At 42.8% G+C, this 72,089-nt stretch overlaps 2 protein-coding genes and 1 non-coding gene across 4 annotated transcripts in view; 1 reads left to right on the top strand and 2 right to left on the bottom strand.

Annotated features, from left to right (window-relative positions):
* RPS12 (ribosomal protein S12) overlaps nt 1-5,162 on the bottom strand; it is a 10,347-nt gene extending 5,185 nt beyond the window's left edge. Inside the window, exons 1-3 of the mRNA XM_040350450.1 lie at nt 5,108-5,162; nt 4,918-4,965; nt 2,187-2,303 (exon numbers count right to left, since the gene is read on the bottom strand). Of these exons, the coding sequence (XP_040206384.1) occupies nt 2,187-2,303; nt 4,918-4,931 (131 nt within the window). The 5' untranslated portion in view covers nt 4,932-4,965; nt 5,108-5,162. The remainder of the gene's footprint in view (nt 1-2,186; nt 2,304-4,917; nt 4,966-5,107) is intronic.
* Nucleotides 2,377-2,447, bottom strand: LOC120938409. Its single transcript, XR_005749027.1, has one exon. It is a non-coding gene; the product is annotated as a small nucleolar RNA SNORD101 (small nucleolar RNA).
* Nucleotides 5,163-20,912: 15,750 nt separating the features above from the next.
* SLC18B1 (solute carrier family 18 member B1) lies at nt 20,913-71,442 on the top strand. Of its 2 annotated transcripts, XM_040350448.1 has the most exons (14): nt 20,917-21,039; nt 26,190-26,348; nt 30,951-31,046; nt 34,714-34,787; nt 35,237-35,384; nt 38,372-38,528; nt 48,912-49,048; nt 54,697-54,798; nt 57,631-57,722; nt 61,302-61,397; nt 64,089-64,163; nt 67,743-67,836; nt 67,913-67,965; nt 70,868-71,442. In XM_040350448.1, exons 2-14 carry the CDS (start codon nt 26,199-26,201, stop codon nt 70,926-70,928), a joined length of 1,335 nt encoding a protein of 444 aa, XP_040206382.1. In that variant the 5' UTR covers nt 20,917-21,039; nt 26,190-26,198; the 3' UTR covers nt 70,929-71,442. The 2 variants fall into 2 exon arrangements, with proteins under 2 accessions (XP_040206383.1, XP_040206382.1); XM_040350449.1 differs by lacking the exons at nt 67,913-67,965; nt 70,868-71,442 and having other exon boundaries at nt 20,913-21,039; nt 67,712-67,779.
* The last annotated feature ends 647 nt before the right edge of the window (nt 71,443-72,089 follow it).

Genomic DNA, 72,089 nt, shown 5'->3' with positions numbered 1-72,089 from the left:
TTCTTGCATTTTAGTCTAAATATAAGATCTGAGGTTTTTTTGACCCCAGATCTCATATTTAAGAGTACCTGTCATGCTTGTTTCTATTACAAGGGATGTTTACATTCCTTGTAATAGGAATAAAAGTGATCAAATTTTTTTTTTATTTCAGTGTAAAAAAATTAAACTAAATAAAAAAATAAAAATTTAAAACGCCCCCGTGCCGACGAGCTCACGCACAGACGCAAACGCATACGCGAGTAGCGCCCGCATATGAAAACGGTGTTCAAGCCACACAAGTGCGGTATCGCCGCGATCGTTAGAGCAATAATTCTAGCCCTAGACCTACTCTATAGCTCAAAAAATGCAACCTGTAGAATTTTTTAAACATCGCCTATCGAGATTTTTAAGGGTAAAAGTTTGACGCCATGCCACGAGCGGGCGCAATTTTTAAGCATGACATGTTGGGTATCATTTTACTCGGCGTAACATTATCTTTCACAATATATAAAATTGGGCAAAATTTATTGTTGTCTTATTTTTTTAATTCAAAAAAGTGTGCTTGTAAGACCGTTGCGCAAATACAGTGTGACAAAAAGTATTGCAATGACTGCCATTTTATTCTCTAGGAATATATATATATATATATATATATATATATATATATATATATATATATATATATATATATATATATATATATATATATATATATATATATATATATATATATATATATATATATATATATAAAATGTTTGGGGGTTTTAAGTAATTTTCTAGCAAAAAAAAAACTGTTTTAGTCTCGTAAACACCGAATCTGAAAAACAGACTCGGTAATCAAGTGGTTAAAGAGCTGTTGGCAGGCCATGTCAACAAGTTATCCTATAAGATTTTATATTTATCTTTTTGAATATTGTATAAAAGCCTCACTTATATTAGCATCCAAGATTAACTGGGCGCCATCATCTTGGATGCAATGTCAGCAATCCCTGCTGTCACTCAAGTGATGCCATGTCGCTACTTCAAAGTTAAGAGCTGATCCAGCACAGAGACTGGAGACCCCCAGAAGAACAGAGCCCCATGACATACAAGGTCTGTTCATGAATTGACCTTCTGGAATCGTCAAACTTTCTAGCACATTTAAGCCCAGGCTTCCATTGAGGGCGGGTTTAAAATAATGCAAGTTCAGCTGTACTTGCACGATTTCAAACCAGCAATGCAGTCAAACTAAGGGGGTGATTTGACAGTAACCCATGCGGGTTAACGCACAGATGTCTATTCATATCTCCCTGTAGTCAACAAATGAATTCCCAAGTGTAGTCACACTTGGGAATTGGTGTGGCTCCGATGGTGCCATAGCCGGTGATATGACATGTCAAAACAGCCTGGTGTGAATGTGGGCTGAAAAAGCATGTTGCAAGTGAATATTTTTGAAAAGGAAAACCCTGCACAAAACCCATTTAAAATGTTGGTCACAAAAAATAAATAAAAAATTGTTTCCTTAGAGCATGTTATACAGTGTGCTGTGTAATTTTGCCCCCATCACCTAAAAAAAAAAAAAAACTGGCTATACCCTCCCCCCTGTAAACTGACTACAGTTTATCATGGTTGCTGACCACAAGGAAATGTTGCCCATTCGCAGATTGCGGCTCACTATAAAAAGGTAAATGTAGAGTAATGACAGGCTTCAGCTCATGCTCACCACCTGTGGATGACACCCAAGAGGCATTTCGCCCTTTCTGGGGGATCAATAAAAGTCTAGGAAAGGGCAAAACGCATCAGAGCCCTCTACAGGCAGAAAGCATGATCTGAAGCTTGTCGATTTACATCAGTGTGCCGGCATCCAAGAATAGCCACCATTTCCATAAAGTAAATTACAGCCTGACAAGCCAATTTAGTCTGTCCTTCACCAGTTCCATTTACAGGTCGATTTGAGATACAAGTTTGGAGTCATCTATGACCTGCCTGGAGTTTGCATGTTCAGCCTGTGCGGGTTTTCTCCCACACGCCAAACAGGGATCTTAGATTGTAAGCTCGTTGAGGGCAGGGACTGATGTGAATGTACAAAATGTAAAGCACCAAGTACATGGTCAGCGTTATATAAATACCTGTAATAAATTCCATTTGAACCTTGATTATCATTCAAAAAATTTTTTTAAATCACTTGACCAATTCAAACAAAAACTGACTACAGGTAGACTTACTTGTCAAGAGCCTTGGCAGCTTCGCGAATCCCACGAGCCAGGCCATCGTGTATAAGTGCGGTCTTGAGCACTTCTTGGAGAGCGGTGTTAATATCCATTACACCTCCAGCAGAAATGCTGCAAGATAAACAAACAATGCTGATTTTTGTTGTCAGAGGGAGAACAAAGCAACTCACAAATAAAGCTACAGTTATGTCAGATTCAGAGTGTCACTCACAATGAGTGAAGGGGTATCCGACTTAATAATAACATCATTCATACTGTAGCAGTATTAAGGACTTCTGAAATAATCTTAACGTGCCCACAACCAAGTACACACTGCCCAGGAAAATGTCACTAGCACACTAGTGTGTTCCCCACTGTTCATGTATATCTGCAGCCTGCATACTCCTACCTCACTTCCAGACCTGACAGTAACAAGTTCAGGAAGGGACGTCCAAATGCACAAACAAAAGCACATTTGTCTAGTACAAAGGCAGCCTAAATAGAGGGCCCAGAGTGCAGGACAGACTTCCAGAGGAAAGCGCCACTGCAGTGTGTTTTCATGCTTTAACATGTCAAGATGGCATACTGCACATCAACACCACAATTGTGTGGTACGCTGCATTTTTTGCAATGCACACTGAAGACCTAGTTTGCACCATTGGCATCTGTTTCTCCAAGCACTGGTGTCAAGGGCTGCCACATGCACTCACCCGCACTGGTATCAGGGGGCCACCATAGCCCTGACTACCACCACAAAAAACAGGATTGCTGTAAAATACTGCAGCTGCTGACTTATTAGGACACTTACCTGTCCTGGAGTCCAGTGCCGTCGGCAGCAGAGGACGAGCGATCGCCACTCTGCTGCCCCCACCGCCATCCTCGGTGAGGGAACCAGGAAGTAAAGCATTGCAGCTTCACTGCCTGGTTCCCTCAGCGCATGCGAAAGTCGCGCAGCGCCGTCCTCACTGGCTCCCGCTGTGTTCTGGAAGCCGAGCATTTCCCAGAAAACAGGCGGGGGCGGAAAGTGACGCACTGCCTGCAGAATCCCTGCAGTGAGTGCAAATGCCTGACAGGTATCTGCACCCCCCTGAAAGGAGTCAAATGTGACACCGGGGGGGGGGGGGGGGGTTCCGATGAGCAGACGTTCCCCTTTAAAGTGGAGCTCTGCTTTAAGGCAAAAAAAAAAAAAAAAAACATTTTTAGGTTCATTGATGGACACAGCTCTTCTGATTCTCAACCATAGGGACATCCCAAAGCAGTGGCAAACCAAATAAAACTTAAACAGCGGCCAGCAAAGACAATCATTTGAACATGTGACATGCAATTTTTTTTTTTTTTTTACCAATGGTTTGCCTAGAGCAGTGGTCATCAACCCTCTCCTCGGGGCCCTTTAACAGGCCAGGTTTTATGTATTACCTTGTGGAGATGCAGACTAGAATGCTGCAATGACTGAGCAGCAAATGATATCACCTGTGATGTATTTCAGTTATCTTGCAAACCTGGCCTGTTAGTGGGCCCTGAGGACAGGGGTGATGACCAATGGCCTAGAGCAGAGAGGGGGGATTATACCAGCTAGGACTGCCCATAGAAGTACTGCGTTCTTTCCCTGACTGGAGTCTTACTCTTGTGGGTGGCAATATAACCAATGACAGGGATCAGAAGAGCTGTGTCCAACAATGAACGCAGGAGAAATAAAATTACAGCACTACGTAGAGGGTTCTTTACTGTAAGAGCAACAAGGATATGGAATCCCCTTGCACAGGTTGTGTCCTCAGCAGGGGCATAGATAGTTTAAAAACCTTAGACAAGCACCTAAATGACCACAACATACAGGGCTATACAATGTAATACTGACCTATAATCACACATAGGTTGGACTTGTCTCTTTTCAACCTCACCTATGTAGCTCTACAATCCATGTTTGTATCCTTAACACAGTAAGGCCCCTTTCACACGAGACAGATCTGCAAGCTCAGCAGGGATCGCTCCGTTGAGTGAGGTCAGTCATCTCTGCTCACTGAGCGAAGAGGGACCTGTCAGCCCCGTTGGCCTATTGGGGGAAATCTGATGAAAATAGACAGCATGTCAGTTTTCATCAGATCTCAGCCAATAATATCACCATATGTCTGTCTTGTTTAGATGGCAGACGGGTGTCAGCAGACACATGTCCGCTGCCATCTGCCTGCCCATAAGAGGGCATAGATGGCCTGCTCGGATCCACCTGAAAAAACAGACAGATCTGAGCAGGCGTGTCATGTGAAAGGGGCCCAATTCAGATAGTAGAAGCTGAATACAAGTAATAGCAGCATGCAGAGCTGGACAGACTACTGATAACACAGGCCTGGGGCCCATGTGTCAAGCTTCTGACATGTGTGGACAGCTTGGGAAGACAGATGTATAACGCTGACATAGGTGGAAGTTTCACCTCCATGAAATGTCAATCAGGCGTCTAAGGCATGGGTGCTCAACCTGTGGCCCTCCAGTCGTTGCCTAACTACAAGTCCCATGAGGCATTGCAAGGCTGAACAGTTATACATTTGGCTCCGAAATACAGAGGCATGGTGGGATTTGTAGTTCTGAAACAGCTAAACGTCCCAGGTTGAGCATATGGTCTAAGGCAAGAAGGCCACCTCCTGCCGTCACTAGTGGCAGCTCATACGTCTACACACTGTCACCTGTCTGCCGACACATGTACCGACCCTGACACCTCAGCCGGTCCAATCACACAGCAACAATACACACTCACCCTTCCTCGGCCATCCTCGATGTCTAATGGACGTTCGGCGTTACTCCGCTGTAATACAGATACAAACGACAAGCGTTAGGAATAGCCATGGGTCCGCCGCTGTTCCCGGGCTCAGGGAGGGCGGGATGCCAGAGATTTCCAATAGATTGTAACGTGCACGGTGCTTCCCCTCAGCTCCGCCATCACTTACCCAACCTGCTCAGCATGAAGGAAAGAGAAAGAAGCGCGTTGACGTCACCTATTTATAGTACGCCGACCGCCGCTCCGCCTTTCAGCGTGAGGGCAACAGGAAGTCCTTCCGTGCTACACCGTGGACACTTTCCGCCATTTTTCTTGAGGGCTGCAGGGCTTCTGACATAATTGAGACTAGAAACAAAGTTACCATTACGATGTTTACGTATATAAAGAGCTCTGTGCTTTTATGAAGGCTAATAATGCTAAAAATGTGAAAATCTCAGCTGGCACTCTGATTAATCACTTGCCTATTGGGCAAGTTTTTCACATACATGTTTAAGCGGTCGTAAACCCAAAAAAACATAAAAAAAAACTGCAAGACAAAGGCATAATGAGCTAGTATGACTAGCATACTAGCTCATTATAAAATAACTAACCTTAGATCGAAGCCCCTGCAGCGACCCTCGTTCCTCTCCTCCGCCGCCGCCTTGATACCCGGAGTGACTTCCGGGTATTGCCGCTACGACGCTGTGACTGGCCGGAGCGTGCATAGGCGCGTTCCTGGCACTTTCCTATTCAAGACATGGCGCGCTCAGCGCGTCTGTGCCGTTGTCTACGGCACGCATGCGCCTTGGACATCGGTGCCCGACTTTCTACAAATATCTCCATAACCATGTAAGTTAAAGCAGAGCTCCACCCAAAAATGGAGCTTCCGCTTTTCGGAACCCTCCCCCTCTCCGGTGTCACATTTCTCACCTTTCAGGGGGGAGAGGGGTGCAGATACCTGTCTAAGACAGGTATTTGCACCCACTTCCGGGAATACGGGACAACGGCGGACACGTCTCTACCCGCAGCCCCTGCTGTCTTCTGGGAAACACACTGTTCCCAGGAGAGAGCGGGGACCAGTGACGGAGCGGCGCGCTACTCGCGAATGCGCAGTAGGGAAACAGGCAGTGAAGCCGCAACGCTTCACTTCCCGTTTCCCTCACCGAGGATGGCGGCGGGTGCAGCCGAGGGATGAGCGATTGCTCGTCCTCGGCTGACATCATCGTGGGCGCACTGGACAGGTAAGTCAGCAGCTGCAGTAAAAAAAAAAAATTCGGCGGAACCTCCGCTTTAAGGAGATATTGCAAGCACCTGCAGGTAAGCCTTAATGTAGGCTTACCTGTAGGTGAAAGTAGTATCAGTGGGTTTACAACCACTTAAACCACTTAAGGACCGCCTAACGCCGATATACGTCGGCAGAATGGCACGGCTGGGCACAAGCACCTACCTGTACGTCCTCTTTAAGTGCCCAGCCGTGGGTCGCGCGCGCCCGTGACCCGGTCCGAAGCTCCGTGACCGCGGCCGTGGGACCCGCGAACACGATCGCCGCCGGTGTCCCGTGATCGGTCACAGGAGCTGAAGAACGGGGAGAAGGAGAAAGAAAGAAATAGGGAAGGAAGGAGAGAGAAGGAAGGAAAGAGGGGTGGAGGGACAGCAGGCCCAGATCCTACCCCACAATAGAAATATGTGTATTTCAAAAGTTTAACAATCAGCAGATAAAGATACTTCAAACACCTGGTGCTTCAATCATCCCGGCGCCATGGTTGTTATGAAGTGCATTATTTGTTATTGTAATATAAAATTAAATGTAGAATCAGTGGGAGCCCCAAGTGTGTCACTTGCCACGTCGCCTGTCACCAGATACCATCAGGCATCCCCAGCATAGTCCCTCCTTACATCAGGCATCCCCAGTGGAGTCCCTCCTTACATCAGGCATCCCAAGCATAGTCCCTCCTTACATCAGGCGTCCCCAGTGGAGTCCCTCCTTACATCAGGCATCCCCAGCATAGTCCCTCCTTACATCAGGCATCCCCAGTGGAGTCCCTCCTTACATCAGGCATCCCAAGCATAGTCCCTCCTTACATCAGGCGTCCCCAGTGGAGTCCCTCCTTACATCAGGCATCCCCAGCATAGTCCCTCCTTACATCAGGCGTCCCCAGTGGAGTCCCTCCTTACATCAGGCGTCCCTAGTGGAGTCCCTCCTTACACTTGGCGTCCCCAGCGGGGTGCCTCCTTACACCTGGCATCCCCAGCGGAGTCCCTCCTTACATCAGGCATCCCCAGCGGAGTGCCTCCTTACACCTGGTGTCCCCAGCGGAGTCCCTCCTTACATCAGGCGTCCCCAGCGGAGTGCCTCCTCACACCAGGTTCCCCAGTGGAGTGCCTCCTTACACCAGGCGTACCCAGCGGAGTCCTTCCTTACACCTGGTGTCCCCAGTGGAGTGCATCCTTACACCAGGTGCCCCCAGCGGAGTCCCTTCTTACACCAGGTGTCCCCAGCAGAGTCCCTCCTTACATCAGGTGTCCCCAGTGGAGTGCCTTCTTACACCAGGCGTGCCCAGCGGAGTCCCTTCTTACATCAGGCGTCCCCAGCGGAGTGCCTCCTTGCATCAGGCATCCCCAGCAGAGTGCCTCCTTACATCAGGCGTCCCCAACGGATTGCCTCCTTACATCAGGTATCCCCATCAGAGTGCCTCCTTACATCAGGCATCCCCAGCAGAGTGCCTCTTACATCAGGTGTCCCCAGCAGAGTGCCTCCATAGATCAAGCATTCCCCGCCCCGTCCCCGTGTGCACCCCCAGTTTTCGTGAGGGAAACCTGTCTCGCTACAACACCATGAAAACCGGGGAGCGCACGTGGCAGGGACGGTAGATGGCTAAATAACATTGCGAGGGAGAGTGGGAGGAGCTGCAGTGCAGAGGGCTGGAGAAGCAGACATTTCCGATCTGAGCGCCAGGGCAAACAGGAAAGAGATCTCGCAGTGGCGGCGGCCATCTTTTTGGAGCCAGAAGCAGCTACAGTGCCAAAAACAGTCCAGATTTCCCGGGACAAAAGCAAAATGCCGGGATTTTAATCGGGACGGGCCTCCGATCAGGACGAGGGTCCAAAAATCAGGATTGTCCTGGGAAAATCAGGATTGTTGGCAAGTATGTTATTTTATATATACTGTGATTCTGTACTTGCCAAATATACTGCAGAAATCTCCCTCCACTGAGCCATTTTAACTGTGAGCAGCTGAAGCTGCTGCCTGTTCACTTCCTGGATTTACACACACACACACACACACACACACACACACACAGAGGCACACCTCCAGCTGTGCAGCCCTGCAGCCCTCATTGGCCCTCATATGACTCATCCCCCTCCCTCCCTGGCAAACTCTCACAAGAGTGAGAGAGAGAGAGAGCTGTGCATGATGTCATAAGCCTAGGCTTTTTACCAGACAAGAAACAGGAAGTGGGCTGCATAAGATATTTACTGACAGCAAAAAAAAAATGTTTTACTATCCAAAGTTAAAACAACAAGGGCAAAATATTTAATAGATGGAAAAATTAAAAAATGACTGAAGTTTTTGCTGATAGAATTATTTAGAACCCCACAAACATATATTTTTATACAGTGTCAAAATATAAAGAGTTTGCATTTATGGACATCACATTATATATATAAAAAATTATTATTATTTGAGGTACTTACAATTTACACAGTGCTTTACATATACATTGTACATTCACATCAGTCCCTACCCTCAAGCAGCTTACAATCTAAAGTCCCTAACTAACATTCAAATACTAGGGCCAATTTAGACAGAGGCCAATTAACCTACCAGCATGTCTTTGGAGTGTGGGAGGAAACTGGAGTACCCGGAGGAAACCCATGCAGGCACTTAGGCAGCAAGAACTCAAATGGTATTGGTCACCGAGATCCCGGACAAACAACCAGGATTTGGTTGAAGTGATTTTTATAGTGCTCAAACAAATATGCAAATAGATAGCATCAGTACAGTCAGTGACAGATAATCCATAAATACCGTTTTCAAAACTATTGAGTACTTGTAGATATTACCAATACTAAAGGCGATCCCCAGGCCAAACTATTAACCATTAGCTCTAATAAGTGGCCTGACTTAAAGGTAATGGTATAAGGGCCCTTATAGCAGCAATGTCCCCATTGCAGATCTGATTGTCTTCACCGGCATGAAGGAGCTCATTAACTTTTATCCAATAAGGTGAAGTAGCAAGCGATGGGTTTCTTAAAATGAGGAAAGCTAAAGGTGTCTCTGCACAGTGTTCAAAGTAAGTTCAGTAAAGTATTCCTATGGTAGAGATGTCTGTGCAAAGCATCCCAGTGAAACATTGAGAAAGGATTTGTAAAGGTGGGCGAATGCCCTCTCACCAACGACTAGGCAGATTTGATCTATAAATTTGATCTATAAATAAATGATCTTGCGCTAAAGAAAATACTAACAATGTACAAACCGCACTATAAATAAGGTGCAAAAGAATCCTAAAAAGGATTAATTAAAGTGCAATAGTGGTAAAGCCTGACATATCCATGTACGTGCCAAAGATCAATCAACAAAAATATAAAACAATCTAGAAAGATCAATCTTGTGCAAAAGTGCAAAAAGGTGCAAAAAATGCAATGTGCAATAAGTACAATAAGTGCAAATGGTGCAAATAGTTTAATATTGCAATCAATGTAGATGGATGAATAACAATCCTAGGAAGTCCCATACAATAGACTCTACTTGGAATCCAATCCTCAATTGCTTCAGAAGTCTTTATCACAATATTTTTCCCATCCGTGATATATTCTCAATTGGAGTAAGGGAGAGAAAGGCTTCTGATGGTGTAGTATACTCAATAGACTTTATTAAAAAACTGGATAAAATTTTACTCTAACATCACAGAGAATAAAAGCAGGCGGTATAGGTAAATTGCGGCGTGATAAACGCCGTCTTACTTGTTCTTTCTGTCTGCGGTGACCTCGCTTCCTCCCCTGAAGAAGTCACGAGGCACGTGACGTAACGTTGTAGGGAGGAAGCGAGGCCACCTCAGACCGGAAGTAGCGGAAGGACAAGTAAGACGGCGTTTATCACGCCGCGATTTACCTATACCGCCTGCTTTTATTCTATGTGATGTAAGAGTCCAATTTTAACCAGTTTTTTAAATAAAGTCTATTGAGTATACTACACCATCAGAAGCCTCTTTTATCACCGGCTGGAGCCCTCCCTCCTCCCTCCCCTTTCCCTTTAGGAAGGCTGCCATCTAGGGGATTGTTGTGAGAGGTGGAGGACGTGGGATAGACGTGGGACAGTAGTAGTATCAGCCATGACCAGCAGCTACTTCAGGCAGGAGCAGGATCCTGAGGGCAGATGTGCCTTAATTGTCATTCGAGATTTGGCATATTTAGCAGACCAACAAGACATAGTCCGGCAACACTAGCAGCAGCTTCTTGTAACATTAAGGCTCCATTCACACTATAACGCGGCGTACGCGGCGTATTTTGCCGGCGATTGGTAAACTTTTTTTTTTACAAAACATTTACATTGATGTGTATGCCGAACGCCGAAAGCCGCCTGAAAATAAGGGTCCGGGACTTGTTTTCAGGCGGCAGGCGTACGGCGTTTCGGCGTGAGATGTGAACCATCTCATAGACATCAATGTAAATTCGCCCCTCCAGCGGCATGAGCGTCGGGCGTCGGGCGTAAATACGCCTAGGTGTGAATGCAGCCTAACCCTCCCAGCTGGGTGTCAGGGTGACCACATTTCCAAACTGCCATTCAGGGACACCCCCCTCCTTCACAAAAATGTACCAATTTTAAAGTTTTTCAGGAGCAGTGATTCTAATTATGCTTAAAGTGCAACAATGAAAACAAACAATTCCTCTAAATATAGTGCCTGGGGGGGTCCCCTTAGTCTGCCTGTAAAATGGGGCATGTGTACCATGTATAGAACATGCTGCAGCAAAAATGAAATTTCTAAAGAAAAAAATCACATTTAAATTGACTCATGGTTACAATTGCTGGCACCCGGCTATTGAAAAAAAGAAAAAGCAAAAAAAAAAAAACGAGTGCCCCCCCAGTCCATACCAGCACCCATAGGCTCTACCCCCCACCCCAAAGTATCACGTCCCCATCTTACCCTGGCTGGTGGTTGTGGTGGCATGCAGGCAAGGGTGTTATCAGAATCTGGAAGCCCCCAAAGGACCCAAAGGATCTGGAATGGACTAGGGGAGGGGGACCCCACGCCGTGTTTTTTTTTTTTACTTTTTTTTACTGCCAGCTTTATTTTTTATTTAGCTGTCAGCGGGAAAGCCCATTGACAGCTGAAGACTCATCAGTTGTTAGGGACGCTGCCTTCCCAGCCCCGCTCTCTCATCGGGTGGCTGTGTCAGTTTCATTCCCGGGACACTGTACTGTCCTGAAATGAAGTTGCCCGGGACCTGGGACAGAACTGCAAAATGCGGGACTGTCCCGGGCAATCCGGGACACGTGGTCACCCTACTGGGTGTTAAACTCTACCTGCCCACAACCTGTATCTCTGTGACATGGCATTGAACACCCCCCTAACACCCATCATACCTTAAAATCATACCTAGGTAAACACATAACAAAGGTTTCAGGAAAAGTTTTATTAGTATCAAATGATCATTAATTATAATGCATTTATTGAGTTTAAATAAATTTTAACCATTAGAAATAAACTTTAACCTTTATTATCAAACAGAACCGCTGTTAACCATTAACACACCAACATGCTTAGTCTTCAAGATTCAAGCAGCATTATCTTATATCAACTAAATTACAGTTTACAAATCATTGTCCACTCACAAAGTGGGCAATATTACCCCATTACATTTTACCATGATGAGATTAAAATAGAACACATGGCAGGGTGGGAAGGGGAGCAGGTCAAAAGATTCACAAGGAAAGCTGAGGATAATCCAGAGGTGAGTCCAGATGACAGTCCTGGGGTTACTGCTGACACTGCCCAGTGACAGCGTGGAATATACAGGTGAAAGGTTTCAGTCATTGGCCAGCTATTTTCCCATCAAAAGATGCGTCATCAACCCAACGCTGAAGTGACTAAAAACCATCCCAGCAACAACTGTAAATCGTTCTAGTAACAGCACGTAGGCAGGTGCAGTCTACTTTCTCCACTGAAGGTGACGCTCTTCCTTAGCGGCACTGCAGTTTGAGAGGGAGTCATGAGGAACAGGGTTCCTCTATGATTTCATGGGTCACTGTAATGACACAGCAATCCAACTGGATTCAATCCATGTGACTGTAAGGCCTCGTACACACGATAGGTTAACCAGAGGACAACAGCCTGATGGACCGTTTTCATCGGTCCAAACCGATCGTGTGTGGGCCCCATAAGTTATTTAACCATAGGTTAAAAAAAAGCCAACTTGCTTTAAATTTAACCTATGGATTCCTAACCGATGGGAAAAAAACGATCGTTAGTATGCAAAAGCATCGGTTAAAAATCAATGCATGCTCAGAATCAAGTCGACGCAATGCTTGGAAGCATTGAACTTTGTTTTTTTCAGCACGTCGTTGTGTTTTACGTCACCGCGTTCTGACACGATAGTTTTTTTTAACTGATGGTGTGTAGGCACGACAGACCATCAGTCAGCTTCATTCAGTCCTTCAGACCGTTCTCATCGGAAGGACTGATCGTGTGTACGAGGCTTAACAGCCGTCTTGGGTCAAGCAGAGCCTTTTTAAGGCCCTGGCGCCCAGCTTTGATGTACACTTTGAGTGAGTGAAAAACTTATATAGCGCTACACCTGCGAACTTAATCGCCTCTGGGCGCTTGTTTGACCACTTCTCCCTTGAGCTCAAAAGAGGTGGGTTTTGATCTTTCTCCTAAAGGCCAAGTGGTTCTCCTCCAACCGAATGGAGGTTGGCAAAGTGTTCCAAAGTCGAGGGCCTTGGACAGCAAATCTTCTTTCTCCTTTGGACTTGTATCTGGTTTTGGGGAGTTGGTAGAGTAGGAACAAGTACCCCGCCTGTTAGGGACAGACTTAGAGGTAGGAAAATGTTCCTGACGGGAAGGGAAAGCTTAGGGCTCGTAACTTCTCTGGACATCTGCCTGCTTGAGCACAATATGGCCAGGCCGCATTCTGCCCCTCTCTACAGAGGCTGTCATTTTGGCTAAATCCTGCTCTCTTCACTCTGTTGGAACTGTGAGTGTTCCTGGCTGGGCTGTTTTCCCACTGGGTTATTTAACTGTCTCTGTATTATTTCAATACAAGTTTTTTCATTGCACTTGGACTGAGTGTGTTACTGCCGTCGCACCCCTCTGCACCCCACCTACAAGCAGGCAGCTTGTAACTTGAAACACAAACCAGAAAGAACCATAGACCAATAGGAATATAATAATTGAAAACAAATGGGTGATAGGGGCGATGATCCTGGGGCTACTTCCCTATTTGTTTTTTTTTGGGACCCTAACAATCCAAGCTTATATACATCCTCCTCCAGTTTCGCAAAGATTGCTTAAAGTAGACCTTTTCTCAAAAACTCGCCGTGCACCTTGTATTTCTATGTTAAAAAGGCAACCCTTTTTGTGTTTATATTTTTTTCCTGCTAAGTAGCTGAATCAGGACCACCTACCAGACTCCAGAGACAGGCAGTACAGAGCGAGGGAGGCTCAGGCTCTCTTTATTTGCTCCTAGACTCAAGTCACTTAATCCAGCTGAAGGAGGACTTCCTTATATTCAGAACTGCCTGGCCAGGTGAGCAGGTGAGTGTGCATGGGCATCTGTACTAGTCAGTGGCGGCTGGTGAAGTTTTAGGATGGGGGGGCGCAAAACCCTGCCCTTCCACATTTGGTCCCTCCCACTTCTCATAAGCCACACCCCTTATATAATCCACAGCTCCGTCCCCTGTATTCCACTTGCTTCCACTCAATGTCAGGAGTATACAGCTCAGCGTCACAGCACAGAGTATACAGCCCCAGCATCACAAATCATGGTATATAGCGCAGCCTTACAGATCGGTGCAAACAAACTAAAATATGACACTGTTAGTAATGAAGGACTCGAAATGGGCAGGAGATTACTAGAGACTGCGGACATACTGCACAAGATTATCAGAGACTGCGGACATACTGCAGGAGATTATCAGAAACTGCGGACATACTGCACAGGATTACCAGAGACTGCGGACATACTGCAGAAGATTACCAGAGACTGCGGACATACTGCAGAAGATTACCAGAGACTGCGGACATACTGCAAGAGATTACCAGAGACTGCAGACATACTGCAAAAGATTACCAGAGACTGCGGACATACTGCAGGAGATTACCAGAGACTGCGGACATACTGCAGGAGATTACCAGAGACTGCGGACATACTGCAGGAGATTACCAGAGACTGCGGACATACTGCACAAGATTACCAGAGACTGCGGACATACTGCACAAGATTACCAGAGACTGCGGACATACTGCACAAGATTACCAGAGACTGCAGGCATTACTTGTCCTGCGACTTGGGACTTAAACGTTGCACGACAAGTCGTACCCCATGATTTCCAATGAGAACCGTTCATATCTGTGCGACTTCAAAGTAGTCCCTGCATTACTTTGGTCCCACTTTGATGCAACTTGAGGTCCATTAGCTAACTGAATTAGCCTGAAAGTCGCAAGATTCTGCCACAATTTTTTGGTGCGATTTTGCAGCGACTTGAAGCAATGCCTATGTATTCTGGAGGTCTATGGACCTCAAGTCACATCAAAGTGGGACAAAAGTAATGCAGGGACTACTTCAAAGTTGCACACATATGAACAGTTCTCATTGGAAATCATCGGGTCCAACTTATCCTGCAACTTTCCAGTCCCAAGTCGCAGGACAATTTGCAAGCGGGGGGTGGTGTGGTGTTGACGGCCGATATTTCCCCTGCACATTAAGTATAAAAAAAGTTTTTTTTTTTAATAATTGGGGGGGGGGGGGGGGGGTGGTCTGGTGGGGTAGTGTTACCGGCCGCTATTTGTGCTGTAATTAATTTTTACATAGAAAATAAGTGTTGTTAATAAGTGGGTAAATGAATTATGAAAAAAGTTTTTTTTAATAAGCGGGGGGTTGGAGTGGGGGTCCGCTGAATATTATATAAAAAACGTCATTAAATAAGCGGGGGGGGGGCCGTTGAATAAAATAAAAATGTGTTGAATAAGCGGGGGGGGGGGGGGGGGTTGGATGCTGTCACTGAGGCATAGTAAGCAGCTGGTGTTGTGTGGGGTGTTGTTCCATACAACATCATGGCAGGCAGGCATAGCTCAGCTTACCTGTTCCTCGGTCGGGCGCACTGAGCTCCAGCAGTCCCGACGTCACTTACGGTTTTTTCAGTGACGTCAGAACGCGCACAGAGACGAGCGGGTGCGCTCCAGCTCGGCGAAAACAGTACTGTACATCTCGCCAGAAGCAAGTGGCGCGATGGAGAACGCCACAAAAGCATATTTTGTCTTCCAATGTAGCGCCGCGTCTGCAATCCCGTGATTGCACAGACGTGGCGCTACTCTTTCTGCACTGTGCCCGGCGCGCGGACATAGTGCACATATAAGGCCCTTTTTTGGATTTTTTTTTTTTTAAAGGGACAGGTTTAAATTTTTTTTTTTTAACTGACTGGGGGATGGGGGGCGGCGCCCGGGCGCCCCCTATGGATGGGCCGCCACTGGTACTAGTAGAGAAGGGGAGGGGGGTATATGTACTGGAGATCTGTACTGGGAGTGATCTGTACTAAGGGGAAGCTGTACTGAGTAAGATCTGTACCGGGGGGGACCACTGTACTGGGAATATGTACTGAGGAAATTTGTACTGGGGCAATATGTGTTGGGGGAGAGCTGTACTAGGCAGATCTGTACTGGGAAGAGCTGTATTCGGGAGATCTGTAGTGGGTAGAGATTTTCCTGGGGGGGGGGGGGGGTCTATACTGGGGGGAGTTGTACTGGGTGAGATCTGTACTGGGGAGATCTTTACTTGAGGAGATCTCGACCGGGGGATGATTTGTGCTAGTAGGGGATCTGTATTGGGAAGAGCTGTACTGGAGAGAGGGGGGTCTGTACAAGAGAGCTGTACTGGAGAGAGGGGGGTCTGTACAAGAGAGCTGTACTGGAGAGAGGGGGGTCTGTACAAGAGAGCTGTACTGGAGAGAAGGGGGTCTGTACAAGAGAGCTGTACTGTAGCAATCTGTACCCAGGAGAGCTTTATTTTGGAGCGTTATACTAGAGGAGGGTTTACTGGGGGAGATCTGTACTGGGGAGAGCTATAAAGGGGAGATCTGTGCTAGTGAGAGATATGTACTGGGGATAAACTGGGGGAAGACCTGTAGTGGGGAAGAGCTCCATGAGGGGAAAGCTGTATCGGGGGAGACTTGTACTAGCTGGAGCTCTGTACTGGGAAGAGTTGTACCTGGGGAGCTCTGTACTGGGGGGGAGGTGAGTGGGGAAGAGCCCAATGGGGGTACAGATGTACTGGGAGAGATCTGTACTGGCAAAAGCTGTACATTACTTTGTCTGTAGTACTTCTGATCACTGCAGATTAAGCTGTAAATTACAATACTCCTGACCACTGCACTCTAAGTACATTATATATGTAGCTGTGCCCCCATGGGGGTTGCTGAATGTAGTGGTTCACCTGTCACCCTGCCCAGCCAGACATCAATACCTCAGCTGTCCTCTATTTAGCTACCACTCCTAGATAGCGCAGAGTTCCTGAAGCAGGTAATACCGCCACCCAGGTGTACTTCAGGTAAATGCAGGATACATTTCAGTAACCCCAGTAACCCCTGGAATTCTGTGAGAAATCAAAATGAAACACAAGGAAACAGAGTTGAGTGTTCATTAGATCTCTAAAGTTTATTCACTCCCTTGGCTTATATGCAAAAGAAAGATAGGAGGGGCTGTGTATTATTGCATATGTCTCCAAATATTATACAAACTCAGTGTCAGGGAATTCCTGTAAGACGTTTTGCACATAGATGTGCGCAAGCGAATAGCCTTTGCCATAGAATGGCTCATAGGCGCGCGCATGTGCGCCAGAGCTCGCAATTGCGGGCACGCATGTGCACAGATGCGAGCACGCGTGCACGCGTACAAGCCTAATTCAGTTTGGCGCCAGACAGCCTATTTAAAGGGAGTCTGGGCTCTTGTGCTTTGCTGACTGATCTTCAGCTGTGTTCCTGAATCCTGCTCTGATCCTGCATGTCTTCCCAGTTTTCTAACCCGGCTTGCTCTTGACCTTGGCTCTGTGTTCTGTTCCTGTACTGATGTCCATCCCTGACCCGGCTTCGTTCCTGACTCTGGCTCTGTCTATGATTTGGTACCTCACTGCCCGCTTGCTGATGAACCTGGCTATCCCTGAGACCTTGCTCCTGTCTATGTTCCTGGTTGCTGTTAACCCTTGGTTACCTGCCTGGCTATCACCTGTTCCTGCGCAGCTCATCACAGTCTGCTCCAGGCCGCTGAACCCTGCCAAGCTGTTCTCCAGGGACCCCCGGCTCCAGGCACTCGTGTCCCTCTTGTCCTTCGGCTTCCTCTGTCTCACCTTCAGCGGAGCCAGGACAGGAGATATAAGAGAGGCCAACCTCATCAAATCAGTCTCCCATCCGATCCCTGACACTCAGTATATTCTTATCATGATTTAAACCAGCTGAATTTAGTTTTAACAAGGGCTAAAAGATGACTTTGCTTATACAATCAGGCTGCTTCATGAATAGGCTTAACCACAAGGACTAGCAGTAGCAGGGTGTGTCTCTATGCAAACTGTTAGCTAAGCTAAGTATGTCAAAACACATATAGAAAAGATAATTTCTACTTAAAATTGAGTCAGTTATTTTATACATTCTATTACAGTTCACTTTTACTGTAAAGAGAGACTCTGCAGATTCTGATGTAAGGGAGAACTCTAACATAGGGGATGCTTTGGGAACCCTGATTTAAGGGGGAACACTGAAAACTCTGATGTACAGAGAGGACTCTAATGTAAGGGGGAACACTGAGAACTCTCATATATGGAGAGGACTCTGATGTAAGAGGGGGCACTGTGGCCTCTGGTGTAAAGGGGAACTCTGATGTAAGGGGTGCTCTGAGAACCCTGAATTACCTTAGTGTACTCACTCAGAGGCAGGAGAGAGAAGGGGGGGGGGAGAGGGGAGACTTCAGTCACAGACAGGAATGGATGGTGAGCTCACTCACCCCTTGGCAGTCAGCACCTCTCATCCAGATGTATCTGGAAGCCATAGTCTGGTCTGAATAATAATAATTCACCCGGACAGGTGGCAACCTGACGCATGTATTGCTCTTACTCTGTGCAGAAATTGTGTTACATGCATGTTCGTGTTCAGCTGCACGCACGATTCTCCTGACAGAGCCCTTACCTTTTTTTAACATTGGTACATAAGTATATTTGTTTAACTCCCCTCCCCAGTTGTATACAAACACCTGTCGCTCCTGGTCCTGTGTGTTCACGCTGTATGGGCCCTCTGTGCCCGTAAGAATGAGGCCTAACCCTGTCTCCTTTTTTTTATCATCAGTATGTGAGTACATTCCTCTCCAACTCCTCTTACCGTTGGGGTCCCCCAAGGTTCTTTCCTTGGACCAATGCTATTCTCGAACTACACATCCTCCCTGGGTCAGCTGATAGCCTCCCATGGCTTCCACTACCATTTATATGCTGACGACACCTCTATCCCTCTATCGCTCTGCCCCTCAGCTCACCCCATCAATCTCCTCACACATTACTGATTTACTAACAGACTGGATGTAAAAACCACTTCCTCAATTTGAATCTATCTAAAACTGAGCTCTTAATATTTCCTCCCCCACTTGTCCCTTTCCCCGACTTATCAAGTTCAATGGCACATCTATCAGTCCGTCCCCACATGCCAGGGTGCTAGGGGTAAACTTAGACTCTGAACTGTCCTTTCAGGCCCACATCCAATCCCTGTCCTAATCATGCCGCCTTATCCTCCGCAACATTTCCAGAATACGCCCCTTTTTATCTAATGACACCACCAAGCTTTTAATTCACTCCCTGGTCACCTCTCGCCTCGACTACTGCAACTCCCTCTTCATTGGATTACCTTTACATAGACTAACCCCCGTCAGTCCATCATGAATGCCGCTGCAAGACTCATCCACATTACCAACCATTCAGTGTCCTCCACCCCTCTCTGCCAATCCTTCCACTGGCTCCCACTCACCCAACAAATAAAATTCAAAGTACCAACAATAATTTACAAAGCCATCCATAACTCTGCCCCCAGCTACATCACTTACCTAGTCCCAAAATACCAACCAAGCCGCTCTCTTCGGTCCCCTCAAGACCTCCTGATCTCTAGCTCCCTTGTCACCTCCTCCCATGCTCGCCTCCAGCATTTCACTAGAGCTTCCCCCATCTTTTGGAACTCCCTACCTCAATCTGTCCGAATGTCCCCTAATCTATCCATATTTAGACGATCCCTGAAAACTCTTCTGTTTAAAGAAGCCTATCCTGCGCGTATGTGCGGGAGTGACGTTGTCGCGGCTCCGGCCAGTCACAGCGACAGAGCAGCGATACCCAGAAGTCACTACAGATATAATGGTGGCGATGGAGGAGGTGTCCAAGAAACGCTGCGGGGGCTTCGATCTAAAGTAAGTAATTGATAATGAGCTAGTATGCTAGTCATATTAGCTCATTATGCCTTTGCCTTGCAGTTTTTTTTTTCCAGGGGTATACAACCGCTTTAACCACTTGCCGACCAGCCGGCAGGTCGGCTCCCCTGCGCGAGAGCACGTAGTATAACGTTGGCTCTCGCGCAGGCCACTAGTCGCCCCCGACTCCCGTGCGCGTCGCCGCCGGGCACACGCGATCGCTCGTTACAGAGCGAGGACCGGGAGCTGTGTGTGTAAACGCACAGCTCCCGGTCCTGTCAGGGAGAGAAATGCTGATCTTCTGTTAATACAATGTATGAACAGCGATCAGTCATTTCCCCTAGTGGGGCCACCCCCCCTACAGTTATAACACACCCAGGGAACATACTTAACCCCTTCCCTGCCCCCTAGTGGTAACCCCTTCACTGCCAGTGGTATTTTTATAGTAATCCAGTGCATTTTTATAGCACTGATCGCTAAAAAAATGCCAATGGTCCCAAATATGTGTCAAAAGTGTCCGAAGTGTCCGCCATAATGTCGCAGTACCGGAAAAAAATCGCTGATCGCCGCCATTACTAGTAAAAAAAAAAATGTTAATAAAAATGCCATAAAAATACCCCCTATTTTGTAAACGCTATAACTTTTGCGCAAACCAATCAATAAACGCTTATTGCGATTTTCTTTTACGAAAAATATGTAGAAGAATACGTATCGGCCTAAACTGAGAAAAACATTTTTTTTTAATATATTTTTGGGGGATATTTATAGCAAAAAGTAAAAAATATTAATTTTTTTCAAAATTGTCGCTCTATTTTTGTTTATAGCGCAAAAACTAAAAACCGCAGAGTTGATCAAATACCATCAAAAGAAATCTCTATTTGTGGGGAAAAAAGGACGCCAATTTTGTTTGAGAGCCACGTCGCACGACTGCGCAATTGTCAGTTAAAGCGACGCAGTGCCGAATCGCAAAAAAGTGCTCTGGTCTTTGACCAGCAATATGGTCCGGGGGTTAGGTGGTTAACTTCCTCCATCAGTTCATCCCCCATGGCTATTACCTTTTGTATAAATTGACCCTCCCTTTGTAGATTGTAAGCTCTAATGAGCAGGGCCCTCTGATTCCTCTTGTACCAAATTGTAATGTCTGCCTTTATTTTTTTAAGCGCTGCGCAAACGGTTGGCGCAATATAAAACCCATATAATAATAATACATTTACTTGTCGTATTTAACATGCATGGAGTGATGACAGGGACTCTTTAGGGTCAATGTTTTCTTAGTATAGAAGTATGACACATAGAGAAGGGTAGGATTCGGAGGACAGTGTGTGAATTGTGTAAGAATGTGCTTCATCCAGCGCCATGTGATTAGGGGAGGGCGAGTCTAAGCACACAGGACAGCCCTGAGTAAGGAGCTAGAGCTCTCACTACTCAATCTCAGCTGGGGAAGAAGAAAGAGGAGCCGGAAAATCACAGGAGACAGGTCATTTTACAACTCATTGGATACTTTCTTTTACAAAACACATGTCTTGTGTATCTGAGGGGCCTAGCGTTCGATAATCGAGGAACGAATGTGTAAATCTCTGCGTCAACGTGTATTATTTTCTTCTTCGCTCTTTTATGTTCATGAATGTTACTTGTGTGCTTTACTTGGCTGCTGTGGGAGAGATGAAGGTCAGGGAGTTTTCTTTGTGTGTTAAACTTTGCTTGGCTTTGAGGCTTAGATAGGAGAATGCCCCCCCCCAGCTGGCCACAATGTTTATTGTAATCACTTAGGACCCAGGCACATGTCTCATGTCAGATAGTGTTAGGAAAATACATCAATGTACGCACAGTGATTTCATGAAATGTTTGGATTAGCCCTGGTTCACATTGCAGCGATTTGACATGTCAAACTGCATACCAAATCGGCAGCTATTGCCGGCAATGACACACTGATGCCGCACTGATTCGTAAAAGTCGTTTCTGTACTACTTTTGGCAACGTCGGTGTGCGATTTCAATAGACATCTGTATATAAACCCGCAAAGATGTCTCTGAACCCCCCCAAAGTCAGGACTGACATGCAGGAACTCGCACCATTTCATTCCCACTGTCCGTGTGAACCTAGGCTAAGGGCCAGTTCACACCTGGAATCGCACAGGAACACACTGTGCGTTTCCTGTTTGATTCACATTCAGTGCGATTTCAGCCCATTCAAAATGAATGGGCTGAAATTGCAGCACACCAAAAGTAGCGCATGCACTTCTTTTGGAAATTCACCGCAACCACATCACATTGTACCTCCGTACCGTGCGATCTGGTGCAGGAAAACGCACTGCGCTTGCGACCTGCATTTTGGGTGTCATTAAAGTGATACTATAGGTTTGTGTTTTAAAAAAAATAACAAACATATCATACTTACCTCCACTGTGCAGTTCATTTTGCACAGAGTGGCCCCGAACACCCTCTTCTGGGGTCCCACGGTGGCTCTATCAGCTCCTACCCGCAAGAGCTAACTCACTCTGGGAAGCTCTTTCCCGAGGGGGTTAGCTTGCAGGGGTGCTCCTGTGTGATACAGTCGGTGGCTATAGCCGCCAACTGTATGACTCGGCAGCATTGGATTTGATTGACAGCAGCGCGAGCCAATGGCTGCGCTGCAATCAATCTATCTGAAGCGCCAAAAAGCCCAGGCAACGATCGAGCGCATTCACAACGCCAGAATTTCCATGGCTCAGGTAAGTAAACGGGGGGGGTGAAAAAGGTGAAAAAAAAGGTGAAAAAACATGTACCTTTACAACCCCTTTAACTTAATATTGGCACCTTCTGCAGTGCGTTTTGAATGCGGTGAGGGAAATGTGCACGGAACTCAGGTTTCCTGCACCGCGATCTAGTGTGAAGTGGCCCTTAGGTCAATCAAAGGCTAGGTTCATATCTTTTTATTTTTTAGCGTGTTTTCAGATCCACAGAAACACACTACAATCCATTTAACCTTATTTCTGATGGGTCCCATTCATATCTGTGCAGTTTCCTGCAATGCATTATTTGGGAAAGGTGTAGGGACTTTTTTTTTACACAGTGCATTTTTGAGTCCGAAGACTTCGATGGAATTGTATCAAAAACACATATACATGCGTTTTTGGTGCATTTTCCTGCATGACAACAGATACAAAGGATATAAAAAGTCTACATACCCCTGTTAAAATGTCAGGTTTCTGTGATGTAAAAAATAGACAAAGGTAAATCATTTTAAGAACTTTTTCCACCTTTAGGCCTGATTCACACCTATGCATTTTTAGTGCTTTTTGCATTTTGCAATACAGCAAAAAGCACTAAAAACGCATAGGTATGAATCAGGCCTTAATGTAACCTATAAACTGTACAACTCCGTTGAAAAACAAACTGAAATCTTTTAGGAGCAGGAAAAAAAAATAAAAAAATAAAAATAAAAAAAATAATGTAGTTCCATAAGTATGCACATCCTAAATTCAGAATTAAGCAATCACATTCAAACTCATGTTAAATAGGAGTCAGTACACACCTGCCATCATTTTAAAGTGCCTCTGATTAACCCCAAATAAAGTTCAGCTGTTCTAGTAGGTCTTTCCTGACATTTGCTTAGTTGCATTCTACAGCTACACCCATGGTCCACAGAGAGCTTTTAAAGTATCAGAGGGATCTCATTGTCAAAAGGTATCAGTCAGGAGAAGGGTACAAAAGAATTTCCAAGGCATTAGCTATACCATGGAACACAGTGAAAACATTCATCATCAAGTGGAGAAAATATGGCACTACAGTGACATTCCCAAGAACTGGACGTCCCTCAAAAATTGCCAAGAGGCCTACAGCAACATTAAGGCTTCATTTCCACTGGCGTTTTTACAGCCACTGTTGTTAGGCTTTTTTACAGCTCAAAAACGTCTATGCCACTTGCAGCTCAAAAACGCCTATGTGGGAATGAAGCCATAGAATAACATGGACAGGCGTTTTTAAGCTGTAAAAAACGCTCAGAAACGTGGCTGTAAAAACGCCAGTGGAAATGAGGCCTAAAGGAGCTGCAGGAATATCTGGCAAGCACTGGCTGTGTGGTACATGTGACAACAATCTCCCGTATTCTTCATATGTCTTTGACATGGGGTAGAGTGGCAAGACGGAAACCTTTTCTTAGTAAGAAAAACATCCAACCCCGGCTAAAATGTGCAAAATCACATCTGAAGTCTCCCAAACGCATGTGGTAAAATGTGTTATGGTCTGATGAAACCATGGTTGAACGTTTTGGCCATAATTCCAAAAGAAATGTTTGGTGCAAAAACAACACTGCACATCACCAAAAGAACACCATACCCAAAGTGAAGCATGGTGGTGGCATCTTCATGCTTTGGGGATGTTTTTCTTCAGATGGAACAGGAGCCTTAGGGCTGGTTCACACACAGGCGGCAGGACTTTGGGGGCGACTCAGCAAGGCGATCTCAGGACGACTTGAGAGGCAACTTGCAAAATGACTTCTGTATTGAAGTCAATGCAAGTCACCCCAAAGTCGTACAGGAACCTTTTTCTAAGTCTGAGCGACTTGCGTCGCTCCTACAGGTCGCCCCTGTGTGAACCGGCTCTGTAGAGTCATGTAGAGGGAAATATGAACAGTTCCAAATACCAGTCAATATTGGGACAAAATCTTCAGGCTTCTGCTAGAAAACTGACTAAGAAGAGGAACTTCATATTTCAGCATGACAACAACCCAAAGCATACATCCAAATCAACGGCTTCACCAGAAGAAAAATAAAGTTTCGGAAAATCTGTGGGGTGATCTAAGGAGCGCTGTGCACAGGAGATGACCTCACAATCTGACAGATTTGGAGTGTTTTTGCAAAGAAGAGTGGGCAAATATTGCCAAGTAAAGATGTGCCATGCCTGATAGACTCATACCCAAAAAGACTGAGTGCTTTAATAAAATCAAAAGGTGCTTCAACAAAGTATTAGTTTAAGGGTGTACACACTAATGCATATTATTTTTATTTTTACTTCCCTCCACCTAAAAGATTGTTGTTCAGTTTATATGTCATAATAAGACCACTTTCATACTGAGGCAGTTTTCAGTCGTTTTAACAATAGAAATGGCGCCTGAAAACTGCCTCCCATTTTCTGCAATGGGTGCTTTCACACTGGGGTGGTGTGCTTACATTTGAAAAAGTCCTGCAAGCAGCATCTTTGGGGAAAATTCTGAGGGCCCTGACCAATCCCCAACAGATGGGTTGGCAGGGGGCAGGCCTCCTCAAATACTGTGGGTCAGCCCAGGAGGAAGTGTGGAAGATGGAGATGGAGTTTTAGGCTGTCGGAGGCTTTTTAGAGTAGCTCCCCAGTCTGGGGGGCGGGGCTCAGGGCTTAGGCTCGGGTGCAGAAGGGACCCCTCCTTATGACACACAGGGGGATCCTGACCAGGAGGCATGGGAGCAAGGAGAGGACAGCGGGAGAACACTACCAAGGAAATATTCAAGGAGGAAGGCGGCCATGTGGGATGGTGAGTGTGACAGTCAGAAGACTGAGGGGCATGCCTGAAGGGACTGGGGGCAAGCAGTCTGTGATGGATGCAGAGTCAGTATGGGAGGACTGTGGAGAAGTAGCCAGAAGGGCTAGTGAGATGGGCAGCTGCAGCCAGGTGGGCTGGCAGTGCCTGAAAAGGTGGTACTGAGAGCGGTAGCCACAGGAGTAGGACAGCTAGAACTAAAGACCTCTCTTTTTTTGCTATACTACCAAAGGGGCCCATGGTCCCTGCCTGCAAAGGGCATTCACTTGGATCTGATTGAGTTTGATCAAACTGTCAGTGCTAGCTGGTCCTGGGAGATGTAGTTCTACAAGAAAATCTGTGCTGAAGGTAGAAGAGGAGAAGTGTATATACTGGATGTATATAGTTTGTGTCCCTGAAGATTTCTTTGCTGATCAAGTGGGCATCCCATAGCAACCCTTCCCCATCCAAGTTTAATCTCTTTCAACAAAAAAACAAAGCTGCAAGGACTGCTTCTTGTCTCCAGAGTGAGTGGTAAATTCATGTGCCTGGCTGTGCAGGGTGGGAGATGCCCATATTCAGTAGCAGCTCTTGCGGGGGGGGGGGGGGGGTAGCGCTACAATACTCATACACTTTCTGTTTGGTAGCCGTGTAGATTCTCTTATTGTATGGTAATGGATGCCACACGTTTGTAGATTGTCTCCTGCAGCCCCATACCCGTGTTGCTGCTCTACTCTCGGCTTGTGCTGACTAAGGTTTTCAGATCGTTTCCAAAAGACATTTGAGCAAGTATGGCATCTCTTAAAATAGTTTAAACTCTATCCTAATGTTGTCACAATGCAGTTATCATGCAATATAACGTGACTCTGTGTATAATCCCTTTTTATACTGTCTATAGACAATCTAATATATACAATTGATGGTCTGCATTTTGGACATCACTTGCAGTGGCTGGACTATGTGAGTGGCTTGATTGTTCCCTCTTTTATGGGACACAGGAAGGCTTCTTATATTCTGTGTTGCTGTCGGGGATGGTGCATGTCAAGTCTCAGCAGTCTTGAGATACAGTAGATGTCTCCTCTGCTTTTGTCTTGCTAGACCACTGCAATGCCTGATCAATGGTTAAACTGTTTTCTCTCGTGTTTCTCTTTTCAGATAATCAAGATGGATGATCCTACGGACAGCACACCTGATAATTCTAACAGCATCAGAAATCTATCAAGGAATCAGATATTGACACTTCTTTCTACTGCTTCACTTAACTTTAGTTCTATGATCTGTTACTCCATTTTGGGACCTTTTTTTCCTCAAGAGGTAAAAACAAACCTGGTTAGGGACTTGGTCCTTGACCCATTAACAACAGTATGTTTTTTATGGAGGGGAATACCAGTTAAAACAAACAAGCAAGGCATATGAGTGTCTTAAAGCGGAGTTCCACCCAAAAGTGGAACTTCCGCTCATCAGATTCCCCCCCCCCCCTCCGGTGCCACAATTGGCACCTTTCGGGGGGAGGGGGGGCAGGTATCCTTTCCCACTTCCGGGAGTAGGGTTCCCGGCATGAAGCCGAAAGCCTACACTGCCGGGTTCCCTTACCCGCAATGGTTGCGGCAGCACCCGACAGCTGATGGACACCAGGACAGGTAAGTGTCCTATTAAAATCCAACAGCTGCAATTATTTGTTAGATGTGTTATGTGTTAGATTAGAATATCTTTCAGCTTTTCTTGCTGTTTGGAGAGATTTACCTAATTCCCCCATTCATACATTGAAGGAGGGAGTGGGGGAAATGTCTTTGCTTTCTGACAGTGGGGAGACTTTTCAGAATAAAGTGATCAGCGTTGCAAGCTATAGCCTGCAGCACTGACCAAGCGGGAAAAGTCTGACAGGGTGGTTGTACAAAAGTCAATCTGTAGATCGACTTCTGTACAACCTCCCCTGACCATACGTGGATCGAAAATTATGCTGGTCCCTGCTAAACTGGTCAAACTTTTCATCCACGTATGGCCGGCTTACAGTGTAAGTAAACCCCCATATAATTTTCAGCCAAGGGAGCTGCCATCTTTGCTTCTGTTTAATCTACAACTGCCATGATGCTGCACATGTGATCAGTTATGACATCAGCCATTGGATGGTTTGGTTGAGAGCCCAACCAATGGGAGTGTTACATTTCCGGCACATGCCATAAATGAAACTGTTTTATGTATGGGTTTACTTCCGCTTTATCTCTGTTGAATATCACCCTTTGATGTGGAGTCGGATATCTGTGGCTGTGAGGTATTAAGGTTGTGGCAGTTGTAAAACAGAATATTTTCCACAAACTTTTAGGTCTTTCTTTACCATACTCAAGAGTCAGCCATTGCAATAATAATTGAATAAACACACAAATAATTTGTTATGGACTTTCAAGTAGAAAATGCTTAGCTGATAATTCCACACTTTGGGGTTTATTTACTAAAGCTGGAGAGTGCAAAATAAGACTCACTTCTAGATTAAAACCAATCAGCTTCCAGGTTTGATTGCCTTAAACCTTGATTGAACAAGCAGAGGTTAGAAGCTGATTGGTTTCTTTGCAGAAGTGAGCCTGATTTTGCACTCTCCAGCTTTAGTAAATAAACCCCTTTGTCTTGAGTGGTGCAAGCTATTTTCAGCATGCTTGAAGAAAGATCAAACATTAACCACTTCCCGCCCGGTCAATAGTATATTGACGTCCGGGAAGTGGTTCTGTTATTCTGACTGGATGTCTATTGCCCATGAGCCGCCCATGAGTGGTGCCCATCAGTGGCGCCTATCTGTGCCCATCATCAGTGCTTATCAGTGCCACCTCATCGGTGCAGCCATATCAGTGGCAGTCAGTGCAGCCATATCAGTGGCAGTCAGTGCAGCCATATCAGTGGCAGTCAGTGCAGCCATATCAGTGGCAGTCAGTGCAGCCATATCAGTGGCAGTCAGTGCAGCCATTTCCTGGTCGTCCTACGGCGGCACAGGTTTGTGTGCCGCCTACGGACTACAGGAAAAGAAAATTTCAGGTAAGAATAAATTTTCCTATTCCTGGTCGTCCTACGGCGGCACACAAACCTGTGCCGCCTACGGACTACAGGAAAAGAAAATTTCAGGTAAGAATAAATTTTCCTAATCAGTGGCAGTCATTGAAGAAGAAAACGTATTTAAATAAAAAAATTTTTTTAACAGAAACAAATAAAAATTTTTTTTTTAAAATTTTCGGTCTTTTTATTCGTTGTGCAAAATATAAAAATCGCAGAGGTGATCAAATACCACCAAAAGAAAGGTCTATTTGTGGGAACAAAATGATAAAAAAATTGTTTGGGTACAGTGTAGCATGACCGCGCAATTGTCATTCAAATTGCGACAGCGCTGAAAGCTGAAAATTGGCTTGGGCAGGAAGGTGCTTAAGTGCCTGGTATGGAAGTGGTTAAAGAATAATTAGAGGTACAGATTTTTTTTTTTTTTACATGTAATTATGCATATACCATACCTGTGGGATTCTTGTAGAAGCTGGAAATCACTGTAGTAGACACCATTACCATAGTGATCTCCTCCACTAGTTTTTGCATCCCTAGTGGCTGCCCCACTGCATTGTGAACACAGGAGGTCACCTGCTCAGCATGGCACAATTCAGAGAACATTCTGCATTTTCTCAATGAATGCAAAGCATGCTTTGATAGCATGAAGCAGAGAGTGGGACATCACTGCTCCACCTCGTCCAATCAGAAAACTCTTTGCATTCATTGAGAAAATGCAAATTGTTCTATAAATGGCTTCCATGCCGAGCCAGTGGCCTCCTGTATTCACAAAGCAGCACGGTGCCCAGTAGCTAATGGAGATTACTGGTGTAGACACTGCTACTATAGCGAATTCTAGAGGGATACCACGGGTATGTATACTGTACATACCTCCACTGGACCAATGTAACAATGTAAAAATATCCATACTTGGAATTCTTCTTTAACCGGTTCCCGACCAGCTCACGCATATATACTGTGGCAGAATGGCTCTCATGGGCGAAATCCCATATATACGGCTTCGCCCAGGAGAGCCACCAGAGGGCACGCACAGTCGGGTACCCGATGCGCATGGCCGGCTGGCGCAATCTCATGCATGAGCGGTAGCACGGGTGTTTGTGTGTGTGTAAACGCACAAATCCCCATGCTGTCTGAGGAGAGATGACAGAGCGTGTGTTTCTACAAACTAGAAATCATGCTCTGTCAAATCTCCTAGTTAGTCCCATCCCCCCACAGTTAAAACGCACAATAGGGAACACCGTTAAACCTTTAATCACCCCCTAGTGTTAACCCCTTCCCCATCAGTGACATTTACATAGTAATCAGTGCATATTTATAGCACCGATTGCTCTGTAAATGTCATTGGTCCCAAAAATGTGACAAAAGTGTCCGACCTGTCCGTCGCAATACCGCAAAAATACGCAGATCACCACCATTACTAGTAAAAATTAAAAATAAATTTAAAAACTGCATATAAATGCCCTGAATCTTTCCCATAGTTTGTAGACGCTATAACTTTTGTGCAAACCAATCAATATACGCTTATTGCGTTTTTCTTTTTTTTACCAAAAATGTAGAAGAATATATATAGGCCTAAACTGAGGAAAACATTTTTTTTATTTTTTTAAATTGGGATTATTTACTATAGCAAATAGTAAAAGATATTGGGGGTTATTTACTAAAGGCAAATCCACTTTGCACTACATGTGTAAACTACAAGTGCAAAGTGCACTTGAAATTGCACTGAAAAAAAAAAGCATTTTAGCTTGCACATGAGTGGATAATAAAATCAGCAGAGCTTCCCCTCATTTCAGATCTACCCCTTAGATTTACAGCGACTGCACTTCCAAGCGCACTTTCAGTGCAATTTCAAGTTCACTTTGCACTTGTAGTGCAAAGTGAGTGGATTTGCCATTCGTAAATAACCCCCATTGTGTTTTTTTTTTTTTTTGTATGTGTAAAACAAATATATAACTTGTCTTCAATTGACACATTTTTTATTTGAAAACGCTGAGGACTTCAGAAATGTGAAGTTGTTACATTTACCGTATTTATCGGCGTATAACACACACTTTTTCCCCTGAAAATCGGGGACAAAGCAGGGGTGCGTGTTATACGCTGATAGCGTACCTCAGAACTGTCATCTCCTCTCCGTTCGGCTCCTCTGCTTTCACTTTACACACACAGTCCCGCCTCCGCCACCGGCATTGGACCAGTGTTCTGCCTATCACAGTAGCTGGTCCAATGCCAATGGCGGAGGCGGGACTGTGTGTGTAACGCGAGAGCCGAGTGCAAAGGAAATGACGGCTCAGTGATTTCCTGATTCAGGCTGCTGGTGTGGGAGATGGTGAGACTGCAAATGATGATACTGTAGTTTTACTGGATTATTTGTGCTGCATTATTGCATTATTTGTGCTGCATTATTGTGCTGCATTGAGGACTTTATTTGGGCTGCAGATGGGCATTGATGGTCACTGACCCTTAATTTGCTTCAAAGTTGTTTATTTTAAAAATATGTTTTTGTCCTGAAACTTCCCTCTTAAAATTGGGGTGCGTGTTATATGCCGACGCGTGTTATATGCCGGCGCGTGTTATATGCCGATAAATACGGTATATATGTGTGTATATTTGGGTATAAAGTTATCCACAGACTATCTCCCAGTAAATGAATACTTTTTTTGTGGTGGCCCCCAAGATCAATCAATCAGACAGCCATTGGGTCGCGACTGAGATGTTTGGATCAGTCGCGCTCATACAATTGTTCATGTGTATGTCCAGCTTTACATTATCCAATTTTGAAAAGGGGAGCAGCATAAGATTGAAAAAAAAAAAAAATTGTTAAAAAGGTGTAAATTTAAATTTGTATAATTTCTTCTTCTTTTTTTTTTTTTTTAATAGGCTGTGAAGAAAGGGCTTAGTAACACAGTGATCGGCTTAATATTTGGATGTTTTGCTTTGTTTAATTTTTTAAGCTCCTTAATATTTGGGAGATATGTAAGTATGGCTATTTCCCTTATAAAATGTGAACCATGCTATTATACAGATATTTACATAACTGTTATTATACAAAAATGTGTGCTATTTGTCAAAACGATCATTATTTTAAGCATCTTCAGCTCTAATTTCTGTTTACCAAAAACAACAATTGTTAAGCCAGGTAACTATTGTTCCAAAGTGAATTGAGCCTATGGCCCCTTTCACATGTGCGGAACGTATGTCTGCATTTTCATCCATCCGTTTGCGGATGAAAACGGGACATACATTGGTCCCTATGTGATTGCGGGTGTCAGCGGATGAACATCCGCTGACACCCGTAATCACCCGCTTCCGCAAACATCCGATTTTGCGGACGGAAGAAAATCCTATTTTTTCTTCCGTTATCGGATCGGATGAACACGGACACACGATCCATGTTCATCCGATCCCCCATAGGGGAGAGCGGAGAAAAGACAGCGCGGTCCCTGCACAGTGTGCGGGGACCGCCCTGTCAGCCGACGGCTCAGCAGGGATTTTACAGAGGATCCCCGCTGAGCTGACGCACACACGGAGGCGGATCATTACTGATCCGCCCCGTGTGAAAGGGCCCTAAGTGGTTGCAGGACATAAACAGTAGATATGTGCGGAACGAAAAAAAAAAAATTCCTATCACCTTCCAGGACGACACACCTGAGAGATGAGGGCTCCTCCCCACAGGAAACACAATCAATTGACAGCTTGTTATAAGTCCCCACCCTTCCCCTTGATCCTCAGTTTTAATGCATCCAACCACAGGGATATAAGGAGCCTGGGGATATAGAACACATTCACATCTGACATGTCAGCATTCAGATGGGAAGAAAACCAGAAGTTGGGTATGCTTGGTTACATACCTGTCCAGTCCTCTGAGCCCAGGGAATAAGCTTCCCTTAATCTATTATCTTTAAGTGGGTTTTTTCCTTTTCACCATGGCTATGGCAAACAAATAAAAAGGGGACCCACAAGGATTATCTGTCAGGAAGCCTTTTTTTCTAAATTGTGCTCCTGAACAGACTAGTGGTTTAAAACCAGATGTTCTTTGTTGACCAAAGTAGTTCCTTGTTTCACAGAACAAATTTCTGATTAGTCTTGTTGGTGATCCTATGCAGCAGTTACAGACATTATAGACCACGATTGCTAGAATATTGACACAGTCAATCTTTCTATCTTAAAAAATTCTCAGGCTCTAAGATTTTATCTATTAAGAGCCCATGCATCCGAAGAGAAGGCAGGGGCATAGGTGGAGCAGACCTGCCGTTCAGTTACATGATTCAGCTAGGATGACTTCATCACATTCTAGAGAGTGGAGGTAAAAAAATTCAAGTCAAAATCTGACATTTAGCACAAAGGCCTTGCAGGCAAGGGTCCCACCCTAAAGTAGGCCTGTTGGTTCCTTTATTATCCTCTCAGGTGTGCCGTCCTGGAAGGTGATGGGAGAAAACCTACGTTAGACTTACCGGTAACGGTATTTCTATGAACCTTCCAGGATGGCAGGCCTACTTCCCGCCCTATGTGGAGGGAAAGATAAGCTAAACGCTAGGTGGTAAGTACCTATGTGGAATGATGTCTTTTGTGAACCAGTTCAGGATTACTTTATTACATACTGGGGATCAAGGGGAAGGGTGGGGACTTATAACAAGTTGTCAGTTGATTGTGTTTCCTGTGGGGAGGAGCCCTCATCTCTCAGGTGTGCCGTCCTGGAAGGTTCGTAGAAATACCGTTACCGGTAAGTCTAACGTAGGTTTTCAATTTATTATTTCCATAAATTTGTTTAGTTAAATTTGTTTCATTCGTTTTCAGAATTAGTTTTGTTTATTCGCATTCAGATCGATTCAACGCGTTTTCCAATTTCCAAAGGGAATAAAATGGAAAATAACAATAGAATAGAAAGGAATATAACAGAAAATAAAAAAATATATAATGGTTTAACACAGAACAAAATAGGATAGAAAATAAAATATTAGAATGGAAATTTATATACTACAAAGGAATAGAATAAAAAAAAAAGAATAGAATAAAATAGATTATAACCATCTTCTGAAATTCGAATAGAATAATTTGTTTTTAATAGAATAGAAATAATATAACCATTTTCCAAAATTCAAATAGAATCAATTTGAATAAAAAAAGCTAGAATAGAAAATAACATAATAGTATAGAAAAAAAAACAATAGAATGAATATAAACATCTTCCTATTCTTTTCTATTCTATTTAAATTCTAACAAATCTATTCTATTAATTTTTTTTTTATTATATTCTTTTTTTTGTTCTATTCTTTTTCTCTAGTCTATCTTATTTTCTATTCTATTCAAATTTATTCTATTTGAAATTCGAATTTCGTAAGTTTGTTGTATTCTTTCTATTCTATTTCATTTTTTCTATACTATTCTGTTATTTTTCTATTCTATTTTATTGTTTTCTATTCAAATTCAAATTAATTCTATGTGAATTTTGGAAAATTGGTTACATTCATTTCATTCTATAGGTTTTATTATATATATATATATATATATATATATATATATATGTGTGTGTGTGTGTGTGTGTGTGTGTGTATATATATATATATATATATATATATATATATATATATATATATATATTTCGAATTTCAGAAGATGGATATATTCATTCTATGTTATTCTATTCCATTTGTTATTATATTCTAGCCTATTCTGTTCTTTTATTTTCTATTCTATTTTGTTAAGTTTTACTTTATTATATTCTATTATTTTATTTTCTGTTATATTCTTTTCTAGTCTATATATATTTTTTTCTTTCTATTGCTTTATTTTCGACTCTATTTCATTCTCTTTAGCATGGGTCCCCTGCAGCCCCATGCTGCAGGGGACCCATGGACCCCCCTGTACGCCTGGATAGGAGGAGTAGCAGAGGCTGCATATTGATGAACGGATGTCTTCATTTTCCTCCTGCAGCCGCTGAATGCCCGTGGGAGGGAGGCATCTGCTTCTCCTAGCCATCTTCTTTCTGCTGCCCCCCTGTGTGCTTTTTCCCAATCCCCTTCCTTGTCCTTCACAGTTCTGCCGGGTTCCCCCAGCCACTTACTTTTCTGAATGAAGAGTCGTGATCTGTACTGATCACGGACTATGTCCATTCATACCCGAAACATAGTAAACCACATTTACTATGCTTTAGTTTGTGAATAGAGGGGAGAATATGTACTTGGCTATACCTGTTCATTTATTCAGTGTAGCTGAGGCTGCAGATAAGGAGATTGAGGGCTGTGTCCTCAATCTCCTTTCTCTGTCTCAAAATCAGAGGTCTGTTTAGGCCCCTGATATCTCACCAAAGCCTCCCCCCCCCAATGGGGCTCCTAAAAATGATTAAATATAAACAGTAAAAAATAAACTAATAACAGTGGTGGAACTGCCAGGGTCATAAAGGTCGCATTTGCACGTTCCGCTATCGGGTTCAAAAGGAAGGCCCCGGGCTAGGGGTCAAGGGGGCCCTTTATGGTTTATGGCCTGAAGGTTTTACAGTATGGCACTGATCACAGCTGTTATATTAATGACCACATTCCACCTCCAGGTTTGTAAAGGTACAATACTGAATATCACACAATTTGACTGAGATATTATTTGTCTTAAAGAATTGCACTAATTTTAGGGTTTTCTAAACTTGCAGCTTGTACAGATCGGAGCAAAATTTATGTTTGTGTCAGGTTTGGTTGCATCTGGAGTTGCTACAGTACTTTTTGGGTAAGGTTTATATATTTTTTTACTCTTAAATTTAATGAGCGATATACTGTAAACTTTATGCTTTGGCATACACTTGGTAGTGTACATAACTCAACTCGGAATATAAATAAAGTAAGATTGATTAGGGCTTAGCTAAGACTTGAGAAAAACAGTTACTAATCAAAATCAAACATTAATCTGCAGTTATAGACTGCACTTTGTTAATAGATCATAGTATGCAATAAATGAATAAAATATCTTAAACCTAAAAACTAGAAGTTCACTAATGCGTAACAGGTCTGCATGTCAAAGATATTTTTTATTTTAATTTCAGATTATTTTTGCCTCTGTGAAACTGATAAGTTAGATGGTGTATACGCAAATTACACAGGGGCCCTTGCTTGATGGTGCACTAGGACAAATGTTACATGATCTCATGGATAGTAAAATTGTTGTCTTTCTTATTTTAGGTTGCTTGACAGAATTTATGATGGAACAATATTCGCGGCTATGTGCTTTCTGGTCAGAGCAGTGGATGCTGTGGGTTTTGGTGCTTCAATAACGGCTTCTTTTTCTATTTTGGCAAAAGCATTCCCCAACAATATAGCTACTGCAATGGTAAATTTTAAAGAAAAATAATGTTATTTATACAGTGCCGACTTGTTGGGCTTTACCAAGAGCATTCGATGGTTTACACCAATTTCAGCTAAGATTACATGGAAATATTTAAGGGTATACACACAACCACAATATTTTAGACCAAATCCATTTAATTTGGCAGCATGCAGCATGCATTGGACCGTGAGAAATGTAAAGATTCTTAAATTTCTATTGGTATGCTGCTGCTGTGTGGACACAGCCGCTGATCCCAATATAACAGCCGTGCAGGTGTGTGACGGTATGCATTCACGCGCTCACACATCTGTCAAATGGGACCAGGAGCTGTGTCTGTGCAACCGCTGCATCCCAATAGACATGACTGGCACTGCCTGCACGTGGATGCACACAAAACATGCATTGTGTGGCAATGGTGTTTCTTCTGCACGGAAGATCAGACCGCCTTGCAGTCTGAGGTTCTTACAGGGGGAAAGAATAGATGCATGTACAAAAAAAAAAATATATATATATATATATATATATATATATATTACAGTACAGACCAAAAGTTTGGACACAGCTTCTCATTCAAAGAGTTTTCACACTGAGGGCATGAAAACTATGAATTAACACATGTGGGATTATACATAACAAAAAAGTGTGAAACAACTGAAAATATATTTCATATTCTAGGTTCTTCAAAGTAGCCACCTTTTGCTTTGATTACTGCTTGGCACACTCTTGGCATTCTCTTGATGAGCATCAAGAGGTAGTCACCTGGCGCAGCACCCCATCACTCTCCTTCTTGGTCAAATAGCCCTTACACAGCCTGGAGGTGTGTTTGGGGTCATTGTCCTGTTGAAAAATAAATGATGGTCCAACTAAACGCAAACCGGATGGAATAGCATGCCGCTGCAAGATGCTGTGGTAGCCATGCTGGTTCAGTATGCCTTCAATTTTGAATAAATCCCCAACAGTGTCACCAGCAAAGCACCCCCACACCATCACACCTCCTCCTCCATGCTTCACGGTGGGAACCAGGCATGTAGAGTCCATTCGTTCACCTTAACTGCGTCGCACAAAGACACGGGGGTTGGGACCAAAGATCTCAAGTTTGGACTCATCAGACCAAAGCAAAGATTTCCACTGGTCTAATGTCCATTCCTTGTGTTCTTTAGCCCAAACAAGTTTCTTCTGCTTTTTGCCTTTCTTTAGCAGTGATTTCCTAGCAGATATTCTACCATGAAGGCCTGATTCACACAGCCTCCTCTTACCAGTTCTAGAGATGTGTCTGCTGCAAAAGGTGGCTACTTTGAAGAACCTAGAATATGAAATATATTTTCAGTTGTTTCACACTTTTTTGTTATGTATAATTCCACATGTGTTAATTCATAGTTTTGATGCCTTCAGTGTGAATCTACAATTTTCATAGTCATGAAAATAAAGAAAACTCTTTGAATAAGAAGGTGTGTCCAAACTTTTGGTCTGTATTGTGTGTGTGTGTGTGTGTATATATATATATATATGAGAGAATCTATCTATCTGTATATATACACACAAAAGAAAATTAAAGAGAACCAGTGTGTGTGTATATGTATAATATATATATATATATATATATATATATATATATATATATATATATATATATATATATATATATATATATATATATATATATATATATATATATATATATATATATATATTTCTTAAGTGATAGATCATCCTTTAAAGTTTAGGTAAACCTAACTAATAAAAATGCCCTTATAGCGGTGTACCTCTTCTATCTTCATATACATTGAAGGACTCACTTTTTATTCAGCCAGACTTCCTTTGTAATATTTTTGTATTTATTTTTTAACAAACTTCATTTACAATTTGTCCATTTGATATCAGAGGCATCCACACTGGTGTGCACACTGGATCAGCTGTGGTTAGATTCAGCAGCCAGGGTATGCATGATACTGTAATCTAAAAGACTAATCGTAAGTTAAAAAAGCGGCCAAGCTTACTTAATGCATAAAAAATAGTGTACAGAGTTTTCTAAGTGGTTAGTGACACTTTAAGTATCTGTCTTCAGATCATGCATGCTAAAGTGTCTGCATATTCTGAGCAGTAAGGCCTCATTCACACAGTCTCTGTGACACATGAATAAGCTGTTTGTTTATGTGGTTGGAGCTGTGTGCAGGCAGCCTGTTTTACTCTATGGGGATGCAGTAGCTGTGCAGACACAACTAGGGTTGCCACCTGTCCAGGATTCACCCGGACAGTCTGGGTTTTTTAATGATGTGTCTGGGTTTTAGTCCGCCTGAAACCCGGACACATTATTCAGATCAGGCTGTGGATCCCCAAGTAACTGAAATATGGGAGCTGCGGGCGGCTGTCAGGTAGCAGGCTGGGCTTTGATGTCAGCAACAACAAATTGGCCACACCCACTGTTTGCACCGCATTACTACTTTCCTTGGGGCATCCAAAGGTGTCCCAGGTCTTTTATAATCCTATAGTGTATACTACAAAAAAGTGTTTGGCTTGAAGAAAAGGGGCAACCCTAGACACCACCACAGGTCCTAATGTGACAAACATGCAGGGCGGATGCGCGCCGCTGACCTGGCCATAGTGCCCACATAAATGAAACCAAAAAGAATTTCATAAGTACCCCACATTCACCTCTGTAGCTTTAGGCATTGTAGAGAAATTCATTTTTAAAGTCCACAACCAAGGCGTAGAAATCATATTTTTTTTATTTGAGAACCAACCTTGGAAGCCTGCCACAGCTGATGTTTCTAAGCTGTTGGAAACCAAATGAAACCTGTTTTTTAAAGTATTGTTTTGTGATCTTTCAGGCTGTGAAATATACCCAAATGTATGGCTTCATAGCCCTCACGTGGCTGTGTGCATGAAACCTTACTGTTTGTGAAGAATATGTAAATAGTTTAATGTCCGTTTTTTTGGCACAGGACAACTTCAGACTATTTTAACCACTATTTATTGTATTTCATCTTCAGGGATTTCTTGAAATTTTTACTGGGCTTGGACTTATCTTAGGCCCTCCAATAGGAGGACTTCTATACCAGACATTTGGATATGAAGTCCCCTTTATTGCCATTGGCTGTATTGTATTTGCAATGGTGCCATTAAATATTTTCATCTTGCCAAAATATGGTATGTAGATTTTTCAGTACTTAATACGTGTGTGTTTTGTAATGTTCAGGTCCAAGTTGTTTTTATTCTGTTACAAAGTCTTTTACTCCCCTGTGTATTTTTTACACTGCACTACACTGTTTGGTAAGGCAGGTGTGCTTCTTCCGAACAATCTCCATATGTTCCTATTCAGCGATCATCAACAATGTCCATAGTAATGCATGAAGACCACCAAGTGAAGATCTGACAGGAGTAATGGGAGTTGCTCTGTGGGGGTAAATTCAACTGTTCTAAATGTACAGTTATCTTTTATTACTAATACCTTTTGAGAATGTCAATATCAAAAACCTTTGTAGAAGTTGCTTTTAGTGATGCTCAATGTTTAAAGAATACGGTGACCAGACGTCCTACAGTGAGGCTGCATTGCTGGGCACTGGTGAGGCTGCATTGCTGGGCACAGCTGAGCATTCATTATGTAGCGCACTGCTCAGCTCTGCATTCTTTATGTGAAATTTATATTCATCTTCCTTGTTTTGCAGAGTTAACCCATTAGTAGTGATTTTACTTTTTGCTTTTTAGACCCAGGTTCTTTAATACTCCAGAACTAACGTGCACCCCTTTAGATTGGGCTCGGGACAGTTGATGCGACTTTACCTAAAGTGTTACTAAACCCAGGATCCGGCATTATATACTATATCTGATCTCCCACAGTACACAGAACATGGAAATGCAATAGTTTTAGTAAATATAAGCTGGTCAATACCTTTTCTCATCAGCAGTAGATGGCAGTCTTGTGACTTCTTCTATCAGTGTCAAGCTGAGCATTGGTTAAAGCTTGTGGGAGGAGTTTTCATTTTGCTCTGACTGTCCTACGAGGCTGCATGACCCCTGACCCTCTGTCTGGACACTGCTGATTGGCCCTGTGCTGATCACTCTCCCAAGAAAAAAAACTCTCTAGCAAAACGCACCAAACTGAGCATGTGCAGCTTGTCCCCAGCCTCTGTTCTATCAGGAGACAGATTGCGAACAGTAGAAGAAAGGGAGGAACAAAGAAGACAGGATTAAACAGTTTTTTTTACACAATGCAGAAAATTAACCTCTTAGGTTCCACATTGAGTATAACAAATATGCTTTACTGCACATACAGAGTAATTTTACTGTTGTGGGTTTAGTAACACTTTAGAAGTTCTTTAGCATTACAATTCATTATGAACGGAGTCAATTTCCTAACGCTAGCTACAACTGAATGGCTGCCCAGGCATACCTCTGCAAGGTAGTCATCCATGTTGGTGTTCTCCAGGTGCTGGTTAACTTTGGTGCCTTAGACAGACTGCAAGGCATAGCAGTCCTCCTTCGCAACAGATGCAGTCAAGCATGAGCCAAAACGACACGCCCAACCCAGCCGTCTTCCATATTTACATTTGCACTCATAAATAGGCTGGATCCAAAAAAGCCCGGAAACTGAGCACACACCTTTCCCACCCCCTCACACAGCCTGAGCCAGCCACTAACTAGTTCTAAACAGCCTGCCTACATGCATAATATTTTCATCGTAAGTGTAAGGTTTTCACAAGTGACATCACTACACTTACTGTTATTACAGAGGCTCGGGCAGAGCTGACCAGCCTTTCTCTACAGCAGTAGATCACTACTATATTAATCTATTGCCGGATAATTGCATTGAGGGGCAGGATTAAATATCCACTGACAAGATCCAGTCAACCCCCCCCTCCCCCCACGTTTTTAATGATCTCGAACCTGTAAAAAAGTCACTAATTAATTTGTGCCATGGACAACCCAAATTAATATTTTCCTAATGTTAACCTAACACCATATGCAAACTGTTTTTTTCCTTGCCTCTGCCTAATGTAGCCTAAAAATGGTAATAAAGCTCTCCTAAAGTAAAAAGCATATGTTCACTTTGAACTTCACCATTCCAATATGTTTCATTAAAGCGGATGTGCCACGGGAAAATAATATTAAAAGCCAGCAGCTACAAATACTGCAGCTGCTGACTTTTAATATTAGGACACTTACCTGTCCTGGAGTCCAGCGCCGATCGCAGCAGAGGACGAGCGATCGCTCGTCTCTCTGCTGCTCCCCCCGCCATTCACTCTGAGGGAACCAGGAAGTGAAGCCCTGCGGCTTCACTGCCCGGTTCCCTACGGCGCATGCGCGAGTCGCGCCGCGCCCGCCGATTGGCTCCCGCTGTGTGCTGGGAGCCGAGTGTTCCCAGCACACAACGGGGGGGCGACGGGATGTGACGGAATGCCCGTCTTTTGCCCGTGAATGCCGGGCCGGAAGTGGGTGCAAATACCTGTCTTTAGACAGGTATCTGCACCCCCCTCCCCCCTGAAAGGTGTCAAATGTGACACCGGAGGGGGGGAGGGTTCCGATCAGCGGGACTCCACTTTAGGGTGGAGAACCGCTTTAAAGTCGCACTGAATTTTATTCAGCTGTCTTTGCTTATATTATGGTGTAAATTTATGGGGGTACACAAATAACATAAATGTTGAGCTTGCAAAAATGCATTTTTTTTCTAGTTTTTACTAATTAATTCTAATAGAAAACAAGGAAATACAATTATAAATGTCAAATGGTTGGCAAAATTAAAGCACTATCTGTCCTGTAAGAAATTATGTATAATAGAAAGGGTAGACTGTAAATCCTAAACGGTATAATGTGCAGAACAATAGTGAAAACAAATGTTTTAAGACTGGCAAATTAAATGAAGTATTGTATTTGGCCAGCCGTGATGTACTTTACTAAAATACAGTGCATGGCATAGGATCTTAGTCTTACCCATGGGATATGGGTAGCTATCAGGTGATTTTGGACACTGGCAAAGAAAAAGTGCTGCAGGGACATCCCTTCTGTAACCCTTCCAGTGGCAGCATTGCTTAGTTTTTTGCAAGTGTTCTTAGATGATGGATGTCTTCTCTCTACTAGGCGAAGCTTACCCTTTTCCTTTCGTGACTTTTATCAAGATTTCAATCAAGTATAGCCACGTATAGGCTGTTGAAACAAACCTAGATCATATACTCGCAAATAAACTTGACCGTATACCCCTTTTTAATAAAGAGGGTATGGCCCTCGAAACGCATTAGCTCCAGCATCTGCAAGTGTCGCCTAGGCCCACGCTATTGCCAGTGTGTGTTCTACAGCAAGGCTGGATTCCTAGCAACTTTGAGTCTGTGATCAAGTTGGTTTGTGATTCTAGATCACAAAAGTGCAAAAGTGAATGTACTCACTGGATGCAGAAGAGAAATATGTCCAAAAAAGCTTTAGCCATACTTTCCTTTTTAAGCACTGCCAATGATCAGCCCACTGTACAATAAATCTACCTCAATGATGAGTAAGGGCACGGTCAACCAACAGTGGAATCCTTGAAGTACTGCAAAAGACAGGATAGCCAGACTAAGTTTTTAGAGACCTTGAGGCAATTGTTCCATCATAAAAGTGTTTTATAAACAAAGTCAATGGGTTTCCAGGGCTAAACATTTCTGGTAAGGATCTGGGTGTTTTTTGATGTAAACAGGTTAAATATGAAAATCTCAATGTTCACAGCAGGTTCTGGCAGCACTCCCTATGTCCACCTCTCACATCAAACAGTGAAGTGGCAGTTGGTACAGTTTAGCTACAAAGCCAGGCATACCGTATATACTCGAGTATAAGCCAATCCGAGTATAGGTCGAGGCCCTAATGTTACCACAAAAAACTGGGAAAACGTATTGACTCGAGTATAAGCCTAGGGTCAGAATGCAGCAGCTACTGTAAGCGGAAAAGAGGGTCAACAATGCCCATTTGCATGCCTCACTGTGCCCATTTGCAACCTTACTGTGCCCATTCTCACTGTGTCCATTGCAGCCTTACTGTGCCCATTTTAGCCTTACTGTTTCCATTCTCACTGTGCCCATTGTAACCTTGTTGTGCCCATTCTCACTGTGCCCATTGCAGCCTCAGTGTACCTGTATTCTTGACAGGCTGCAGGCATCCATTTTTCAAAAGTCGCGGCTTCCTCCTGGTCCGTAATAGGCGTTTGACACTGTGTTCTGCTACTGCCTATCACAGAGGTCCTCTCATTCTCGGACTCAGTTTCCCAGCAGACACTGTGTTCAGTGTTCCGCCAATCACGGACCTTCTTTCATCCTCCTAAAAGAGGACGTCCATGATAGGTGGAACACTGAACACAATGTCTGCTGGGAAAGTCCGAGGATGAGAGGACCTCCATGATAGGCGGTAGCAGAACACAGTGTTAAATGTCTATCGCAGACCAGGAGGAAGCCGCGACTTTTGAAAAATGGACGCCCGTGATCCGACAGGTACACTGACTCGAGTATAAGCCGAGGGGGGTATCTTCAGCCCTAAAGAAAGGGCTGAAAAACGTGGCTTATACTCGAGTATATACAGTATTTAGAACCCGGTAACAAAGTGAAATTAAATTGGCAAAGGGCAAAGAAGAATCCTGTAGGTTTTTTTCCATCCTGGAGTTGGGCTTTAAAGTTGTTTTTTTTTAAAGGTTTTATTATGCATATTTAAGCAACATATAAAGTGAGTAAGTCGTAAGAAAAGTACATCTACATTAGTAAAACTGGTTACAATGTCAGCTTAGTATCGATTTAAAACTTGTAATTTTTAAATTAGCAAGCACAAACAATCTTTTGCAAATGTAAAGAACTTGCAATTATTTGTAAAGTTAAATGATGACCACCACTTCCAGCCAATACGAAGGAAGTAGAGGACATCATCCAAGAAGGAATGTTAAGTAGAGAAAACAACAAAAGAGAAAATATAAAAGAATACAAAGTAATATATAAAGGGTCAATATTACCCCCCAAAAAAGGGGCCCCAGGTACATACAAGGTCTACTGACTGTGAGGCAAGGATATATAAATGAAAGACAGTCAGGTTCTTAAATAGTGTATCAATCACTTACTCAAGAACTCGTTCACCCTGTTATCAAACTATATGCTTCAGAGTATTTGAACTGAAACCAGGCTGACCATGTTTTGTGGAATTTGTCTGAGGATTAGCTAGTGTTTCTTCCATTTCAGAGATATGGTTTACTGTACATGTCCATTCTCTGATAGTTTCCAGCATTTGGGGATCAGAAATTTTGCAGCGTTCAAGAGGTGTTTAATCAGAGACTGCTTGAGATGTGTAATGCCCTGTACACACGATCGGTTCATCCGATGAAAACGGTCTAAAGGATTTTTTCATCAGATATCCGATGAAGCTGACTTTCATCAGTCGTGCCTACACACCATCGATTAAAAAACCGATCGTTTAAGAACACGGTGACGTAAAACACGACGACGTGCTGAGAAAAATTAAGTTCAATGCTTCCAAGCATGCGTCGACTTGATTCTGAGCATGTGTGGATTTTTAACCGATGGACGTACCCACAGACGATCGTTTTTTTCTATCAGTTTTTTAACCATCAGATAATTTTAAAACAAGTTCCTAGTTTTTTCACCGATGGATAAAAAACAGATGGGGCCCACACACGATCGGTTCGTCTGAGGAAAACGGTCCATCAGACCGTTTTCCTCAGACGGACCGATCGTGTGTACGCGGCATTACAGACAACATGCTGGGGTGAGCTTAATTTTAGTGTCGGTGATGTCAACAATCAATTCATGGACATTATTCCAAAAGTAGACTATCTTGGGGTAATCCCACCAAATATGTAGTATGTCTCCTCTAGCCTCTCCGCATCTCCAGCATAGATCAAAAACTGTTGGGTACCATTTTGTCACCTTCACTGGGGTTGCGTACCACTGTGATAGCAGTTTGTAAGAATTTTCTTGTAGTCTTCTTGTGCTAATTGAACATTTGTATGCTGGAATACACGCCTTCTCCCACTGTGGGTCTGAGAAATGCATTTGAAGAGCAGATTCAGGCTTTAAAGTTTAAAGAGGAGCTTCACCCAAAAGGGGAAGTTCCACTTTAAGGCCTCATCCCACTCCTCATTAAGAAATGGCACTTTTTTTTTGGGGGGGGGGGGGGGGTGAGTACCTATTTTTTTCAGGCGTTTCGAGCGGAAGTTACCCCCCCCCCTTCCTCCCCGCAGTCTTCTGAGACACGTCAGAGGTCCCAGAAGTCTACAGGACCATTTATAATAAGCCGCGTGGCTTTTGCACACGCATTGGGCACCAGGAGTATCTGTTTATTAAAGTCAGCAGCTACAGTTTAAAATGGTACGCAGGTTCACTCAAAGCATGCTATTGAATTTTGTAAGAAATTGGTGCAGAGGAAACCTTGAACAGTTCAGGGAAACCTCACATCTAGAAGTACAATTTATACACTGTGTTTTGAAAAATGAAAAGGTTAGATTTAAGGGGCAATGAGTACAGAAATAGAAAGCACAAGTTGGCTTGTGATAACATACTTTCAGAGAATAGCTTAATTCATCAGTGTTTTCCACACCCTGAAAAAGAATTCTCTTAGTTGGAAAATCTATTCTCTAAATGTAATTGTTCAGTGTTTACACTTATTTCAGAACAGACTGTAAAAATATTTTATTTTTAATTTAATATCTTTTTTTTTTTCTTTTTAGAAAATACTTATTTCTTCCACAACTACAGAACCCATAATAACCACTTACCCCCCGGACCATATTGCTGCCCAAAGACCAGAGTACTTTTTGCGATTCGGGACTGCGTCGCTTTAACAGACAATTGCGTGGCCGTGCGACGTGGCTCCCAAACAAAATTGGCGTCCTTTTTTTCCCACAAATAGAGCTTTCTTTTGGTGGTATTTGATCACCTCTGCGTTTTTTATTTTTTGCGCTATAAACAAAAATAGAACGACAATTTTGAAAAAAATGAATATTTTTTACTTTTTGCTGTAATAAATATCCCCCAAAAATATATAAAAAAACTTTTTTTTTCCTCAGTTTAGGCCAATACGTATTCTTCTACATATTTTTCGTAAAAAAAAATCGCAATAAGCGTTTATTGATTGGTTTGCGCAAAAGTTATAGCGTTTACAAAATAGGGGGTATTTTTATGGCATTTTTATTAATATTTTTTTTTACTAGTAATGGCGGCGATCAGCGATTTTTTTTCGGTATTGCGACATTATGGCGGACACTTCGGACATTTTTGACACATTTTTGGGACCATTGGCATTTTTATAGCGATCAGTGCTATAAAAATGCATTGGATTACTATAAAAATGCCACTGGCAGTGAAGGGGTTAACACTAGGGGGCGGGGAAGGGGTTAAGTATGCCTGGGTGTGTTCTTACTGTGGGGGGGGGGTGGGTGGCCTCACTAGGGGAAACACTGATCCTCGGTTCATACATTGTATGAACTGAAGATCAGCATTTCCCCTGCTGACAGGAACGAGAGCTGTGTGTTTACACACACAGCTCCCGTTCCCCGCTCTGTACCGAGCGATCGCGTGTGCCCGGCGGCGATCGCGCCCGCCGGGCACACGCACGGGAGTCGGGGGCGAGCGGGGGGCGGGGGGGCTCAAACAAATCCCTTCAGGTCCTTACCTGCAGCCTCCAGCTTGGACTGTCACAGCTCCCCTGATACCCGGCAGGCGACGGCTTCCTTTTTTCAAATATTCTGGGACAAGAAACGGACGATGGCGAATTTTCACTTGCTAAAGTCAAGTGGGAGGGTTCGGGGTGCAGTACTCTGCACCCTGAGGACGACATTAAACAAGCCAATTGGAGCCTCAGGCTCTGATCATGTGCTTGTTTACAAATGACAGCTATTAGTCTGGTCCCCTGCACAGTGGAACAATTTATTTAAAAACAAATTGCAATATGACTGACATTTTTTTATTTTAAGGTGTTCAAATTGTTAGTCATATTATCATTTATGTAAAAAAATTTGTTCTATGAATATGAAATTTGAGGGGGGGGCGGCACCCCTGAACCCCTTATGGATGGGACCACCGCTGCTTACCGATGTACACTGAACACACTGTATTCTGCTAACCTTCATATATAGAACTCCTTGCTCATAAAAGAAATTAATAGGCTCCATCATTCCTACGCACAACTTCTAGGTAAGGAGAGATTAAAGATTGCTACCTCTTCCTTGATCTCCAGCTCAAACAAGGCAGAGACAAATGGTGCTCACTGTGATCTTAAAGGGGTTGTAAGGTTTTTTTTTATCTTCATGCACTCTATGCATTAAGATAAGCCTTCTGTGTGCAGCAGCCCCACTCGGCTCCCCTAATACGTATCTGAGCCCCATTTCCAGCGATGTCCACGAGTGTCTCAGTTGTCCAAGACACTCCCTCCTTATTGACTCCCTTTGCTGTCAATCAGGAGAGAGAGGGTGCGGAGCCAGGCCACAGCACCGTGTCTGAATGGACACAGGGAGCTGTAACTCGGCTCGGGTGCCCCATAGCAAGCTGCTTGCTGTTGGGGCACTCTGCAGAAGGGAGGGGTCAGGAGCACAAAAAAGGCACCTGAGAAGAGGAGGATCTTGGCTGCTCTGAAAATCCACTGCACAGAGGAGGTAAGTATAATATGTTTGTTATATTTATAGAAAAAAAACAAGACTTTACAATCACTTTAAACAAATACTCGTACATTTAAAAATCTACTCCCATATAATGTAAAGAATAGTGCTCCCAAAGATAATGCAATCAAGCAAATTCCTACACTATAGTTTTAAGTGCTTTTCTCACACAAACAATAATCTTCACACAGTGCATCAAATCTGCTCACCTTACAACACAAATCCCTTTATGACAGAGGGTCAAACAAGTCATAGATGTAAGAATGTCTGGTACACACAAGCGTTTTTCCGACGGGAAAACTGCTATGAGTGCTTTTTGGCGGGAATCCCGTCCGTGTGTATAATCCATCGCTGTTTTTTCGACGGGAAAACTGCCGGACAAAAAAAAGAGATCAGGATCTCTTCTTTTTTTTTTTTCGTCAGGCCAAAAATCCGAGTGGGAAAACCGTTAGTCTGTATGGTTTTCAGACGGACAGAAAACTACGCATGCTCAGAATCAAGAATGAGACTGGAGTGCTCTTTCTGGTAAAACTAGCGTTCGGAATGGAGATATTGCATTCGTCATGCTGTAACGGACTAAAAATCAGTGAGAGCAGTAAAGGTGTATCTGCAGGCAACTGCTCATATACGCAAAACAGATGTTTTGTTTATTTTGCCAGATGGTCCCAAGAAGGGACAAGCAGCATCAAAATCCACTATCTCCAGGTGGATTCGACAAACAATTATTCAAGCCTATGGTTTCAAGAACAGAACTCCTCCTTTTTATGTTAGGGCGCACTGTACCAGGGCGATAAGTGCTTCATGGGCAGTGTATCAACAGGCTTTGTTGAACTCAGATCTGTAAAGCTGCAACTTGGTCTTCAGTCCACACATTTTTCAAATTCTATCAGATAGATGTGAAAGGACATAAGGATCTCGCCTTTGGGCGAAGTGTGCTGCAGGCAGCAGTATAGGGCTTCTTGTCCGTAGCGGCCTGCTTGATCTGTGTCTCCCACCCTTCATATGGAGCATTGCTCTGGGACGTCCCATTATGTAATGAATGGCTCTGTGTCCCATGGCTTACCATAAAGAAAACAGGATTAAAAATCCTGTGTTTTACTGGTCCCATCGAGTGCTGCATTTGTTGTCTATTTTTTGTGTCTAATTTGTTCCAGCTGCACTGGGGTTCGGTTATTTTTGCACATTATTTATGATAAGACTATATATGTTTTTTAATGACTGCCGTTCTAGCGCTCAAGGACTCTTTTTTTTTTTTTGTATGCAAGGGAAACATGTTAGGTACCCTTGGAAATGTTTTTTGATGGTCTAGGGTGAAGTTGAAGTCCCCACCTGAAATCAGAGTCTTTTCAGAGAATCTATCAAGTTTGTCCGGCAGATTTTTCAAGCATGAAATATACAGTAATTAGTGTTAGGAAACATTTGCTTAGATTTGATTAGATTAAAGACTAGAAAGTAAAAATTGCCTTTCATAAATAAGTATTTGCCCTTAAAAAATGATTCAGAGGCCAAGAAGATCATGGTAAATATTTAGCTTTTTTACAAGAAAAAGGAAAAAACAAACAAAAAAAAACATTAAAGCGGCTTGATATTAAAGATTGAATACAAGCTTTACCGCTCTTGCACTTTGTACCATTTTACAATCTTGTGTGATGCTTGGTCTGAAACAATTGTATTTTGGTGGGATAGTACACTGTGTTGGGCACATATATACAGTATGCATGTAGCAAATTTACTTTATTAAACAGCTGAAATTAAAATGTAGATACAGTATATAATTAAAAAGAATATTTTAGAAAACTTATCTTGAGAAAGGTGTTTTTAATAAAGCTATTCTAAACTTTACCATTTATGCAGAACATGTTTAAACTTCATGTGTACTGAGAATTATTAAAATACATTTTTTTAATATCTTTTTGCAGATTCTGTACCAAGTAAAAGCTCTTTCTGGGCTTTGGTGAAACTACCCAAAATGATGGTAATGTGTTTTACCATCTTTTCATTGAGCTCATGCCTATCATTTTTGGACCCAACCATGTCATTGTTTGTAATTGAAACAGTAAGTCTTCAATTAAAAAAAAATTGTTTGCTACCTTGATTTTATGAATTTGATTACATCTCGCCCTGTCTGTTTTGGATTAACTTTAGAGTTGTGGAACTGAATTTCTTACAGTTGTGTACTGGAACAACTCTTGTCTATTTAGTAATAAGCTTGACACCCAGAGGCATGCTTTTATTTCTGAGTTTTGCAACCATATATACAAAATTAATGGGGATGCAAACTTTAAAGAGTAACTATAGTTAAGCTTTTTTAACTTTATTCACAAGAAATGGATCCATTCAGGGTGAACCTGTGCTCCAATTCCAATCTAAAATCTACCCATTCACATGGAAAATCGCCTACCTTTTAATCTTGGGGTTGACCTAACGCCAACATACTATGCTTTAAACACAAATTTTCAGCTTTACTAAAAGACATTACCCAATTCCTACGCAAATGAAAATTGTCCTCGTCACTCCTGGGACTACCTGCTTCTTTAACTTTTTCAAACACTCTCACACTAAATTTTGCTAATAAAACAAATCTACAAGCAGGCTTGTTGAATTGTATTTGGAACCATAAAACTTAGACTTCCCAGGGAAAGTGTCCTTTCCACGCCTAAACCCAAGGGGGGCTGTAGTCCCAGATATATCCAGATATTATCTCGCAGCACAGTTAGGAACTCTGGTCTCTTGGTATAATTTTCCTGCTTTTAACAAATAGATAGAATTTGGGAGTCTATGGTTGGTCCTCATCCACCCCAACTCCCTACTATGGAGCTCCAAAATTTACCTTTTTCGACTAATGTCCTTTATGAAAAAAAAAAAAATATGTGGATGTGAAACAAAAGACAGACTTTCACTTGCCACACCTGCATCCAGTATGACCTCTTTCCTTTTCAACCCAGCCATACCTAACAGCCTTACACATCCTATAGTTCTGCCTTGGAGTCAGCAATTCTATTTTCAAACTAAGATACTTGGTGGAGTAAGAGACTGCTATTCTTTTCTGAAATTCAAAACAAATCCTCGAACCCTACCAAAACTTTTCATTCATACTTGCAAATTTGCCATTACACTCAAACTCTCAACCCAATATTTTTCACCACTCACGCCTTTTGAACCAGCTTGTGGCAGGCCATCTAGGAAGTGAAAATGATATGAACAAACAAACTCTTTGGGGGGTATGCCAACTGATCCATTTTAGAAGCATAACTACACACATGCTCCACTGGGAAACAGATTTGGCGCAGGACCTCTTGTATACAGCCTGGCTAACTTTATGGCGTAGGACTAGCAAGGGCTCAATGTGTTCCCTATGGCCTCTTTCACATGTGTTTACTGGCATGGATGTTGAAAGCATCCCCATGCCAGCAGTCCCATCGCTGTCTATTGTGATGCTGCAGCTGCACAGACACAGCTGCTTTTCCCAATTTACATGGGGTACTTTCGCAGCTCAACCAGCACCCTAACGGATGTCACACTGGGTGCAGTGGCTGTGTCCATTCAGCCGTGGTGTCCCAATTGACCACTACGGGACTTTCTGCACAGGGATGCACAGAACACAAGTTCATTTGCTGAGCTCCTCTACCTGCAAAGAGCCAGGAAGCGATGTACACAACATCACTTTCCTTAGCTTCTTCCCTAGCCACAGCAGCTATTTGGAGTATTTAGAGAGGAATTCCACCCTCCTAAATAGTTTTTTTCCCCACCTACTTTTGATACTTACAAGCCTAACTGATACTTACAAGCCTAAATGATACAGTGCCATTCTTCTGTTTATGTACTGTTTTATGAATGGAGGATAGTAATTATTTTTCCTCCATTCACAGAACAATATGTAAACGGACATGTTGCCAGATCTCGATATGTTCATGCGTGAAATCTTTTTACATGAATGGAAAGGATTCTGGGATAAGTGACATCAGTATCCCAGTAGACTGCAGAAGGGGAGTGAAACAACATCCTCACCTAGTTGAAAATGGTGGCAGGGCCTGCATTAAAAAAAAAAAAAGAGAGAGAGAATGCTCAGCTTTAAGGACAGCAACACACCAACGTTAGGATTTACCAGGTACCAATGGAATACACTATTATATAATTTTTTTTTTACATACTTTGTTTATGTTTATTATGTATCCATAAAATGTTTTCCTTACAATTGTAAGACTGGCATATGCATTTATACCACAAGACATTGATAATACCACCCCCTCTACAGATGACTAGGGATGAGCTTCGAGTTCGAGTCAAACTCATGTTAGACTCGAACATTGTCTTTTCGCCCCCGTTCACCGAACAATTTGGGGTGTTTGCGGCAAATTCGAACACCCTGTAAAAGTCTATGGGAGAAATCTAAAGTGCTAATTTTAAAGGCTTATATGCAAGTTATTGTCATAAAAAGTGTTTGGGGACCTGGGTCCTGCCCCAGGGGACATGTATCAATGCAAAAAAAAAAGTTTTAAAAACTGCAGTTTTTTCGGGAGCAGTGATTTTAATAATGCTAAAAGTGAAACAATAAAAGTGAAATATTCCTTTAAATTTCGTACCTAGGGGGTGTATAAAGTATGCCTGTAAAGCGCTTGTTTCCCGTGTCCCTGCACAATGTGTCATTTCTGAAGGAAAAAAAGTCATTTAAAACCACTCGCGGCTATAATGAATTGTCGGCTCCCGGCAATACCGAGAAAAGGCATTGAAAGTCATTGAGAAAAAAACATGCGTGGGGGTCCCCCCCAAATTCAATTACCAGGCCCTTCAGGTCTGGTATGGATATTAAGGGGAACTCCACCCCAAATTAAAAAAAAAGACGTGGAGTTCCCCACCAAAAATCCACACCAGACCCTTTTATCCGAGCACGCAACCTGGCAGGCCACAGGAAAAGAGGGGGGGACGAGAGAGCGCCCCACCTCCTGAACCATACCAGGCCACATGCCCTTAACATTGGGAGGATGCTCAAAGCACCATGTCCCCATGTTGATGGGGACAAGGGCCTCATCCCCACAACCCTTGCCCGGTGCTTGTGGGGGTCTGCTAGCGGGGGGCTTATCGGAATCTGGAGGACCCTTTTAACAAAGGGTACCCCCAGATCCTGCCCCCCCTATGTGAATTGGTAATGGGGTACATTGTACCCCTACCATTTCACAAAGAAAGTGTAACAAATTGTAAAAAAAAAACACAGACACCGTTAGGAAAGTCCTTTATTAAAAATAAAAAAAAGATTCCAGCGGTGGTAATCCACTCTCGGTCTCCACTCTAACACTGTCGGTATCCTGCGATGGGTGATCTCCTCTCCGAGTTCTAGCGATGAGAAGATCTCCGCTTCATCCAGGTCCAAGATCCAGCGATGAGATGTCTGCAGCGCATTACCTGTCTCCACCGGAGACACCCCGCAAATGACGCGGCTTCAGCCAGTATTGGCTCTTATGTAGTTGAGGGTGGGGCCACCCGTCACGTGACCCTGTCCCCCTCTGACGCAAGGGAAAACCCAGGCTTTCCCAGTGATGTGTGGGTGATCCTGCCCCCCTCTGATGTAATGCAAAACAACCCCCCAAAGCATCCTTCCAATGTTGAGGGCATGTGGCCTGGTACGGTTCAGGATGGGGGGGGGCGCTCTCTCGTCCCCCCTCTTTTTCTGCGGCCTGCCAGGTAGCGTGCTCGGATAAAAGGCCTGGTATATATTTTTGGGGGAAACTCCACGCCATTTTTTTTAAAATTTGGGGTGGAGTTCCCCTTAAAATCCATACCAGACCTGAAGGGACTGGTATTGATATTTAGGGGGAACCCCCACGTAATTTTTTTTTTTTTTTTTTTGACCCGGGTCCCCAAACACTTTTTAGGACAATAACTTGCATATTAGCCTTTACCACTTCCCGACGACCGTACAACTATATACGGCCGCAGGGTGGTTCTACTTCTCTGGGGCGCCGTGTTTTTACGGCCGCCCCTTTCCGCGTTCCCCACGCGCGCTCCCGAGTGCGCAGCGGGGGAACTTCTGTGCTGCCCGTGTCTCTTGGACACAGCCAATCAAAGATCGCCGTGAACGGCCAATCGGAGTGGCCATTTGCTAGGCGATCTGTGTGGCCAATGAGAGATGATCTCATATGTTTACATATGAGATCATTTCTCATTGCCGGCTCTCACAGACAGCGGTGCTGTCAGGGAGAGAGGAGACCGATCTGTGTCTCTTGTACATAGAGACACAGATCGGTCACCTCCCCCAGTCACCCCCCTTCCCCCACAGTTAGAACACTATATAGGGAATACATTTAACCCCTTCCTCACCCCCTAGTGTTAACCCCTTCCCTGCCAGTCACATTTATACAGTAATTAGTGCATATTTATAGCACTGATCGCAGTATAAATGTGAATGGTGCCAAAAATGTGTCAAAAGTGTCCGATGTGTCCGCCATAATGTCGCAGTCGCAATAAAAATCGCATATCCCCGCCATTACTAGTAAACAAAAAAATAATACAAAATAATAATTTTGTCCCTTATTTTGTAGGTGCTATAACTTTTGCGCAAACCAGTCGCTTATTGCAATTTTTTTTTTTTTTTTTTTTTTTTTTTTACTAAAAATATGTAGAATACGTATCGGCCTAGACTGAGGATAAAAAAAAATTGAGCTATTTATTATAGCAACAAGTAAAAAATATTTTTTTTTTCAAAGTTGTCGCTCTATTTTTGTTTATAGCGCAAAAAATAAAAACCGCAGAGGTCATCAAATACCACCAAAAGAAAGCTCTTATTTGTGGGAAAAAAAGGACGTCAATTTTGTTTGGGAGCCACGTTGCACGACCGCGCAATTGTCAGTTAAAGCGACGCAGTGCCGAACTGCAAAAAGTCCTCTGGGCAGGAAGGGGGTTTAAGTGCCCAGTAAGGAAGTGGTTAAAATTAGCACTTTAGATTTCAAACGTTCGAGTCCCATAGACTTTAACAGGGTTCTAAAGTTTACACAGACTTTTGGTCTGTTCGCAGGTTCTGGTGCGAACCGAACGGGGGGTGTTCAGCTCATCCCTACAGACAACCAACTCCTGCAGTATAACACATATATGTTCACAGCTACAGTACATGAACATCCAAAGATTTTCAATAAAGGCAGTGAAGAGAATTGCTCCAATTAGGAGGCTAAGGTGGTATAGACCTATGACAGACAAATACAATTATAATAGTGTATATGACATTGAGATCATGGATATCACAGATAAATGCAAATCACTTAGATTTCAATATGTCAGGAAAGGGTCAGCCACATTAAAAACAAGAGATGCCTGGCAAAGAAGTGCGGATGGTCTTTCTAATGAGCATTAAGCCTTATGTCACAAATTATGAGTTTTTATTTTTTACTTTTATTGCTTGGTGCTATTTTTTTAAATTTAAATGCCTAGCAATGAATATTACATGTTGTATACATAAAAAAAAAAAAAATCAGATTTTTTATTTAAAGTATGATCATAATCTATGTCCCCCCGACATGCGAAACGTCCCTGAACTCTCCTAGGTTGATACCATAGGATTAAAAAAGTAGCTGTTAAAATGCTTGAAATCTGCAGTATTTTATTTTGTCTTTTCTTGTCCAAGTATAACAAAACTTTAACATTGTAGAAGCTCTTAAATTTATAAGCTCAAAGTTTGCGTTTTATGTTGATTTTTTTTTTAATGTTTTTCTTCAGTTTCATTTGAAAGTTGGATATGTTGGGCTGGTTTTTCTTGGGCTTGCCTTGTCGTATTCACTTAGCTCACCACTGCTTGGAATGATTAGTGACAAGTTACCAGTAAGTATTAGATATGAAGACATTTTGCTACTATTTAATCGACAATTGAGGTTTTTTTTGGTGATGCATACACAACATATGTATATACAGTATACAATGTTGGCTTTTTTGCTTTTATTACAATTCATCAATACAGCACCAAAGTATTACATATTGGGATGCACATTTTGTACTCCTAAACAAAACACCGTCTAACAGATAAAGAGGCGCTAGACACAATTGATGAGGTGAGAAGAGTAAGCTGGAGCAGACAAGTTTTATATGGGACATTATCACAGGGTGATAAGAAAATGCCTTGTAATTGAGATGTTGTGTCACTTTGCATCAGTTTTGTAGTTTTTTCTTTAGTCGAAGCATGAGGAGTTTTTTTCTTTTTCTTTTCTTTTCTTTTTTTTTTTCTTATGGCAGCAGAAATGTGGTTTAGGTACAAAATAAAGTTCAAAACTCTTCTCCATCTTCTTCTTCATTTCTCTCAAACCAACCAAAATCTTCTAAAGGATAGTCAGATCTGCAGCCCGCTTTGGGCCATATTTTGTCCCAGGGAGTGGTTGTTCCGGGCTCTCTGAAGGATAGGTTCAAAATAATAAATTCAAACCTGTTTACAGTGCCTAAACCCAACAGGAGTATTAGTCCAATCTTGGACATAAAATCCTCAAACAGGTACCTTCATGTTCAAAATGTGACATGGAATTCACAAGGTTGGCTATTGCCTTTCTGAGACAAGGAGATTATGTAGCCTCAGTGGACATCTAAGATGCTTATACACATATTGCCATTTTCTAACCTTTATAAGCACTTCCTGCTCTTTGCAGTAGGAGACAAACACTTCCAATTTGTTGCACTTTCCCCTGCACCCTGAATATTCGCAAAGGTACTTGCACTTCTTCGCACTTCTTCACACCCTCTTAGGAACTGGGGGCATTCAGGTTACAGAGTACCTAGATGACTCCTCTCCCCTTCAGCTATTTGCAAATGTCCTAAGGACTATTCAAATGCTTGAGACCTTTGGTTGAGTAACCAAATTTCTAAAGTCTGCTCTCCAATCTCTTCTTTACCTAGCATACTTTGGCTTTATTTCAAACACTGGCCAGGGCAAGGTCTTTCTCCCAGGAAACAAAATTCTCTCTCTATGATCTCATGCCTTCTTAATGTGGTATTAACCCAAAAGTAAACATAGCTTCATTCGTTTTCGTTTTCTTTTCTTAGGATTGACTTCCTCTGTTTTCACCTGGTGATCTGGCCAGAAAGTCTGTTGTTTTTCTAAAGAACACATTTTCCTCCAACTGTAGTAGTTTAGAAAGTTAGGACAAAGCATTTACCAGGGAACATGATCACCCAACGAACCCTCTGTCGATAAAGCTAGCTCTGAGCTATTGCACCCTACTTCTTCAGGGTCACCTGTTAAAGGTAAATGAGAAAATGCCATGACTGTGGAATATATCAACTGACAACAGGGAATTTGATGTCAGATAGCCTAAATTGAAGTTAGTCTGATCATCTCATGGAAGGAAAAATGCTGTCTAGCCGCCACCTGCTGTTCACATGCTAGGAGTGGACAGTTGGAAGGTGGATTACCTCAGTCGTCACCACTCGGACCAGAGGTAATGGGCCCTTTATTCTGACATCTTAAATCTCCTATGTCAGAAATGGAAAAATACAGATGGGGGCATCCTTGACTCCAGATACAACAACAAGTTACCCCTGTTTCTAGCCAAAACCAATGAGCCTCTACCAATGGCATCGGATGCTCTGATAATTCCCTAGACTCTGTCCCAGTTCATATATGCCTTTCCTCCAGAGCAAATTTTGCCTCAACATTCTGCAAAATAGAGCAATAGAAGAAACCAGTGATTCTCGTTGCACCTAACTGGCCCAGAAGAACCTGGTATACAAACATATTCAAACTTTTCAGGAGACAATCCCTGGCCTCTTACAAACAAGCCCGGCCTTCTTTCTCAGGGTGCCTTGTTCCATCCTGCTTCTCAATCACTGGCTTTAATTGCATGGCTATTAAAACGAATGTCTTGAAGGAAAGGGGTGTCTCAGATGCTGTCATTCCCACATTGCTCGAAGCCAGAAAAGCCACTTCCAGGAAAAATGTACTGTCATTCCTGGAATCGAACTTTGCCTGGTGTGAACACAGGTATTTCACTCTGCACCCCTGTGTTTCCTTGGTATCTTTATTTGTTTTTCTCTGCCCTGCAGAAAACACCATTTGAACCCATCAGGGAGCTCCCTTTTGGATTATGTTTCCTACAAATTGGCCTTCTTTGTGGCTATCATGTCCATCATATGTGTCTGTGAATTAGCGACTCCCTCTTGCATTTTTGACCCTTCACAAAGACAAAGTAGTCTTGCACATAAGACTTAGGCCCCATACACACGACCGAGTTTCTCGGCAGAATTCAGCCAGAAACTCGATCGGAGCTGGATTCTGCCGAGAAACTCGGTCGTGTGTACACTTTTCAGTGAGGAAGCCGACGAGGAACTCGTCGGGCCGAATAGAGAACATGTTCTCAATTTCCTCGTTCAATGAGGAAAGTCGGCCCGCCGAGATCCTCGGCAGCTTCAACACTGAACTCGACGAGGAACTCGATGTGTTTGGCACGTCGAGTTCCTCGGACGTGTGTATGGGGCCTTACCTTTCTGCCAGTTTTCAAACCCAAGAAGGTACCAGCCTAAAACCCAGTGACTGTGAAAATACAGCCCGTGTCCCATGCTGTACGCCAAGATACTTCATGAAATTTACAAGTAAGCCAAAATTCCTCTTGTATGAAGACCTTCAAGTTAATCCACTAATACCTGTATCTCACATGTTGTTTTTTTTATTAGGAAGCGAGGAAATGGCTTATTATTGCTGGCAGTCTTGGTACTGCAGCATGCTTTTTCATGTTAGGGCCTGCCCCTATATTTCACATTGAAAGGTATGTATCCATTTTAGAGAATATATCCTTTGACTCCTCAGGACATGTATTATTCAATTAATCAGCAATCTTTACTAGTATTTACTATTACATTGGGGGGGGGGGGGGGATTGGGTAAATAATAGAAAGAAAACAACAAATGTATAAAAAAATCTTTGCATGCAAAATGTATAAAAAATCTTTGCACGCATGAATGAATTCATGCATTTACAAACATATTTAAAATGATACTAAACACACACTGTTTTATTTACAGTACATTCTTCCTTCTAGTTCTGTATATGGATTATGGCACTGTAATTACGGTTTTTTAGCATTAGACATAGTTGTTATGCATCTTAAACTTGGGGATCTCTTATTCACTGACATATTATCCTCCAAACTGTTGTGTATTTATAGAGGTACAAAGTATCTATTTGTAAGTATAAAACAAGTAAAAGATGTCTGCGCTGTGAAACACACTATCAATAAATATTGGAAAAAAGGGGGGGGGCACAAGTGACAGTGAGCATAAACAATATCAACAGGTGATTACAGTATGGTAGCAATAAATTGAACAATTACTCAATGAATATTGGAGATTCATCAGGGGATGAAGTCACGTGGTGTGATGATACGCGTCGGGATTGGATCGCTGGACAACCTCTAGCATCCGACGGACGTAGTACGAGTTCGCTACTCGTGGATACATGCCATTATTACCAACTGAAATGTGAGTTTTTATGCTGTTTTTTTAATAAACCTGATCGTTTTTACTGGATTATGCGATGTGCTCTGCTTCCCTATTGCTTTGATTATCCCACTGCTGCATGAGCTGTCTAGCGTCCCTAGCCTGATATACATGGGAGTTGGAGAGAGAGGAGAAGCAGGACACTGACGAGCTCGCTGCTCGTGGAGATAAGCCTCATATTTTATATCTCATGTGAGTGCATCAGAGTGTGTTTTGTGCAAGGCCCCCTGGTCCTATCAATATTACACTACCCTGTTGTATGTTCCTTATATTTTCATGTACTGCCTTGGATTGTGAGAGTAACCTATACCATTAAGACCAGACCTTCAGTTACAAGGGTTTTTCTATCAGGCTTTATTTGCTTGACGTAAGGTGAGCTGCTGGGACCACCAGAGGTGTGTGTGGAGTTTCTCAAGGTGTACGGCTTATCTTTTCTTCACCAGAGTTGGCTGCGGGGTCTCCCTCCACTGAGTATCTGTCTTCATTTTCAACCATCAGACTTACCAGATTTCTTTGAGACTTTGTCTTCCTTCGTTTCTTGGACTTCTTTATTACATATGTTTATCTCCAATATTCATTGAGTAATTGTTCAATTTATTGCTACCACACTGTAATCACCTGTTGATATTGTTTATGCTCACTGTCACTTGTGCCCCTCCCCCCCTTTTTTACACATTTCCAATATTTATTGATAGTGTGTTTCACAGCGCAGACATATTTTACTTGTTTTATTATCACTTTTGTCTATCAAGGTAGACCTTCCTAGGTTTTGCAGCAGTGCCCCTTTCACTTTCCCTTCACCCCCCCACCACCCCCCTTGTCATTCACAGACAGCGCAGGAGTTTCACTTTTTACATCTATTTGTAAGTGTTTTGTATACATCTGGCAGAACACTTAGCCCCAGTTCACACTAGAACGTGAATCCCCCCTGTTCCATGCGCCCGGCCCCTAATCTACATGCAGGCTGCCGGACGCATGGATTTTAATGTTTTTTTTTTAAGCACATGATTAAAGCCTGAGGCTCTAATTGGCTCAAAAAAGGGTGGGCTTGGGGCACAGTGCACTGCGCCCTGAGCCCACCCAATTGTGTGACATTGGCAAATTAATATTTGCTAATATCTTCCTGCTTCTCCTCTCGGTCAATCAGAAAGCGGGCCCTGAGACCCGATTGGCCAAGGAGTAAGGAGTCTTAGACCTTCTGGCCAATAGAGTCTCAAGACCCACTTCCTGTTCAGCCAGGAGGAGAAGCAACGAGCCCTGGCTCTTCCTTCGACAAGCTGGAGCGAGGAGCAGCTTCGGCCTCCTAAGGTAAGGACACCGATCGCCGCCATGAACCTGAGCCTCAGTCTCGAGTCTCCTACAGACTGAAGCCAGTTTTTCCAAAGAATTGCCCGAAACGCTGTGTATTGGCAATATCCATCTTATACTTAATGCATATTCCGCACTACTAAGGGCTGAGAATCTACAATATACCTAAATCACACTTATTCCATACATGGCAGATTATATCTTATGTGGGTGATGGAGCAAAATTATTTTAAAAATGGTTATGGCAAGATTACACTTTCAGCCAACCTTCTATTGCAAAAACAACTGATCTGATCAAGCAATCCATCAGTCAAAATTTCTGTCAAAACTGTGAAATGATGCTATTGATGGAATACTTGTCAAGTAGTAGTGGCGAGACGAACATACCTGGATTCAGTTTGAGGCAGGTTACTAAAGTTTGGGTGCTGAATCCTAACCCTGTTTGAAGTCAATGGAAGCTGAATGTTAAAATACATTAATGGCCATTTTCCAGACTAATACACCTAGGCTAATATGGTCAATGATGTCATAGGGATCCTGGGATGTCGTTGACCATATATGAATAATTACATCACTCTGGAGACCCTGACCCAATATTTATATCAGCTGTTATCCGCCTAAATGGTTATTCAGCCATTCAGCAGGACCAGCTTTTGGTTGGCACATAGCATTTTTTTCTTTTCTTTCAGTGTGTGTCATGATGATTGAGATAGATCTACATCGCTGGATGACATGATTGACGGAGGATGTACATTGTGTTTTTTTTTTAAAGAAATATACACTTTCTTTTTGAGAAGCGTAGGGGTACTATGTATTCCCTACCCATTCACATGAGGTGATGGTATCTGGTGGGCCCCCCTATTATTATCATTCCAATAGGTCCCCTGTCAGCAGAAACCTAGAACCGCCAGGCCACAGTTGTGGAGAAAAGGCCCTTGTCAACAGGACAAGTTGCTTTGCCAGGCAGTTCCCCCTGACAAGGCGCCCTCCCTTTTCCTGGCCTGACAGGCTGCATGCTCGGATAAGTATCTGGTATGAAATTTTGGGGGAAACCTCCATTTTTTTAATGTGCTTCCCCCTAAACACACTTTGTTATGCCAGGCTCCTTTACTTACACTGTCAGGGATTTACAACCAATTAATGAATTGAGATAGATGATGTCACTGGGTGTTGATGACTCAGTAGAGCCTGCACCCACTTTTGTCCTTAACAACTATTTAGAGTGGGAAGATGTTATGTATATTAGCAGTAGAAATACAGCTTTTATATATGATGTTCGGCTGCCACCAAACAGATAAATATTCATCCAATCCTAAACTAATCCCTACCAAGTAGTTTAATTAGCCACAGTATTTCTGTGTATCGTCGGCAAGACATTACAATTATCAGCCAATTTAACTGATAAAGTTAAGAGATCCTTTTAATCACATAATTTTCAAATTCAAACTTTTATGTCAATACATATTTAACACTGGCAGTGTTGAGGTAAAGAGGTTAGGATGTCAAAAAATAACGTAATTACTTAATTTGTATTTTTTCAGTAAACTTTGGCTGTTTATTTTCGTACTTGTGTTGGATGGATTTTGTATTGGCCTGTCTCTCATACCAGTGTATCCAGAGATGCTCAGCTCTGCATAGTAAGTATGTACTTGTAAATAAACGCATTTTCAATGCTTAAGGTATACCTGTACTGAGAAAAATACATAGGCTTCCATTGCTGACTTCCCAGTGATTTCCTGACAATCTGTGTATGTAATTCTTTCTGACTTACTAACTTTAAAGTGGTTCTAGAGGCTTAAACATTTTTACCCCAATACATCCTCTGCAATACAATGTAATTCCAGTCAAATTCTAAGGCCCCGTACACACGAGAGGATCCATCCGCTGAAAAATCTCAGCGGATCGGTTTCAGCGGATAGATCCCCTGGTGTGTACGTTCCAGCGGATATTTATCCGCGGATATTTCCGAATTCCAGCAGATAAAAATTTGTAGACATGTCTACAAATCTATCTGCTGGAATCGGCTCCAGCGGATCGATCCGGTGGTCTGTACAGACTCACCGGATCGATCCGTCCGAACCTATCCCTCGCATGCGTCGTAATGATTCGGCGCATGCGTGGATATCCTTATATGACAGCGTTGCGCACGTCGCCGCGTCATCATCGCGGCGACGGCGCGACACATTACCGCGATGGGAATTCGGCGCAGATTTCAATCCGATGGTGTGTACACTCCATCGAATTAAAATCCGCAGAGGATTTATCCGCGGATAAATCCTATCGTGTGTATGGGGCCTTAGTAAGCACTCCCACCCCCATTCTAAGTCTATTCTCTTTACTCTTCTCTCTACTTTTCTGAAGCCGTTCCAGTCCGGTCACATGATCTTTCCAGTGCCAGCTTCAGCATGGAGGAGAGATCATCTGACAATGGCTGCAGAGCCTGGAAAATGTCACCCATAGCCTTACTATGGGGCAACTGATTGTGCCTCCTCTACACTGAAGCCAGCACTGGGACCCGATCATTTGACCGGACCGGAGTGGCTTTAGAATAGACAAGTATACACATCTTTTCATTTATGGGGCAGATAAAATAGGCTTAGAACGGGGATGGTGGAAGGTTTAGGCTTTTGACTGCAATTGCACTTTAAGGTAAAAAAGTATTTGTGCCACAGGATCCCCCCTCAGCCCCCCTTTACCTGATCCCGATCCAGCTGCCCCCTCCGCTCTCCCACCTCACAGAGCATATTGATAGCAGCGGGAGCTATTGGCTTCTGCTGCTGTGAATCAAATCTTCAGACGAGGGAACAGGGGGCGGGGCCGAGCTACACTGTCTGCGTCCATACACGCAGGCAGTGCGGCTCGGGAATCGAACTTGCATAGATGCCTCGCCAAAGAGATGGAGCCAGGAGCACCAGTGAGGATTTCTAGAAGAGGAGGATTAGGGCTGCTCTGTGCAACACCATTGCACAATGCAGGTAAGTATGTTTGTTGTTTTTTTTAATTTTTTTATGAAAGTTTACCCTTTAAGCAAGCGTACAGCCAGTGAAGTCAGAACTCCAAATCAGCGTCTCAGAAAGAAATTACATCAGTGGATCGGCATAAAAACCACACAAACTGGCATTTTCAGAAGAAAGTCATCAGTGACAACCTCCAGATTCTGTACAGGTTTTTCTTGCAGAATGGTTATATGCCTGTTACTGTTATGAATGTGTGTGTCTAGCATACAGAACTATTATTCAGGTTTTCCACATGTTAAAACCACACATTCTCAGCTAAACCATTGTACAGTGCATTACACCTTTATTTTAGACTTTTGCAGGAAGATCATTTTGGTCATATGTAAGCGTTCCTCCTTTCAGATATTGGGAATTTAGCAATATGACCTTAGAGGGAGAGAAAGGTTCAGTCACACAGCAGTCAGGGAACAAGCAGCAAGAGGCAGTGGAGTTCCATCAGCTGGAGCTTACTATGAAGTTGGTGGATGATGAATTAGGCTGCTTTCACATTGAGGCGTGCAGCCGCGGTGACGGTATAGCCGCGCTATTTGTAGCGCGGCTATACCGTCGTATTTACCGCGATATTCGGGCGCTAGCGGTGAGGGTTAATACCGCGGTATTACCGCGCTTTCCCATTGATTTCAATGGGAAGGCGCGGTATTGGAGCGGTGAACACACCGCTCCTATACCGCGGTAAAGACGCGGCTAGCAGGACTTTTGGTGCGCTCCTGCTAGCAGGAGCGCACCGCTTCAATGTGAAAACCTTCGGGCTTTTACATTGAACACTACTGGGCATGATATTTCATGCGGTATAGCAGCGCTATTTTTAGCGCTGTACCGCATGAAAAATGCCTCAATGTGAAAGGGGCCTTAGAGGACCATCCATGGGTGTCACTGATTGACAAAATCCTCCCTTGCTGCTGTTCTTCAATCAACTCATGTGAATAGAGAGAAGGGGACAGGGCCGAGCTGTGCTGTGTGTGTCTATGGACCAGCTCAGGAGTGAGCCCACATGTTTTCCCCTATAGCAAGACACTTGAAGAGGAGAAGCCAAGATTGCTGATAGGGGACCCCAAAAGAGGAGGTTCAGGGCTGCTATATGCAACTATTGCACAGCGCAGGTGTTTTTTATTTTAATAAGATATCCATTCGAAACATTTTTAATATTTTTTTTTCTTTCTTTTTTGGCAACAGTTTTATTTTTTTATTGCCATTCCAGACGTTTTGACTTTGTAGAGTGGGGGCTCAATATTGCTTTGTTTACTTTTTTCTTTATCATCTTTGTTGTACAGTAGCAATATCATACGATATGTGGATGTTGGTTTCTTTCAGTGAGCATGGCTTTGAGGAAGGGCTTAGTACATTGGGCCTCATATCTGGGCTGTTCGGTGCTATGTGGTCTGCAGGGTATGTATTTTATAAATGTACCAGATTATTTTTGTTGTACACAGATATCATAATCTCTCTATATTTCAAGAAAACACAGTGAACATAAACGTTGTTTTTTTTTTCTTCTCAATTTTTGATTTTACCAGATGCAAAAAACTGATTTCATTGCAGCCTGAAATCCAGAAAGTACAAAAAAATACCTTTGCAGTGGACTCTACTCCCTCACTGCAAGGGTTAAATGGCAGTTAGGTTTAGAGGTCTAAGTCCCGGTTCACACTGGTGAGCTGTGCGATATCGCATGTGATTCGCACTGCAAATCACATGCAATGTCTGTGCGATGCAAATAAGGTCATACAGATAGTATGGTTGAATTTGCATCGCATTCAGACCAAAGTCATGCAGGAACCTTTTATTGGTCTGCACAAAAATCGTATCGCATGGGTATTCACACCCATGCAATCCAATTCATGTCCGATCTGACAGTTCGCACTGCGATATGTGAACTGATCTGGGGGTGTCATTTACTTTGTATTGACACTCCCAGCGGTTTGCATATGGCAGTGTGAACCACTGTGCGATTCAGGTGCGATGCGTGAACACGCACTGGATTCACAGGGTTATCGCATCGCATCGCACCAGTGTGAACCAAGCCTAAGGCGCTTCATCACACTCTGATGTAATCACATACAATATAGGACCAATAGTCCTGCATTGTCAGAGAGAAAAGATGAGTGTCGGGTGCCGGCTGGAGCAATGAACAAGGTAAGAATTACAGTTCATTCCTCTGCTTAACAAGCATTTAATCTTTGCAGTGAGTTTTTTTTTATGTAATTTCTGCAGTTCAGCCTTAAAGCGTATTCTTGTCTGTCTTTAACCACTTGCCGGCCGGCTCATGCCGATATACGTTGGCAAAGTGATACGGGTGCGCAAAACGACATACCCGTACATCGCATCATCCGCGGCTAGCGGGCACATGCCCGCGGGTCCCGCAAACTTTGTTTGCCAGTGGTTCGCTATTGTGGCACGGAGAGGCAGAACGGGGAGATGCCTATGTAAACAAGGCATTTCCCTGTTCTGCCTAGCAACATGACAGAGATCTACTGCTCCCAGTGATCCGAAGCAGTGATCGGTCATGTTCATGTGAGCCCATCCCCCCTACAGTTAGAACATGCAGAAGGAACATGGTTAACCCCTTGATTGCTCCCCTAGTGTTTAACCCCTTCCCTGACAGTGATATTTACACAGTAATCAGTGCATTTTTATAGCTCTGATCGCTGTATAAATGCCAATGGTCCCAAAATAGTATCAAAAGTGTCCAATCTGTCCGCCACAATGTCAAAGTCATGATAAAAATCGCAGATCGCCACCATTACTAATAAAAACAAATTATAATAAAAATGCCATAAATCTAACCCCCTATTTTGTAGAGGTGATAACTTTTGTGCAAACCAATCAATATACGCCTATTGTAATTTTTTTTTTTTTTTACCAAAAATATGTAGAAGAATATTGACCTAAACCGTGATTTTTTTTTTTTTTTTTTCAAAATCGTCGCTCTTTTTTTGTTTGTAGTGCAAAAAATAAAAACGCAGAGGTGATCAAATACCACCAAAAGGAAGCTCTATTTGTGGGAAAAAAAGGACATTTTGTTTGGGTACAGCGTCTCATGACCGCGAAATTGTCAGTTAAAACGACGCAGTGCCGTATCGCAAAAAAGGCTTGGTCTTCAGCCCCTTCTGGGGCTGAAGTGGATAAAGAAAACGTGTGAGGACTAAATCATGGGTGCTGCTACTATTGATTTTTTTTATTTCATTTTTTATGTTGATTTTGGTGAACATTCCTTTCCTGGAGTGACCACCTGGTGACTTAAGCTGGGTACACATGAACTGAAAGTTGGCTGGTTCAGTAGGAACCAGGCAACTTTCGATATTTGTCTAACGACCGACTTCTGTCAAACGATCATGCTGGAAAAAACAGCATTCGATCAAAGCTTGCAGCCATTGGCTACCATGACTAATTGGTGTATTCTGGGGGAGGGGGGCTGGGGGAGTCCCCAGCGGGAGAGATCCCAACATCGCTTGTGTTGATGAAGGGATCAGTCAGTTTTTTTTTTTCGTTCAACCAGTTGGCTGAAAGATATGTGCAACACCCTGCAAGCTCCTCCCACCAGCCTTAATTGCACAGAGAATCACAAAGATCTACTGATAATGTCACTGGATCTAAAGTAGGGTATATAATATAAACAGAATTTCATTATGTTTGAGGGAGAAAAAAAGGACCCAAGAACAGCAATGTATTGCTAAATTATTCTTTTAAAGGGTTTGTAAAGGATTTTTTTTTATCTTAATAGCTTCCTTTACCTTAATGCCATGCTGTTTTCATGTCCTCATTGTTCGTTTTTGCTGTCAAGTTGCTGTAATTCTTCACTGATCTCCACACTTCCTGGTTGTCTGTTTCCTGATCACAAATAGAATGCTCCCAGTACTGTAGTTGTCACTAATCAAGGAGGTGTGATTACTGTGTGTCTAAAACCCCTTAGCACCAATCGGTTTCGTTTTACAAACCATCACTGCCCTGTATTGGCTCACACAGAAGCAGGAAACGGCATGCAAAAACGAAACTGAAACTGTAGGTACATTATATGATTTGATTTTTATCTCTTTTTAATCATTTTTAAAAGGAATCAGTTAACTATTATGAGCCAGATCCACGAAGCAGTTACGCTGGCGTATCTATTGATACGCCGCGTAACTGCTAGGTTGCTCCGGCGTATCTTTGTTTTGTATCCACAAAACAAGATACGCCTGAAGCTGGGCTAGATCCGACTGGCGTACGTCTTAGTACGCCGTCGGATCTAAGGTGCATATTTACGCTGGCCGCTAGGTGGCGCTTCCGTCGATTTCTGCGTCGAGTATGCAAATTAGCTAGATACGCAAATCCACAAACGTACGTCCGGCCGGCACATTTTTTTACGTCGTTTCCCTAAGTCTTTTTTCGGCGTAAAGTTACCCCTGCTATATGAGGCGTACTCAATGTTAAGTATGGACGTTGTTCCCGCATCGAATTTTGAAAATTTTACGTCGTTCGCGAATAGGGCTTTGCGTAGAATTACGTTCACGTCGAAAGCATTGGCTTTTTGCCGGTTAATTTGGAGCATGCGCACTGGGATACCCCCACGGACAGCGCATGCGCCGTTCCAAAAAAACTTCATTTACGTCGGGTCAAGACGTATTAACTTAAAACACGCCCCCATCTCATCCATTTGAATTGCACGCCCTTACGCCGACAAAGTTACACTACGCCGCCGTAACTTACGGCGCTAATTCTTTCAGGATACGGAAAATACGCTGTAAGTTACGGCGGCTTAGTGTATCAGAGATACGCTACGCCGGACGGAAAGATACGCTGAGGTATGTGGATCTGGCACCATGTCTCTATACCCTGTAAACAGTAATTTCAGCAAAAAAAATGTTTTCCTTTAAGCAATTTCAAATAAAGGTCACCCAAACATTCACAGGTTGTTCTATTAACAGATCAAATAAAATACTTGTTGTGCTTATTTTCAGATGTTTCACAATCGCATGTTTATTCTCCTAGATCATTTATTGGCCCGACCCTTGGTGGGTTTCTGAATGAAAAGTTTAACTTTAAATGGGCAGCTGCCATGCAAGGCCTTTTACCATTAGTGGCGGTGAGTTTCATAACTGTTACAATTGATTTCCTCCTAGCTTTTAATTTCCACTAACATTTCTTTTTGGTTTTCACAGTTTATTTTGAGTGTTGCATTTTACACCTGGGAAATTCATAAAAGAAAAAGAAGGTGAGCTAATTTTGCATTTTATTTTTTACCAAATTAGAGCAGTCACCAAAGCTATGCTTTATGGACTTATGTTGCCCCGGACTTAGATTACAATGAATATGTTTTATAATTTGGAAAATAAAAGCGCACTTATAAGTGCAGACTATGGACTCCTAAGTGTTTACAGATTCTTAACAAGCCGTAAAAGAGCTTTAAAATAAACCATTTCTGACCTCAAACTGCATGTACCGTGAAGTGATTCATTCTTGCTATTTAAGGCACTTTTTAATGAGGAGGGCTAGATGTATTTTGGCAGTTTTTAAAACCTAAAGTAAAGAAGCCCTCTAATAAAACCAAAATCCTGAAAAAGGCATAACAAAACATTAAAATATTTTAAGAAAAATGTGTGCTGTTCCTTGTTAAATAATACAAAAAAAATATATAAAAATATTATAAAAAAAAAAATACACACACATATGATAGATACAGTATATCTTTATATATATAGATATCTATAATCTATGTGTGTGTGTATATATATGTGTGTGTATATCTCATGCTTAAGTTTAACCCCCTTTCAATACCATACAGCAATTAATAAGCAATATTGAATTAACCACTTCAGCCCCGGACCATATTGCTGGTTAATGACCGGGCCACTTTTTGCGATTCGGCACTGCGTCGCTTTAACTGACAATTGCACGGTCCTGCGAGATGGCTCCCAAACAAAATTGGCATCCTTTTTTTCCCACAAATAGAGCTTTTCTTTTGGTGGTATTTGATCACCTCTGCGGTTTTAAATTTTTGCGCTATAAACAAAAATAGAGCGACAATTTTGAAAAAAAAAATGAATATTTTTTACTTTTTGCTGTAATAAATATCCCCAAAAATATATAATTTTTTTTTTATTTTTCTCAGTTTACGCCGGAAAAAAATCGCAATAAGCGTTTATTGATTGGTTTGCGCAAAAGTTATAGCGTCTACAAAATAGGGCATAGCTTTATGGCATTTTTTTAATATATTTTTTTTTACTAGTAATGGCGGCGATCAGCGATTTTTATCGGTACTGCGACCTTATGGCGGACACTTCAGACACTTTTGACACATTTTTGGGACCATTGGCATTTTTATAACGATCAGTGCTATAAAAATGCATTGATTACTGGCAGGGAAGGGGTTAACATAGTGTGTGTGTTCTAACTGAAGGGGGGGTGGGACTGACTTGGGGAAATGACTGATCGCTGTTCATACATTGTATGAACAGACGACCAGGCATTTCTCCCCCTAACAGGACCGGGAGCTGTGTGTTTACACACACAGCTCCCGGTTCTCGCTCTGTAACGAGCGATCGGGACCAGGGACGAGCGGCGGCGTACACGCGCCCCTATTGGCTGATTCGCGAGATGACGTAATATTACGTGATCTCGCGCAGCCGAGCCGACCTGCCGCTGTATAACTGCGGCGGCTGGCTGGCAAGTGATTAAATAACCATCATCCATTGGATTATAAATTAAGAGAATTAATAGTGATGCACTGTAACTTTACAAGAAAAAAAGTATTTAAAAAAATATATATACTGTATATATTATTATATATTAAATATTTCTATACCATACAGCAATCAATAATCAATGAAACATTATTTTTTTTGAAAATTTCTGTTTATTGAAAATTTTTTGGCATAACAAAACACACATCCCTTGGTACAACACCAAGTATACCATTGGTCAACATGACCATGTACATAAAAACAGTGCCATCACAGATGGCAATAACCAACAGAACACCCACCCTCCCTCCCCCCTCTACTCGGTTCCCTTTCCCCTGCAAAACCTAGCGCGAGGCGCCTCTAAAGAAGGATCTCCACCTCGCTCAATAAACGTCACAGATCCCACTCCCGATGCACCTGGAGTAAATTAAAGCAAATACACAAAACAGGAAACTTCAGAAATTATTTACCATTCCTCACTACCCAACCGTCTGATCAGATTCATACCAGGCCCTCCATACTTTTTCAAATTTTCCCACACACCCCTGAGACAAGTACGTTGCCTTGTAATATGGAAGCATAGCATTCACCAGCCCCTTCCAGAATGCTATCTCTGGGGCCCCCGGACTCCTCCACTTAAGCAAAATAGATTTCTTCCCATAGAACAGGAGGATGCTGAGTAACGTCCTATGCGCCCCCCAAACGGGACCACCTCCTCCACCAAGCCCAGCAAACATACACTTATTTCCCGAGGTACAGGTACTCCCAGTACCCCCGCTATACAGGATGTGACCCAGTCCAAAACTGCTGAATCTGAGGGCAGTCCCAAAACACATGGTGTGCGTCCGCTGGCGAAAAAGTACACCTCCAACATTCAGGGGGCACCGACGGATAGATCGATGCCAGCCTAGCCGGGGTATAATAGACCCTATGCAGGAATTTAAACTGAATTAGCCGGTCCCTAGCCGCCACCAGATATTTAAATGGACGGTCCCACTCCTCCCCTTGTATACCTGGAACCTCAGCTGCCCACCGCTCTCTGCATTTTATTAAGGCCTTAGGACTGATTTTAAATAACTCTTTATACGTCACTGACAAAGTTTTGGGTAAGTCTTCTGTCATTAGGAGGTCCAATCAATGAAACATTAAATAATAATTTTTATATATTTTTTTTTATTTTAAGGAACAGTACTTCACTATTAATTCTTTTCACTTATAATTCAATGCATTATAGTTATTTGATGGAACAGTGCACCACTTTGTTAAAATATTTACTGGTTATTTAAGTGATAGAGTACACTTTTTGGTGGGTGGTTTGCAGCAGTTCTAAACAAGCATATGCGCACATTCATTTTTTTTTTTTTTCTGTTTCTAGTTACATAGCAGTGCATGTTTTTTCATAGCAAAACCTTAAACTAATTTTGCTTTCTACAGGCCACAGTCTGAAAATGTTAGTACAGCTCAAGAAAGAGAACCTATTTTGCAAGAGGATTGATGAAGACTAATAAAAGTTGTCTTTTCCACTATTTAAAGCACTTTTGCAAAGGAAAGTGGAGGCATTGCCCACAAATGCCAGTGTTTACATTTTAGCCTGAATGTTAGAAAATTAAAATAGGTGGTTGTTATGGGTAATGCCACTATTTTTTCTACACACATTAACTCAGTTGTTTTATTTTGCGAAATAGCATGTGTTTATAGAGTTATATAATGTTTATATAGTTATTGTACAGGTTTATTAAGCTAGATTGAAGTCTGAATGCTTTTTTATTTTTATTTGTATGTGTATTGCAGTCTGCCAGTCAGTCAGTTATTGTAGAGAACACATAATTTGCAAAGTACTTTGAAGTACATTTTGGTAACAACTAAAGATGACATTTTAATTATTATAGTAATACAGGTAGTTGCTAACATGTTGAGTCACTTCCAAGCTTTTTATATCATTTTATGACAGCAGGATCTTTGCCTCATGTTTACAAAGTGCCATAGCTATTAAAGGACAATTTAAGTTCCTTCATAACCATTTTCATTCACTTTTCTAGGAATTCAGTAGGCAGTATTATTTTTCCCACTGCAGCAGGGGGGGATTGAGACTTAATGGTGATGTTGGGTAGAGACTTGAACTGGTTGGAAGATCTCACTGCTAGATCCCCTAAGCAGTTTTTTTGACAGACTAAACAGGAAAGCTACCAATGCATAAGGGTTTCATTTCCATTTGTTTTTATATATATTATATATAAATTTGAGATTTTTTTAGCTTTTCACTTGACACAGACATATGAATTGCTGTACATTTGCTTACTAAACATGCTCTGAATAGACAGCCACTGTGTTTCTCTTTACTCCCATTTGAAGGAAACCTGAGATAAACAAAGAGGCTGCCACTGCAACTTCTCATTCTGTAAATGCTAGTTCACTGACTTTCAAGTTTACCCTCTTCCATCAATTCTTTTGAGTCACTTGGCTGATACAGGGATGCAGACTTTACACTTAGGCCCCTTTCACACGGACGGTTAAAATGGTGATTTTAGCTGCAGATTCTCAAGTTATCTACCGCAGCTAAAAGCACACAACGTTTTCCTATGGCCCCATTCACACACTGTGTTTAGCTGCGGTTTCGTTACATGCGGTTTGGTGCAGTTAGAAAAAATAAAATTTA

Source organism: Rana temporaria, chromosome 4 (genome assembly GCF_905171775.1).
Source record: "Rana temporaria chromosome 4, aRanTem1.1, whole genome shotgun sequence".
Classification (NCBI taxonomy): Eukaryota; Metazoa; Chordata; class Amphibia; order Anura; family Ranidae; genus Rana; species Rana temporaria.
The sequence above is the reverse complement of the archived record's forward strand: the minus strand, read 5'-3'. Positions and strand labels throughout refer to the sequence as shown.

Bases quoted from the DNA above. Each gene is read 5' to 3' on its own strand.
- SLC18B1 (XM_040350448.1), top strand. From the start codon at position 26,199: ATGGATGATCCTACGGACAGCACACCTGATAATTCTAACAGCATCAGA. The intron at 49,049-54,696 runs GTAAGTCTTCAA...GTTTTTCTTCAG, and splicing joins CATTGTTTGTAATTGAAACA to TTTCATTTGAAAGTTGGATA. The intron at 54,799-57,630 runs GTAAGTATTAGA...TTTTTTTATTAG, and splicing joins TGATTAGTGACAAGTTACCA to GAAGCGAGGAAATGGCTTAT.